This window comes from Mauremys reevesii, linkage group 23 (assembly GCF_016161935.1).
Source record: "Mauremys reevesii isolate NIE-2019 linkage group 23, ASM1616193v1, whole genome shotgun sequence".
NCBI classification, from domain to species: Eukaryota; Metazoa; Chordata; order Testudines; family Geoemydidae; genus Mauremys; species Mauremys reevesii.
In genome coordinates this window covers 2,328,997-2,399,514 of record NC_052645.1, presented here as the reverse complement: position 1 = coordinate 2,399,514, position 70,518 = coordinate 2,328,997, and the positions used below count along the sequence as shown (strand labels likewise).

General features: G+C 50.9%; 6 non-coding genes and 1 pseudogene across 6 annotated transcripts; 6 read left to right on the top strand and 1 right to left on the bottom strand.

Moving 5' to 3' along the window:
* Positions 1 to 5,131: 5,131 nt before the first annotated feature.
* TRNAF-GAA lies at positions 5,132 to 5,204 on the top strand. Its single transcript has one exon. It is a non-coding gene; the product is annotated as a tRNA-Phe (tRNA).
* Positions 5,205 to 21,285: 16,081 nt separating this feature from the next.
* On the bottom strand, positions 21,286 to 21,357 carry TRNAC-GCA. Its single transcript has one exon. It is a non-coding gene; the product is annotated as a tRNA-Cys (tRNA).
* Positions 21,358 to 44,404: 23,047 nt separating this feature from the next.
* LOC120389435 lies at positions 44,405 to 44,597 on the top strand (annotated as a pseudogene).
* An 8,244-nt stretch (positions 44,598 to 52,841) lies between these two features.
* On the top strand, positions 52,842 to 53,058 carry LOC120389521. Its single transcript, XR_005590993.1, has one exon. It is a non-coding gene; the product is annotated as a small nucleolar RNA U3 (small nucleolar RNA).
* Positions 53,059 to 55,621: 2,563 nt separating this feature from the next.
* Positions 55,622 to 55,694, top strand: TRNAN-GUU. Its single transcript has one exon. It is a non-coding gene; the product is annotated as a tRNA-Asn (tRNA).
* A 7,177-nt stretch (positions 55,695 to 62,871) lies between these two features.
* Positions 62,872 to 62,944, top strand: TRNAK-CUU. The gene has a single exon. It is a non-coding gene; the product is annotated as a tRNA-Lys (tRNA).
* A 3,987-nt stretch (positions 62,945 to 66,931) lies between these two features.
* LOC120389484 lies at positions 66,932 to 67,127 on the top strand. Its single transcript, XR_005590958.1, has one exon. It is a non-coding gene; the product is annotated as a U2 spliceosomal RNA (small nuclear RNA).
* The last annotated feature ends 3,391 nt before the right edge of the window (positions 67,128 to 70,518 follow it).

Here is a 70,518-nt window from a genome sequence, read left to right as displayed (position 1 = left end):
CCATAGAATCAAAGTCTCACATCTCACTGGGAACTTGACTTCTTGTGCCCAGACAGTCTCAGCCCCCCTCAGTAGATGACCTGAGAAACACAGTGTCCGGCTTCTCTAAAGAAGTATTTGGAGAAATTTTTCTTGTGTGACCACGTGGCTTAATGGATAAGGGGTCTGACTTTGGATCAGGTGATTGAGGGTTCGAGTCCCTTGGTGGTTGTGGTTATGCAGTTTTACCTTTGTGTTGAACGTCCTGCTCCCTTCAGGGCTGGAACCTCTTCTTGGCGGCTCAGGCCAATGCTCTGGCTTCAGCTAGAGCCCCGGGAAGGAGTTGGGGGGTGGGTGTCACAAAGGCTGGGGCATGAGCCCCAGGTGCTTCCAGTCTCACCTTTGCCCTTCCTGACTTGCCAAAGAAAATGGGCGGCTGCCTGGGCTAGTGTGTGGAGCAGTTTCCCTCTTCCAAGTGTGCACCTGTCCCTGTGCTGGAGGGTACTTGCTACATAGCCCCTTGGGAGCCTGGGTGTTTCTCTGCTTCTCGCCAGCTGGGGAAAAGCCTCTTGGGGTAAAATCTCCTGCCCCACTGCCAAAGTGAGCACCGTGAGTGGGAACGGTAAGAGGCCACACCAGGGGGGCTGGCCCTGCTTTCCTACTGTCTTTTGATGCTGGCCACAGAGTATCAGCAGCCGCCCCACATGCTGGGTGGCTGTTGGCCTTCACTGGGGATTCAGCATGCCAGGGAGCAGGCTAGCCCAGTGTCTTTCTGGCTGTCTGCTGGCCACGCATAGGCATGGTTCTCCCCTCCTCTTGCTCTGCAGCTTATAAGCCTTCCCTTGGAGCTGTCAGCACCAGCTGCTTCTGCTCTAAAGGTGCCCAGAGGAGGAGAGGTGCTGGGCTCCAGCCTGGGACTCTTCCTCCCTCCTAACTATGAAGCCTGGCCCTGGCACTGCTTTCTTCAAGTGCCAAGCAGGCAAGAGGAACAGCACAGTGGCAAGTGCCAAACTTGTGAGCATCAGGTGAAGCTGTGAGAATCCCAACCCTCAGGCATCAGTAGCCAGTTCTAGAGCCCTGATCCACTGCAGCCGTCCCACCCAGAACCTGGTTCTAGGAGGTGAAAGTCACCCAACAGGAGGGGAAAGACTGGTTCCTGCACAGCTGGAGACAGGGGAGTTGAGCACTGTGAACTCCAGGGCTTTACCACAAGCCAACACAAGGTCCCACTGAGATTTGAACTCAGACTGCAGGAGTCAGAGTCCTGAGTGCTGCCCGTTACACCATGGCACCTGCTTGTGCTGTTTTCTCTGCACATCGGTGACTCTCACGGGGCTGGCTTGTGTAAGGGGCTGTTGGCCCCTTACTAAAACTTAGTGGGGGGTTTGGTTGGCTAGTTCCCAGCACCAATAGAAGGGGGAAGGGCCAATGGGAAATCAGGACCCTGAGACTGACAGTCCCCAGGGGCAATGGGGAGAGGCCAAAGCTCCAAGTTAGCTGCACTGACAGGCCAGGCAGTGTAATGAGGGAGTCACCAGGCCAGGGGGTCCCATCCTCCGTGGGAGCTGGAACTGCCTGGGCCAGAGTGGGGCAGAGCTAAGGAGAGAGCAGGAGCCTGAGAAGAGCCAGGGAGCAGAGCTGGGCAGGTGTAGTGCCAGAATCTGCTCCCTGTAGGACTTTGCTACCTGCAGCAGTTACTGAGACCTGAGGTTGTTCTTATTTGCTGACTTGTCCTAATTGGCTAAAATTTGACAGTGGTGGGGGATGGAAGCATAAAGGCTTCGTCCTCCAAGCAACCCTGCCAGGTGTCCATCTGTATCTATTACCTCTTAACACCGGATTGTAAAAAATAGAGTGAGGTCATTTAAACATCATTTATTTTGCAGCTTCATTTACTGTGCTAACAATGTAGCATCCTGACACTGATACTTCTGCCCATGTGACCTGTGGGTTGGATTCATTTTAGTGGGATGTGGGACATGAGCAGGATAATTTAAACTCTTAATTTCCTTATGGTTTCCCTGCAATATACTTCTCTGCTGGTGCGATTTCTGACCATTGCACGTCTATTGTATTTATTACAATAGCACAAGTAAGTCACACAAGTGACATAGTCTAGGGCAGGAGTCGGCAACCTTTCAGAAGTGATGTGCTGAGTCTTCATTTATTCACTCTAATCTAAGGTTCCGCGTGCCAGTCATACATTTTAACATTTTTAGAAGGTCTCTTCCTATAAGTCTCTAATATAGAACTAAACTATTGTTGTATGTAAAGTAAATAAGGTTTTTAAAATGTTTAAGAAGCTTAATTTAAAATTAAAGTAAAATGCAGAGCCCCCCAGACTGGTGGCCAGGACCTGGGCAGTGTGAGTGCCACTGAAAATCCGGTCACATGCCACCTTCGGCACACGTGCCATAGATTGTCTACCCCGGTCTAGGGGCTTGGCTACATTGGAAGTTAGCGCTCAGTTAAGCAGCCCCGGGCGCCCTAACTCCTGAGGTGTCCACACTGGCAAGGCACATGGAGCACCTGGGCTCTGGAACTCTCCTGGTAATCCACCTCCATGAGAAGCATAAAGCTCGCTGAGCCTCAGCTGAAATGCCCGGGCGTCAGGGTGGATGACGTGTTGTGTTACTGCACTGTGATCGGCCTCAGGAAACGTCCCATAATCCCCTGAAGTCAAGTGCCCACTCTGGTCATTGTTTTGAAATCGGCTGCAGGCATGCGGATATCCCCTTTCAAAGCTCCGTTTCTGACAGCCGGCTGCTTATCTGCTCTGGGACAAAGCAACCATTAGTGTGGAATGCTGCTGCTGTTGTGAGTGTGTATGAGGGGAGGTGGGGGTCTGCTGCTGTCCAAACACACAAGACAGCATGCTGACACACTCTCAGCCCCCCTAACACACTGTCACTCCCCCCACGTACACACAACACACTCCCTGTCACACTCCACCCCCGTCCCCCATTTGAAAAGCACGTTGCAGCCACTTGCACACTGGGATAGCTAACACACTGCACTGCTCTCTGTGGCATTGCCAGAGCTGCTAATGTGGCCACTGCAGTGCGCTTGCAGCTGTCAGTGTGAACACACGGCAGCGGTTTCCCTGCTGTGGTTTAACTCCCAGTGCTCTACATCTGCAAGTGTAGCATAGCCCTAAATTTGCCAGACCAACCAAACTCAGTAACTGCCCTCCACCACCACATGCAGGGAGTAGGGGCACCGTGGAGCACACGCCACACTTGCTGGCTCAGCCTTGTGCATGCTGGGGTGGCCACCTCCCCATTGATGAGACCTGGTCCCACCATCTCCGCGGAGCTCCAGTCTGCCCTGCTGCCATCCCTGTCTGTGTTGTCTTCTCTAGCAGTTGACTGGAAGGTGAGCATTGGCTGCATGCCATGTAGCCGTGTTGTCTCGAAGGGTGAAAGCAGGAGGAATGGTGCCTTCATAGCCCACCTAATATTCCATAACATAGTTAAGGAAAATATTTCTCAATGAATTCTCAGTAAAAGATCAGTAGCAGCCAGTGTCCACATCAGTCTACGAGCATTGGTATTTTCTTGAAATTTGTCAGACCAACCTATCTAACACCTAACACACATTTGAAGTTCTTCTTTTCACACTGTTGCTCATTCTCAGGGTCTGCTTTGTCTCCAGACAGATCCATTCTCTTTCAGGACGGCCTTGTTCTTTCTGTCTGTTTCACTCACTGAGGTGTCGGAGTAAACACTCCCCTTCCTTCTATTCTCAGAGAAACACTAGTATTAAGTGTTTGCTACTGATGGGTCTAGAAAGGATTTGTCAAGTGGAAGATGCTGTTTCTGGGGGATTGCTCCCAAGATCCAGTACTTTGGGTTCAAATGTCTCCCAGCTTCCTTGGGGAACATAACACCAAGGCTTTGTTGCAATATACAAGAAGGAAGGAGTTTTTCCACCCCAGATGGGACTTAAACCCACAATCTCTGGCTTAGGAAGCCAATGCCTGATCCATTAGGCCACTGGGGCCCTGAAGAGCAGTAGAAAGAAGGATGGAAATTCCCTCTCAGGATTGCACATTCCTCACATTCACTCAGAAGCCAAATACCCATTTAATGGCCTTACAGAAACGTCTGCATCCCCTGGCAGCGAGGCACCTGGGCAGGTCCCTGACAGAGCTGAGCCACCTTTCTGCCAGCCATCTTTAGAGAAGAACCCCACCCTAGAGTCACCCCTCCCTCCGTCAGCACCTCCACGGCTGTTGCTCTGAGTGGCAGTAGGATGATTAGGGGGCGAATCCGGGGCTGGAAGGGGGGTAAGGTCGGCCTGTAAGGAGGAACCGGGTGGAGCAGACCCAGCAGGAGGCTGTGGGCTGCTGGTTGGTTGTTGGGATCTGAGCTCTAGATCAAAGCTGCACAGTGACCTGACCCCAGGGTTATAAGGCCGACACAGTGACCCCCTTACTGGCCTCGGTGACCCCCAAATCCTTGTTACTAAGAGCACTGAGGAGTCTCTGTCCCTTAATAACTTCTGGGAGCTCCCCAGCAGGCTGCGGGCGTCAGCCGCCTCCTGCCTCACAGGTCAGACTCTTGGTGCTGTGCCAGCCGCCCCCTCGCTTGCAGGCCCAGTGTGAGACGCAGGAGGCCTGGTGCTGGCAGAAGAGGGTTTTGATTAATCGACCTCTGTGTGATGGGCACAGGACGCTTCCACTCAGTAGCATAGCTGGGGGGGAGCAAGGGGAACAGCTAAGGGCGTCGGGTTCCTCCAGTGGGGGTGTGGAGCAGCCGTTCGTTTTCCTGTTCGCACTCCTCTACGGTGTGAAAATCGGGGAGGGGAGGCAGAAGCCCCACTTCCCTCCTGAAATGACGCCCAGTGGGGGAAGCCAGGACAACAGGGTGGGGCGGCAGGTGGTGGCCAGACTCTCTCCGCCAGGGTCTAGTCTAGCTCAGGGTCGAGGTCAACTTCCTCCCCGCACCACTGGCCCCCAGTCCCCTTCCACCACCAGGTCAACCCGGGCACTAGGGCAGGAACAGGGTCAGGCAGCAAGTCAAGCTGAGCAAGGCAGGCAAAAGCGAGTCTTGTCTTCATGGGCCACTCACAATGACGTCCTTTTTGTGTACAACTGCTGCAAAAACCTCCCGGGCAGAGAAGCAACAGGCCAAAATATTGCCACGCAGGTGCCAAAGTAGCTCAGTTGGGAGAGCGTTAGACTGAAGTTCTAAAGGTCCCTGGTTCAATCCCAGGCTTTGACAGGCCCTTGCATTTCTCTTTGCACACTGGTGACTTGTTTTCTGGTAGCACAGTGGTCCCTGCACCCAAGGTGAGTCCCTGAGCTTGGGCTCTGCAGTAGGAAAAGATATTGTGGGCTTCTGCCCCTAATTGGCTGGCCTGACATTTAACAATGAGGGACAGGAGCTGTCTCTCCTAAGTGAGTTATTGGTGGACCCAATATGGCAGGAAGAGAGTGCTAGAGGGGGTGCTGGGCAGTGACAGGCAGGTATAGAGGATGAAAACTCTTCTGTGCAGCTGAGGGAGGGCAGTGCCAGGGAAGGGGCATGTGTGAAAGTGGCCATGTGGAAGGGAGTTGGGGGCCCAGGAGGAGGCACTTGATGTTCAGTGTCTTGGAGCAGCTGGGCTTGGACATGGTGGGTGTTCAGGAAATGCACATTAACAACTCTAGGGTAGCTTGATGGGCAGAGGGTGATTGGAGGCAGGGCCCATCTCTCTGGTCCTCCAGGCCAGGGAAGAATGATGGGGTTGGAGTCTTGCTCTTCACATTCGCAGTGCGAGTACAGAAGGGGCTGGAGCTCCAACCAGGGAGGGTATTACTGGTGGGCTTTGTGCTCCATGGCACTGGTTACGGCTATATTAGTGTGTATGGTCCCCAGTTAAGGCATGAAAGGAAAGTTCTGTGAAGGAACTGGCTCCCTTCTTCTAGACTGCACGGTGTTTGGTGTCAGGGGAGATTTCAATTGTTGTACCGGCCTGAGGACTGCTGGTCCTGTTTTCCCAACCATCAGAGGAAACTCTTCTACGATGAGCACTACCTGGCGCAGGTCTGTAGTGAGGTTGGCTTAGAGGACGTGTTTCTCCACAGTGGAGAGAGAGAGAGCCCCCCGAGAGGAAGCTGATGGTGGGAAGCAATAAGTGCAGAGTGCAAACCAGCCAGGAGTCACAGGGGTCTAGAAAATGAAACAGCAGCAGGTCCCATGGTGTAATGGGCAGCACTCAGGACTCTGAATCCTGGAATCTGAGTTCAAATCTCAGTAGGACCTTGTGGTGGTATGTTGCTTTGCTACAAAGCACTGGAGCTCAATGTGTTTGGCTACCTTCTCTCAGGTAAAGAGTGAGTTTTTTTCCCTCCTGCTGGGTGACTGATGCCCACTGGAGACAGGTCTTTGGTCCAGCTGGTTCAATGGGCTGGCGGCTATAGGGTGGGGTCCTAGAATTTAACAGTCTGGCTAGAGATTCCTGCGGGTTGACCATATGGTTGTTTCTCGCTGCTTCATCTGATGTCCATAACTTTGGTCCCTGCAGCTGCCACACTCTTCCTCTTGGCCACATGGCATTTAAAGGAAGGAGGGCCAGGGCCAGGCTTCACAGTCAGGGCTAGGCAGGAGGGAGGCAGAGTCCCAGGCTGGAGCCCAACACACCTCTCCTCCTCTGGGCACCTGGGGTGTTGTTCCCCCCTGTTCAGGCACCCCTGGGGCCCTGCACGTCACACAGCTCTCCCTGGTTTCAGCTGTTAGTGAGGGAGCCTCACTGCTAGCGCAGACTGGGCAGTTTCTTGCATGAGAGACACTGTCCCAAAGCAGGACTAATGCTTAGAGCTGGTTATCAGTGATTTCAGCTCTGTTGGTCTGCAGGAAGACTCTCCATTGAGTCTTAACCAGCTCTGTTATTACCCAGGGAAGAACAAAAGGGTCAAATGGGGCCTGGAACTCTTAAGAAGAATCCACCCCACCAAGTACAACACTTGTCGCTACCTGCTCTCAGCCCCACTGAGAATGTTTTGGGGTCACTCCTCGCCTTTCTCAACCTAGGGGTCTCAGAGAAGCCTAATTAATAGGTGCTCCAGTGCCACAATTGGTTAGTGCACAGTACTTCTAAGGCAGTGCTGAGAGGAGCTATGCTGAGGTTGTGAGTTCAAACCTCACGTGGAGCACTGGTTTTCATTAACCAAGTGGTGTCACCCCCTCATTTGGCCTGCGGAATGTAAAATTCCAGCCCTGGGGACCCTACAATCCTTTCTCCCCCCCCCCCAGCCCTTGTGCCAGGATCCCTCAAGCAGAGCCTGGAGTCCTGCCCATGGCATCTGTACTATTGACAAAGACTAATTGACATGGACAAAACACTCAAATCCCGCCTGGTGCGGGGAGCCAGGTTTGCTCTTCTAATTCTGTGGTTAGTACATTTCCAGGTCTGGGAATGTCCCACAACAGCATTTAATGGGAAGCTGCCTGCAGAACAGTGACACTGCACAGAGCTCCTGTGGAGGAGGGGTGGGAATTAGTAACATTTCGAGGATCGTTTGGGAAATGAGCCTTTGCTGACAAGATTTGTCTCTGTTCATATTTCACCTTCAGGTGTTATGTTGAGGGATCTTTAGTATATTTTTGTGAGGCTAATAACTATCTCCTCAACTTTATTTACTCAACTTAAAAATTGGTCACTTGATTTTTGCATCTCCCTGTGAAAATACAACTGACACGTGTGGCTTTCCACAGGGGGTTATGATGTTAAAGTTAAGGAATTCAGTCTCTGTACTTCTGGGGGGAGTGTTGCTTTTTTACAGCTGCCTCAGGGCCAGGCACACTGGGCTGTTAGCTGCACCCACTGTCCTTGCCAGGGGCCCCTGCTGAACCCTGGGCGGCTGCACTGCAGTGCTGGGGTGACTGCAGGTAGAGAAGCTGCTGTGGAGCAATGTAGAGCAGGTGCAGGAAGGAGACGGGGTCACTATTCTCATTCTGAACTGCACAGCTTTCCAAATTTGGGACTAGATTCATAGATTCATAGACTTAAGGTCAGAAGGGACCATTATGATCATCTAGTCTGACCTCCTGCACAATGCAGGCCACAGAATCTCACTCACCCACTCCTGTAACAAACCCCTAACTTATGTCTGAGTTATTGAAGTCCTCAAATTGTGGCTTAAAGACCTCAAGGTGCAGGGAATCCTCCAGCAAGTGACCCGAGCCCCATGCCGCAGAGGAAGTCGAATGTCCGAGAACAATTCTAGGGGAAGGTGAACGCAGAGCAATGACACTGGAGATGCCCAGACCTCCAATAGGGGCAATGTGGAAATTAATAATGGGAAGATCATTTGTGAAATTAGATGTCACTGACAAGATTTGTCTCTGTTCCTATTTAACGCTATGGTGTTAGTTAGAGGAATCAGTACAGATTTTTACTATATTAATTAAACACTTATTTAATCAAGCCAAAAACTTAGTATCACTTATTTTTTCTCTGTCCTAGCAAGAATGAATTGAATTTTGTGACTTTCTGGAAAGTGCAGCGAGATTAAATGTGGGAAATTCAGTCTCTGTGTTTGTGAGCTGATGTTTTCCTCTCACAGGTCAGTGCCTGCATTGAAATACCAAGAGGGATCTAAGGGCTGGTGTACGCTGGGCACTGAACTGGCAAAGCGACGTCTCCCAGGGTGTGACCCCCCCCACAAACCCATATAGTTAAGGTGACCTAAGCCCGGGTTAGATAGTGCTAAAGAAAAGGAAGAATTGTTCTGTCCATGCAGCTATTACAGGGATGGGAAAATTCCTCCAGTCACTGTCTACTCCAGAGTGCTATAGCAGCTGCCACAGCAGCATTTTAAGTGTAGACAGAGTGAAACTAGATTTATCTCCAGTTCGCACTATGGATGCTCAGGCACTAAGACTACAATAGTAACAACAGCAGCTCAGTGCTTGCATAGTTGGCAGGATTCAAACCTGCGCAGGGAGACCCAAATGGATTTCTAGTCCATCGCCTTAACCACTTGGCCACAACTACTTGACCTGCATTCGTTTCACTGCATGATGATTTTGTTCTCACTGAATTGTCACTTCAAATTGTTTGCTCAGACCAGCTTCCCCAGCACACTCACGGCTGCGCATCAGTGTAAGTGTGTCCTTGGGTGAACAATGAGAATTCCTGCCCATTTCCCTTCCGTCTGGAGCAGGATGAGAGTGTGTTTGTGTGAACGACATTGCTGTAGATTGTTGTTCATTCCCCACTCTGACAATTCAGACAGTCCCTCTCCTAGTCAAATCTCCAGCACATCGTTCCAATAGCAGGGGGCAGGATTTCTCTGGGGCACTGAGGGCTGGTGCATGAATTCAGCCTTGCATTCCACCCTTGATGTTTCATGGACTAACAACAGCAGCAGAAAGAAAGAGCCGAGCCAATATCTCCCTGGCAGGGATGCAGGTGCCATGACCCCTCTGTCTGACCATCGCCACTGCAGGAGTGAAGGGTTCACTGGAATCGAATGCCCTGGCTCAGACCAGAGACACAGGAAGATTTTGCTGTTCATGGATCTGTGCAAAGGAAATTTTGTCTCTGTGTGAAATTGAGGCGGGAAATGAAACATCCACATGGTGGCCCAATGCTCTAGGGAATGTGGGTGAAGGACTCGGGCTGAGAAATGATTTAACAGGGGTTTGTATTTATTGCCCTGATTAAAATCTATGGCTAAAAGGCAGCCACTGTTGTTAGTACTTGTACCTGTGTAGGGACACCCCAGTGGGTGTCAAGTCCATTGCCTTCACCAGGGGCTGTCGATTATTTTATCAAGGTACAAATTTCTTGGTCAAGGCCTAGGCTCCAGAGAAAACAATACACTGCTGATAAGAAGAAGTACATCAAAAGATTTTGCAGCCACCATGGGCATAACTATGATGTGTCGTGTTTCACTCTTTATATCTGGCACCACCTCCACAAGGGGAGAAGGTTCTGTGTGACAGTGTGTGGGGGAGGGGGAGGGTGTGGGGGAGGGGGAGGGGGAGGGTGTGTTCCTTAGGATAGAAATGATGGAAAACACAGGGGTAGTGACAGTGAAGCCCCGTGTCTGAGTGTTATGACCCTGTGTGGTGCTGCTGTTCACCTTCCCCTCCTATGGGCTCAGCTTTCACTGAATCCAGCATTTTTTCACCTGTCCTCACCACAGAGGTGTCCCACATGCCTCAGCTACCGAGTGTCCCTCTTAGAGACGCCGAGGACTGGAACTGATTTCAGCTGCTGGACAGCTCTGCTAGGTCTTTATTCATTTGCACAGGAAAATGCTGAGTGTTTAAATTCATTTCAAGCCCCCTGCCCCCATTCAGCGAACTCCTGAACATACTGGAGATGGGTCTGGAAATTTATTTTCATTCAAAAAAGTTTTTAAGGGAATCACTTGGATTGGAACTAGGAATCTATTACCCTGCAGGGAAACATTCACCCACTGAGCTATACTCTCAACAAAGAGTGTCATGTATAGCTCAGAGCAGGACCGATTTTTAATGTGGGGGTTAGTACACTTTATCTCTGTACAAACACCACAGCTTACAAACTCCCCACCCCCACTCTGTGTCACCAGAGCACAACAACAACTCTCCTTGGAGCACACACAGCTCCCCAGCTCCCTGCCCGTCAGTCTCTCCAGCATTGCTCCAATCCCTTAAAGCAGGGTCTCAACCTCAATTTACCCTGGGGCCAGTGCCAGTCCTCCAGTCCTCCCAGTGGGCCAATAATGTCACTCATACTGCCCAGAACCTGCCCCCAAAACTCCACCCTCCACCTGCCTAAGGCTCTGGGAGGGAGTTTGGGTGGGGGGAGGAGGTTTAGGGTGCAGGCCCTGGGCTGGGGCGGTGGATTGGGGTTCAGGAGGGATGCAGGCTGTGGAGGGAGTTTGGGTGCAGAAGGGGTGAGAGGCTGGTGTCTGGGAGAGAGTTTGTGTGGGTGAGAGGTTCTGGAGTGCAGGCTCTGGGATGGAGTTTGGGTGCAGGGTGCAGGCTCTGGGCTGGGGCAGGGGGTAGCAGGAACAGGACGAGGGGTGGGGTTGGAGGCTCTGGGAGGGAGATTGGGGGCAGGCGGGAGGGGGTGTGTGGGAAGGGGGAGGAGGTGCTCAACTCCGCTGCACTGCCGAGGCCCCTGGGGGGGAGCGCCAGGTGGGGCCAAGGGAGTGACCTGGTCCCAAGACTGCTGGATCCCCACGGGTGAGACCTGGGGACCAGGACTGCCAGCCAGACAAACCCCTTTAAGAGGAGGCGTCCCTCTCCCTGTCAAAATCTGATCTTCCTCCTTCAGTTCAGTGACACACTGAATTGTTCCTTATCCCGGCAGAGCCAGAGGACTGAAAGCAGCAACATCAAACCCCTGTGTAGCTCGCAGGAATGGACATAAACACTCCCTGGTATCTGAGGAGATGTTCAGCTTTGCCCTTGCTCAACTACAAGGCTAAAGGGAAAGGAGGTGGTGCCAGATATAAAGAGTGAAACACGACACATCATAGTTATGCCCATGGTGGCTGCAAAATCTTTTTATGTACTTCTTCTTATCAGCAGTGTATTGTTTTCTCTGGAGCCTAGGCCTTGACTATACCTTGGCCAAGAAATTTGTACCCTGATAAAATAATTGACTGCCCCTGGTGAAGGCAATGGACTTGACACCCACTGGGGTGTCCCTACACAGGTACAAGTACTAACAACAATGGCTGCCATAGATTTTAATTGGGGCAATAAATTGAAACAAACCCCTGTTAAATCATTTCTCAGCCCGAGTCCTTCACCCACATTCCCTAGAGCATTGGGCCACCATGTGGACGTTTCATTTCCCTCCTCAGTTTCACACAGAGACAAAATTTCCTTTGCACAGATCCATGAACAGCAAAACCTCCCTGTGTCTCTGGTCTGAGCCAGGGCATTCGATTCCAGTGAATCCTTCTCTCCTGCAATGGCGACGGTCAGACAAAGGGGACGTGGCACCTGCATCCCTGCCAGGGAGATATTGGCTCGGCTCTTTCTTTCTGCTGCTGTTGTTAGTCCATGAAACACCAAGGGTGGAATGCAAGGCTGAGTTCACGCAGCAGCCCTCAGTGCCCCAGAGAAATCCTGCCCCCTGCTATTGGAACGATGTGCTGGAGATTTGACTAGGAAAGGGACTGTCTGAATTGTCAGAGTGGGGAATGAACAACAATCTACAGCAATGTCGTTCACACAAACACACTCTAATCATGCTCCAGCCGGAAGGGAAATGGGCAGGAATTCTCGCTGTTCAGCCAGGGACACACTTACACTAATGCAGCCATGAGTGTGCTGGGGAAGCTGGTCTGAGCAAACAATTTGAAGTGACAATTCAGTGAGAACAGAATCATCATGCAGTAAAATGGGTTTATATGTCAAGTGGTCGTGGGCGAGTGGTTAAGGCGCTGGACTAGAAATCCATTGGGGTCTCCTTGTGCAGGTTCAAATCTTGCCCACTGCACTGTTGTTGTTGCTATTATAGTCTTAGTGTCTGAGCATCCACAGTGCAAACTGGAGCCAGATCTACTTTCACTCTGTCTACACTTAAAATGCTGCTGTGGCACTGCTATAGCACTTTGGAGTAAACAATGACTGGAGGTGTTTTCCCATCCCTGTAATAGCTACATGGACAGAACACTTCTTCCTTTCCTTTAGCACTATCTAACCAGGGCTTAGGTCACCTGAACTCTATGGGTTTGGGGAGGGGTCACACCCTGAGAGATGTTGCTCTGCCAGTGAAGTGCCCAGCATGGCCAGGGAGGTTGAAGTGTTCTCCTACAGGTTTTTGTATATTGCCATTCCTAATATCTGATTTGTGTCCATTTATCCTTTTCCGTAGAGACTGTCCAAAGGATAAGGATAAATGGACACATATCAGATATTCAACCTCCCTGGCCACACAATAGCAGATCTTAAGGTGGCCGTCCTGCAGCAAACAAACTTCAGGACCAGACTTCAAAGAGAAACTGCTGAGCTTCAGTTCATCTGCAAATTTGACACCATCAGCTCAGGATTAAACAAAGACTGTGAATGGCTTGCCAACTACAGAACCAGTTTCTCCTCCCTTGGTTTTCACACCTCTACTGCTAGTACAGGGCATCATCCTCCCTGACTGAACTAACCTCATTATCTCTAGCTTGCTTCTTGCTTGCTTATATATACCTGCCCCTGGAAATTTCCACTACTTGCATCCGAAGAAGTGGGTATTCAGCCACGAAAGCTCATGCTGCAAATCGTCCGTTAGTCTATAAGGTGCCACAGGATTCTTTGCTGCTTTTATAGTTCCCACAGTCTCCCCCCCCCCATTGGAATTCTGGGTTGAGATCCCAATGCTGATGGGGCTAAAACAGTGTTGTGGGTGATTCTGGGTAAATGTCATCACTCAATCCTCCCTCCGTGAAAGCAACGGCAGACAATCATTTCGCGCCCTTTTCCCTGGATTGCCCGGGCAGACGCCATAGCACGGCAACCATGGAGCCCATTCAACCTTTTTACACCATCACTGTATGTCTACTGGATGGTGCTGACAGATGCGGTACTGCAGCGCTACACAGCAACATTCCCTTCCCTTCTGCAAGTTAGTAAAGATGGTTACCAGCCATATTCTACTGTCTGCTGCTTTGCAAGTTGACAGTGACAGTTACACTGTACCATCTACTGCTGTCATGGGTGCTCCTGGCTGGCCTTGGTGAAGTCGGCCGGGGGCACATGGACAAAAATGGAAATGACTCCCTAGGTTATTCCCTTCTTTAAGTTTTGTCTAAAAGGAGAGTCAGTCCTGTCTGGACTATCGGGCAAGCCTACTAAAGAACCAGAGAGGCAAACGGCCGCTCCGGGTCAGAGCCCCAGACATCCCACAGAAATGATGAGCTGCATGCTATTCTAGTGGGTGCCCCTGCAACAACCCCACCCGTTGCTTCCCTCCTCCCCCACCCCTCCTGGGCTACCATGGCCGTTATCCTCCCATTTGTGTGATGAAGTAATAAAGAATGCAGGAATTTGAAACAACACTGACTTTATTGCCTCTGCAAGTAGAGCTTAAAGTGGGGAGAGGAGGGCAGCCTCCAGCGGCTATGATATTCCAGGCAGGACTGAATCTCCATTAGACAAAGCTTAAAGAAGAGAATGACCTGGGAGTAATTCCCATTTTTGCCCAGGCGCCCCAGGGCAACCTCACCAAGGCCAGCCAGGAGCACTCATGGGACAACGATGACGGATATCAGTCCTACTGTACCGTCTGCCATCCGCAAGGGAAGGGAAGGGGATGCTGCTGTGTAGCACTTCAGCACCACGAATGCCAGCAGCATCCAGTAGACATACTGTGACATTGAAAAAAGGTGAGAAACAATTTTTTTCCATTTGCTTTCATGGGGGGCGGGGCGGGGGGACGACATATACCCTGAACCACCCGCGACAATGTTTGTGACCCTTCAGGCTTTGGGAACTCAGCCAAGAATTCAAATGGTTTTCGGAGAGTGCAGGAACTGTGGGATAGCTACAGTGGTCAGTTGCCCCTCCCCCCGCGAGGGTCCATTTCATTCTTTGGCTTTCTGGTACGCTTGTCTCAGCTCCTTAAGTTTCACGCAGCACTGTGTTGAGTCCCCGTTGTGGCCTCTGTCTATCATGGCCTTGGAGATTTTTGCAAATGTTTTGACATTTTGTCTTTTGGAACGGAGTTCTGATAGAAATGATTCATCTGCCCACGGAGAGATCAGCTTCAGTATCTCCCGTATGGTCCATGCTGGAGCTCTTTTTGGATTCTGGGACTGCATGGTCACCCGTGCTGATCGGCGCTCCATGCTGGGAAAACAGGAAATGAAATTCAAAAGTTTGCAGGGCTTTTCCTGTCAACCTGGCCAGTGCATCCGAGTTCAGATTGCTGTCCAGAGCAGTCACAATGGTGCACTGTGGCATAGTGCCCGGAGGCCAATACCATCGAATTGCAACCACACTAACCCTAATCTGAAATAGCAATACCGATTTCAGCGCTACTCCCCTCGTCGGGGAGGAGTACAGATATCGGTATTAAGAGCCCTTTATATCGCTATAAAGGGCTTCATTGTGTGGATGGGTGCAGGGTGGAGACAGGAGATTTCTCCTCCTGTCTCTTTCTCTGCATTTCTGCTACAGAGGCTGGCTTCCTTCTGTTTCATAGCTCCAGAAATTTCTGACTGTGGAGCTGTTATCTACACCAGGGTTAGGTTGATAGAACTGCATTGCCAGCCTAAGTAATGTAATTACACCAAACTAATTTTGTAGTGTAGACCTGACCAAAGAATCACACACACACCTTGGGAGCAAAACTTCATCTGCTCCTCTGCTTTACAGAAGCCAAACACAAGCAACACTTGCCAGGGCCCAGTGGTGATTGGCAGAGAGTCAGGTGTGGACAAACACAGCATTTTAAACAATAGTAGGTACCACAGCTTAGCTGATTAAAGCCCTTGTTTTGTATACAGGAGATCCTGGGTTCAACTCCCAGTGGTGCTAAGGGGAGTGGCTTTTGGGGCACCTGGTATTGGCTACTGTCAGAAGAAAAGATTCAGAGCTAGATAGACCTATGGTTTAAATTACACTCGCAGGCACTGATAAGAGAGTTACTGAAAGTTTGGGTGTTAAGAGCTGATAGGTCAGTGGTCCACTCCCCTCAATGCAGTTTTACCATTTCCACTTGCTAAACTCCCTCCCAACCTCTATAAAATTACAGTGCAGACATATGGGCTTGAGCCCAACCTCTGAGGCCCCACGAGGGGTGAGGGTTTCTGAACCCAGGCTTCAGTGTGAACACAAATATCTGCACCACAGTTTTTAGCCCCTCAGCTTTAGCTCCAGGAGCCCAAGTCATATGACCCAGGCCAGCCCTGCTGCCATCTTTATCCCAGGAGAGATGGACTCTAAGGGTACATCTCCATTGCAGTGTAAGCCCAGGTGTGGCACGCTGTGCTCAAAGCAGCACCTGGAAGCCCCATATTCACCACTCTCATATAATGATGACATGGTTTGTACGAAGTCTGCCTGGTGAGGTATCATTTCAAAAGTCTTGATCTGTTGAACATCAATATTGTGTTGGATTGTGTGTGCTCGCATTGGTTGGGAAGTTATGAAGTTTTGCTCTGTGTGTGTTACTGAGATATGTTATGAGGTTGGGAAATGCCCCCCACCAGCCTTTCAGGTGTGACAAGGGAGGAGCCAGACTCGCTGATGGCCCATTGAAGGGATCCACACTCCCAAGGACTATCCCAGGAACCGTGTACAATGCAGACTTCTCCGAGATAGCACAGCGACAATGGACACTGCTTGACTCACATGGTAGCAAAGGAGCTTCCTAGCAAGTTGGAAGAAACTATGAAAGAGGGGAAGAGACATCATGACCTGGCCTCTCTCCCCCACAACTCAGCAGCTGGAAACACACCTGGAGGACAAAGACTGAACTGAACTGACTCAGAAATCAGAAGAGAATAATAACAATAATACTTGCAAACCAAAGTCCCCAAACAGACTAGTACTGGTTTTTCAGCAGAAAATTTTCAGTTTGGGGAATTTTGTTTTCTCAGTCAGACCTTGCCAAGGGAAGCAGGGAGAAAATGTTGGAGTTGCCTCCTTCAGAACAGCTTGGCCTAGACACTAGCTCTGGTTCACTGCTCTGGCCTTGCTCGGGTTGAGGGTATTTTAATAATTTGGGCAGGTCCCAGGGTGTTTGGGGGAGATGATGAGGATGTTCCCTTTTGAGATAAAAACTAAGAAATACAGCACTAGAGAATTTCTTTTTTTAAGAAATATGGGATTTAGACATTTTATTTAAAGCAAGGGAGTTGTGAGTTTCTGAGAAGGTATTTGTTTGCAAGAAGCAACATTGTTTGATCTGTCATTGTACCAAAGGGGGAGATGGGTGTCTACAAAGGAGATGTGAAGTCTGAATGCATCTAACGAGGACAGGATTCAAATCCATGCGTGCAGAGAACAATGGATTAACAGTCCATCACCTTAACCACTCTGCCACCTCATCACAGCTGTTAAAAAAAAGACAGGAGGAGAAATCTAAGGCCAGCAGAGATAGGGACAATAAGGAGTTTTTAAATACTAAGTGGAAGCAGGGGCTGAATGAGCTCCCCCCTCACATCTAGTGAGGAGATGGGGGAAAGACTTCAGGAACAGACCGTGTTTGCACAGACACACCTACTCTGCCTAGGTATGCAGCATGATGGGGCCGCTTTCCCAAAATGACCAGTTTTGGCTGGTGGTGGGTTACAAATCACTTTAGGAGTGAATAGAATGAAATGTTATTATCCTTCCTCCATGCGTGAAGGGCAGCAGAACAGACCTAGACTGTCCTGATGGAGGGCTGGGTGGGTGAGGAATAGCTTTTATTGGACTTTGTAGAAGTGATTGAGGACATCACCCTAAACCAGGGGTCCCCAAACATTTCACACTGTGCCCTCTTAGCCATGGCTGTGGCCCCTCGGAAGCTGCGGTCAAGAACCGAGGCTCGGAGTGGGGCTGTTGCTTGCTGGGGAGAGGGGTGCAGACAGGGGTAAGGGGGTCGAGGCCGAGCTGGGAGCCAGAGGCCCAGGCTGAGGGTGGGGTTGGGGAAGAGCTGGGGCAGAGTGGGGCTGAGTGCTGCTCCCTCCATGGGGGCTGGCTCAGGCCCTGAGGTGCCCCCATGAATGTTCCTCTGTGTCCCCCTAGGAGTCATGCCCCACATTTTGGGAACCACTGAACTCTACTCGCTAATCAGGGGCTAGTGATGCCAAAGCCCAGGGAAAGGGAGAACAAGTGCGGGGCCCCCAGCACTGGAGCCATGTGAAGGGGCTGCAGAAGAGGGGCAATGGCTGGTGGCACAGGGAGTTAAGGGCAAAGGGGTCACAGGAAGGGCAGGAGTTAGGGTTGAAGGAGGTGCAAGGGTTGGGAGTGCAGGAGCTAGCGGTAAAGCGGGAGGGGGATCATCCAGGGGCAATGGGGAAGTGCCAAAGTACAAGCTTTGCCCAGGGCACCATTTTCCCTAATGCTGGTCTGAGCAAACAACTGGAAATGACCCTTCAGTGAGACCAGAACCATAGTGTAGAAAAGCCCCTTTGTTAAGTGGTGGTGGCTGAGGGCTTAGGGAGATGGGTTAGAAAGCAACGGGCGTCTTTCTGTGGAGGTTTGATTCTTGCCTGCTAGGCAAGGCTGGTGTGTGGTGTCTCCATGGCTGCACTTTCAGTGTCTGATCACCCACAGGGTGCCAAGTCTAGACATATTCGGAGGCTCTATGCCAGGGTTTCTCAAACTTCCTTTCACTACAACCCCCTTCTGCCAAAAAAAAACCTTACTACATGGCCCTGGAAAGAGGGACCAAGCCCCTCCACACTGAGCAGAGGCAGGGGAGACAAAGCCTGAGCCCTGCCCCAGTTAGGGGAGGGCAAAACCAGAGCTTGAGGGATTCAGCCCTGGGTGGTGGGGTTCAGATGTTTGGCTTCAGCCCCAGGCACCAAGAAGTCTAATGCCAGCCCTGGCAATCCCATTAAAACAGGGTCACATCCCACTTTGGGGTCCTGACCCACAGTTTGAGAACCACTGCTCTGTGCTGAGGGGAGAGAGTTTTCCTGTGGCTGCAGTTATGCCACTTTGGAAGTGGTGGCAGCTATGTCAGTTGGAGAAGCTATATCGGTGGGTGTGCAAGCTGTGGTGTTTGCCACATTTAAGAAGTTTAATCAAACCCCATTTTTTAAAACCACCTGTGGTCTGGGAATGGCAAAGGAGCTCGATGAAGCAGGGTCTGTCCTTCAAAGTCCTGGAGATCACGATTCCCTACTCAGGTCATTGTGGGGGTATAGCTCAGTGGTAGGTTGCTTGACTGCAGCTCAAGTGATCCTCAAGTGGTCAGATTAGGTGCTCTAATCGTCTCTTCTGGCCATAAAGTTGACTAATTTCTGAAAAACTGAGTGTAGCATTGGGAGCAGCGTCTGATGTTTTCCTGTCTAGCCGGCTTGCTTCCTAGAACGAACGCTCCTTGAGTGGGGTGATCCACAGGGAGTAGCTCAAACCTCCAAAGTGCCTGGCCAGGGGCAGGACATTGGCCCAGCAAGGGAGGGGTGTGGCAGTGACATCACAAAGGCTTTTGCAGGGGCTCAGACTATTGGTCAAAGGTGGTGGGGAGGTGGTGACCTCACAGAGAGATGCTGACATCAGCCAGGCAGGACAGGGGCGAGGGGCCAGGGAAACCTCAGAGACCCCTGTGGCTTTGCTTCAGCAAGTCTCCTTCTCCAGGTCTCTCTTTGAGGACTGAGAGAGTATTCGGGTTCACGGATGCGAGCAGCAGGAGGAACCTCTTTTGAGTTTTCTCCTTCCCTTTTAGTGATTTTACTAGAAAACAGCCGTCCCTGTTTAGAAGGTAAGAGCCTCCTCGAGGTTTGAAACCTGTTCAGTCTGATCCATCAGGTGACAGTTGAATTCTAGGCATGGAAAACACGAGCTTAAGGAGGCAGAATTTTATTTCACACTTGGGATTTTGTCCCATAGAATCAGTGGGGACATTAGGGTTTGTCCTTTTTGTTTCACCTTTTCCTCCATCCATCCCTCCCTCCTTTCTCTTCATCTCTTGCTTCTTTTGTCCTTTCTCCTGTTCCCCTCCCAACACCAGGAGCGGGGTGTGTGTGTGTGTGTGTGTGTGTTGCGGGGAGTGCTCTGCAGCTCCCACTCTGGGAGGTCCACCCAAAAATATGGGGCTGAAATAGTGCTCGGGCAGTGATCCCCACCGGTGACCTGGGCCATCCTTTGGGCTTTCTGGTGAGAACCCTCAGCCTCCCATCCTCAGTCTCTACCCTGATTGGCTGAGCAGGGGGTTATTGACAGGGAGGAGACTCAGGTCCTTTTTGTTCTCTTTTAAGACCAAGGAAATAAGTCATAACCAGTTCTATGTTTGATGAATTTTGCTGCTTCACTGCATTAATGGTCTCTGAGCAGTTCATGATTCTCTCTAACATTGCAGTTCTCCTCAAATACTTGCTGAATAATTACTGTGCACTGTTGTTGGTCTGGAGCTCATCTGAGAGCACTTTATTCAGGTCATTCAGTGTCTGAAATTCAAGATCTGATTGTTAGTTTGAAAATCAGGGCTCTTGTGTCCTACTCCCAACTCTGCCATGGGCTGGCTGTGTGACCTAAGACAAGTCAATTCTCCTTTCTCAGCCTTAGCTTCTCCCTCTTTCAAGTAGGGATACTAATGAGCCGCTCCTACCAGGGCCGGCTCCAGGACCCAACACGCCAAGCACATGCTTGGGGCGGCATGCCGCAGGGGGCGCTCCACTGGTTGGTGAGAGGGCGGCAGGCGGCTCCGGTGGACCTCCCACAGGCGTGCCTGCGGATGCTCCACCGGAGCCACGGGACCAGCAGACCCGCCGCAGGCACGTCTGCGGGAGATCCACCAGAGCCGTGGGACTGGCGACCGCCAGAGCGCCCCCCGCGGAGTGCTGCCATTCTTGGGGCGGCGAAATTCCTAGAGCCACCCCTGGCTCCTACATACCTCATGGTAGGTGGAGGCAGGGCTGGCTCTAGGTTTTTTGCCTCCCCAAGCAAAAAAAATTTTGTCTGCCCCCCCATCCCCTTGCTGCCTGAGCCCTGGGCTCTCCCCTCCCCACACCTGCACCCCCTGCCTCCCCAGCTCTGGGCCTCCCACCACTCGCACCCCACTGCTGCCCCAGCCCTGGGCTCTCCCCCCTGACCCTCACCTCCCTGCCAAGCCAGCCCTGGGCTCTCCCCCACACACCCTGTGCTGCCCCAGCTCTTGACTCTCCGCTTCCCCCCTACCAGGGCTCCCCCACCCACACACCCCCTGCTGCCCCAGCCCTGGGCTCCTCCCCGCACTTGCACCTTCTTCCGCCCCAGCCCTGGGTCACTGGTAACTTGCTCCCAGTTTAATAGAATAGAAAAAAGAGAGGATTGAATGTGTAACAGGGAGTTTGGTAAATCTTGGTTATTTTAGTTTTGCAACAGGCTCCTGTCCACCTCCAGTAGAGTTTTCAGTCCCAATGGCAACTTACTTACCAAATGTAACACAGACTAGTCCATGCCTCCCAAGTGGATGTGGTTCTTGTTCTTCTGCACATTGTAGCCCATGGAGGCCAAGGACCTGCAAATGTGTCTTCATGGGCCTTTGTTTCATTGATGAAAACAAACCTAGACACTTAGAGGATTGGAACTGATTTCATCGGAGGGACATGTTTGCTAGGTTTTTATGCATTTGCACAGGAAAATGTTGAGTGTTTCCATTCACTTCAGGCATCCCTAGTCAGTGGAGCTTGTGAACATAATTGAAATGGATTTGCAATATTTTTGATGAAGGACCAGGCTTTTAAGGGGGCACTTGGATTTGAACCAAGGACCACTTGAACTGCAGTCAAACACTCTACCACTGAGCTATCCCCCCACTCCCTCTTTATGTTGGCAAGTCAGTGATCTTAAGGATCTTGAAACCTGAGCATGGAGTTCATTTCTTCCACACCAGTATTGCTGTCTGTGCATCCCGGAGCTATGGGGTGAGTGGGTAGGGCCCACCACTAGCTTGTCAGTATCAACAAAGGAGCAGCCGACATCAGGACCAACGAGACGTGCTGGTGGCCCATCAGGAAGAATCCACTCTCCCAGAGACTTCTCGGTGAGGGCACGGTACACAATGGGGGCTACCTACCCCCCAAGTCCCAGCAAGGGTCTTTCTAGTCCCACTTTAGCATTACCCAATTTCTAATCAGTCTTTGGCCCAGATTCCCTCCCTGAGCGGCACCAGCACATGCCTGGGCCCCTGCTAGTGTTAAATCTGCCTTGAGCTGGGACCCAGCTTGGCAAAGAGCCTGCAGCCCCCTCTGTGCTGGAGAGTGAGAGCAACCTGGCACTGGGCAGGGCAGCCCTGAGGGAATGAACCCAATGTGCCCGTGAGGCCCTGATCCAGAACCTCTGCCAGGCAGCTTGTGCTGCTCGGGCGTCTCTAGTCTCCAGCGAGGATTCAAAGCTTCTCTGCTCCAGGGGAACCCCTGGGGGAGGGAGGCAGGGCTCCTGCAGGATAAATCTTCCTGCCGGCAGAGCTCCGGTCCCCTCCTCCTGTGCACAGGGCGTTGCACACGGCACCCACCACATGCACACACCCCTTTGTGGGGAGAATCAGCTCTGGGATATTGGGGTCAACCCCCCCCACCTCCTCCCTGCAAACCTTCTCCTGGCTTCAGTGAGGGAATGGGGGCGTGAGGGGCTAGTGCGGTAACAGCAGCAGCGTGGCCGTGGGGCTCGGCCGGTGGCTGGGGCCAGTCGCCTGAGCATGAACCCAGCTGACCCCAGGAGATGGACCCGGGTCACCAGCCCAACCCACCACGTGGCTGCTGCCGCTGCCCCGTTAGTGCGCGAGCTCCCACAGACCACGCTGGGGAGAGCCCCCAGCTGCAGGGGAGATGCCCCTGAGTGCCTGGCAGGGCCCAGCTCCTGGCTGACCTGCACTGCTGGGGGTCAGGGGGCTGGGTGACAGGGGGGCGTTGGCTCTGGGGTGGGACTGTCACTTCCCCCCCTGCCAAGCCAACAGGATCACAGCAAACAAAACCAGCTCGGCCGGCAGGGGAAGAGTTCAGTCCAGGGCCTGGTGCATTCTGGGAGCAGGGGCGGTGCAGAGAAAGGGCAGATACGGGGCAGCTCTGAACACTCCGCGCAGAACTGCCTGTCCTGTCCCGCAGCCCCTGCTACAGGGGACTTTTAGCCATAGTTTTAATCAGGCCAATACATTGAAAAAAAACCCTGTTAAATCATTGCTCAGCCCGAGTCCTTCACCCACATTCCTTAGGGCATTGGGTGTTTCATTTTCTGCCTCAATTTCACACAGAGACACAATTTCCTTTGCACAGATCCATGAACAGCAAAACCTCCCTGTGTCTCTGGTCTGAGCCAGGGCATTCGATTCCAGTGAACCCTTCTCTCCTGCAATGTGATGGTCAGACAGAGGGGACGTGGCACCTGCATCCCTTCCAGGGAGATATTGGCTCGGCTCTTTCTTTCTGCTGCTGTTGTTAGTCCATGAAACATCAAGGATGGAATGCAAGGCTGAGTTCATGCACCAGCCCCCTGAAAAAATTTCAGTGCCCCAGAGAAATCCTGCCCCCTGCTATTGGAATGATGTGCTGGAGATTTGACTAGGAAAGGGACTGTCTGAATTGCCAGAGTGGGGAATGAACAACAATCTACAGCAATGTCATTAACACAAACAGACTCTCATCCTGCTCCAGCGGGAAGGGGAATGGGCAGGAATTCTCACTGTTCACCCAAGGACACACTTACACTGATGCGCAGCCGTGAGTGTGCTGGGGGAGCTGGTCTGGGCAAACAATTTGAAGTGACAATTCAGTGAGAACAGAATCATCATGTAATGACATAAGTGTACATCAAGTAGTTGTGGCCAAGTGGTTAAGGTCATAGACTAGAAATCCTTTGGGGTCACCCCGCGCAGGTTCAAATCCTGCCAACTACACAAGCACTGCTTTGTTGTTATGATTACTGTAGTCCAGAGTGCAAACTGGAGCCAGCTCTACTTTCACTCTGTCAACACTTAAAATGCTGCTGTGGCACTGCTATAGCACTTTGGAGTAGACAGTGACTGGAGGGATCTTCCCATCCCTGTAATAGCTGCATTGACAGAACAATTCTTCCTTTTCTTTAGCACTATCTAACCCGGGCTTAGGTCACCTTAACTATATGGGTTTGGGGGGTGTCACACCCTGGGAGACATCGCTCTGCCAGTTCAGTGCCCAGCGTACACCAGCCCTTAGATCCCTCTGGGTATTTCAATGCAGGCACTGACCTGTGAGAGGAAAACATCAGCTCACAAACACAGGGACTGAATTCCCCACATTTAATCTCGCTGCACTTTCCAGAAAGTCATGAAATTCAATTCATTCTTGCTAGGACAGAGAAAATATAAGTGACACTAAGTTTTTGGCTTGGGTAAATAAAATTAAGTGTTTAATTAATATAGTAAAAATCTGTACTGATTCCTCTAAATAACACCATAGCGTGAAATAAATCTTGTCAGTGACGACTAAGTTCGCAACTGATCTACCCATTGTTAATTTCCACGCTGCCCCCATTGGAGGTCTGGGCATCTCCAGTGTCATTGCTCTGCAGTGGACGGGTGAGATTCTGTGGCCTGCATTTTGCAGGAGGTCAGACTAGATGATCATAATGGTCCCTTCTGACCTTAAGTCTATGAATCTATTAATCTATTCCCAAATTTGGAAAACTGTGCAGTTCAGAATGTGAATAGTGACCTCGTCTCCTTCCTGCACCTGCTCTACATTGCTCCACAGCAGCTTCACCACCTGCAGAGTCACCCCAGCACTGCAGTGCAGCCACTCAGGGTTCAGCACGGGCCCCTGGCAAGGACAGTGGGTGCAGCTAACAGCCCAGTGTGCCTGGCCGTGAGGCAGCTGTAAAAAAGCAACATTCCCCACAGAAGTACAGAGACTGAATTCCCCAACTTTAACATCATGGCCCCCTGTAGAAAGCCGCACATGTCAGTTGTTTTTTCACAGGGAGATGCAAAAATCAAGTGACATCAATTTTTAAGTTGAGTAAATAAAGTTGAGGAGATAGTTATTAACCTCCCAAAAATATACTAAAGATCCCTCAACATAACACCTGAAGGTGAAATATGAACAGAGACAAACCTTGTCAGCAAAGGCTCATTTCCCAAACGATCCTCAAAATGTTACTAATTCCCACCCCTCCTCCACAGGAGCTCTGTGCAGTGTCACTGTTCTGCAGGCAGCTTCCCATTTAATGCTGTTGTGGGACATTCCCAGGCCTGGAAATGTACCAACGACAGAATTTGAAGAGCAAACCTGGCTCCCCGCACCAGGCGGGATTTGAGTGTTTTGTCCCTGTCAGTCTTTGTCAATAGTACAGACGCCCTGGGCAGGACTCCAGGCTCTGCTTGAGGGACCCTGGCACAGGGGCTGGTGGGGGAGAGAGTATTGTAGATTCTCACCTGGAGAGGAGGTAATAAGTGAATGGGGCATTTTTTACTCCTCCTCAGTGTCCTAGGGCTGGAATTCTACATGACCAAATGAGGGGGTGACACCACTTGGTTAATGAAAACCAGCGCTCCAGGTGAGGCTTGAACTTACAACCTCAGCAAAGCTCCTCTCAGCACTGCCCTATAAGTACTGTGTGCAAACCAATTGCACCACTGGAGCACCCGTTAACTGTAATTCTGTGAGACCCCTAGGTTGATACAGGCAAGGCGTGACCCCCAAAACATTCTCAGTGGGGCTGGGAGCAGGTAGCGACAAGTGTTGTACTCGGTGGGGTGGATTCTTCTTAAGGGTTCCAGGCCCCATTTGACCCTTTTGTTCTTCCCTGTGTAATAACAGAGCTGGTTAAGACTCAATGGAGAGTCTTGCTGCAGACCAACAGAGCTGAAATCACTGATAACCAGCTCTAAGCATTAGTCCTGCTTTGGGACAGTGTCTCTCATGCAAGAAACTGCCCAGTCTGCGCTAGCAGTGAGGCTCCCTCACTAACAGCTGAAATCAGGGAGAGCTGTGTGAAGTGCAGGGCCCCAGGGGTGCCTGAACAGGGGGGAACAACACCCCAGGGCTTTTACAAATGGGAGGGCTCTGCCTTGCCACTTTGCAATGACCATAAGGGCGAGTGAGGGGGGGAGGGGGCGGAGAGCAGTGAGCAAGAAGTGGGGTGGTCTGGGGGGGAAGAGGCAGCGTAGGAGCGGGGCCTTGGGGAGAAGGGGGGGCAGGGGTGTGACCTTGAGTGGCAGGGATGGGGCTACAGTTCGGGGTCTGGTGGCCGCTACTTTTAGGGAGCCTGTTCCGCTCCTGGTGGGACCACAAGACGTCCCAGAGCAGAGAGGGTGGCCAGCAGAGCGGTGACAGTGGGGAACGGCAAGTGGCCGGCAATGTGGCCAGCCAGCGGAGGGAGAAAGGGGCTTTCCCCCCGGGAGGTGAGAGATGAACTCTGGGTTTTCACTGACCCAGGGCAGCAGCTGTGGGTGAGGTGCAGTGAAGGGAGGGGCACATCCACAGAGCTTCTGGTGTCTGGATTTAAGAGCCCGAGGCAAAAGGCCACTGCCCAGCGTGCTGTGGGGCAGGTGTTTTGCTCATAGTGTTGTTTTATGAATCCTCATTGTGGTGTTTTCCCAAGTTAATACAAGGTGGTTTTCCTCCTTTAGTTTCTTTTCTACACTCAGTGCGTGTGAGTGGGGAAAGTATCGCCTCTTAGAGGCACCCAGTGGCCAGGGTTAGTTTCCCCAGGTTACTGGGTGGGGGCTTAGCCACATTGTGTGTTGTATTGTTGAAGAGGAGCCCCAAGCACCCAGACAGGGAATTGTAACTTCAGCCTTCAGAGTAAGAGCCAGAGGTGCTGCCAGCTGAGCTAGCCAGGCCACCTAAACGTATTAACCCCTTTCACCGCAAGAGCAAACACCGGGTACTTCTGTGCTTCTCAGCAGCTGGGAAAAAGCCTCTTGGTGGAAATATCTCCTGCCCCAGAGCCAAAAGGAGCCCCCTGAGTGGGAACAGTCAGAGGCTCCACTCGGGGGCTGGTCCTGCTTTCCTACTGCCTTGTGATGCTGGCCGCAGAACGAATGCTGGTCTGTGAGTGGCCTTCAGTGGGGGTTCGGCATGGCAGGGAGCAGGCTGGCCACTCATAGGCATGGTCCTGCCCTCCTCTGGCTCTGCCCTTGGTTGCTCTGTAGCTTTTAAGCCTTCCCTTGGAGCTGTCAGCACCAGCCGCCTCTGCTCTAGGTGCCCAGAGGAGGAGAGGTGCTGGGCTCCAGCCTGGGACTCTGCCTCCCTCCTGCCTAGCCCTGACTATGAAGCCTGGCCCTGGCCCTCCTTCCTTCAAGTGCCATGTGGACAAGAGGTAATACGTGGCTGCAAGCAAAATGGCCAAACTTGTGGGCCTCATGTGATGCAGCAAGAATCCCAACCACCTCGTCAAACCCCAGGCATCAGGGTCACAAGTTCTAGAACCCCAACCAATTTTGGCCATCACGACCCAAGACCTGGCTCCAGTGGGCAAGTCACCCAGCACGAGGGGAAAGATTTGCTTTTGCACAGCTGGAGACAGGGAAGTTGAGCACTGTGAGCTCCAGGGCTTTACCACAAGCCAACACAGAACAGGCCGTGCAGGGGGAGGAGTGGCACTATATGTTAAAGAAAGTGTAGATTCAAATGAAGTAAAAATCTTAAGTGAATCCACAGGTTCCATAGAGTCTCTATGGATAGAAATTTCATGCTCTAGTAAAAATATAACAGTAGGGATCTATTATCGACCACCTGACCAGGACAGTAATAGTGATGATGAAATGCTAAGGGAAATTAGAGAGGCTATCAAAATTAAGAACCCAATAATAGTGGGGGATTTCAATTATCCCCATATTGACTGGGAACATTTCACTTCAGGACGAAATGCAGAGATAAAATTTCTCGATACTTTAAATGACTGCTTCATGGAGCAGCTGGTACGGAAACCCACAAGGGGAGAGGCGACTCTAGATTTAATCTTGAGTGGAGCGCAGGAGCTGGTCCAAGAGGTAACTATAGCAGGACCGCTTGGAAATAGTGACCATAATACAATAGCATTCAACATCCCTGTGGTGGGAAGAACATCTCAACTGCCCAACACTGTGGCCTTTAATTTCAAAAGGGGAACTATACAAAAATGAGGGGTTAGTTAGACAAAAGTTACAAGGTACAGTGACTAAAGTGAAATCCCTGCAAGTTGCGTGGGCCCTTTTAAAGACACCATAATAGAGGCCCAACTTCAATGTATACCCCAAATTAAGAAAAACAGTAAAAGAACTAAAAAAGAGCCACCGTGGCTTAACAACCATGTAAAAGAAGCAGTGAGAGATAAAAAGACTTCCCTTAAAAAGTGGAAGTCAAATCCTAGTGAGGCAAATAGAAAGGAGCACAAACACTGCCAACTTAAGTGCAAGAGTGCAATAAGAAAAGCCAAAGAGTAGTTTGAAGAACGGCTAGCCAAAACTCCAAAGGTAATAACAAAATGTTTTTTAAGTACATCAGAAGCAGGAAGCCTGCTAAACAACCAGTGGGGCCCCTTGACGATGAAAATACAAAAGGAGCGCTTAAAGATGATAAAGTCATTGCGGAGAAACTAAATGGATTCTTTACTTCAGTCTTCACGGCTGAGGATGTTAGGGAGATTCCCAAACCTGAGCTGGCTTTTGTAGGTGACAAATCTGAGGAACTGTCACAGATTGAAGTGTCACTAGAGGAGGTTTTGGAATTAATTGATAAACTCAACATTAACAAGTCACCAGGACCAGATGGCATTCACCCAAGAGTTCTGAAAGAACTCAAATGTGAAGTTATGGAACTATTAACCAAGGTTTGTAACCTGTCCTTTAAATTGGCTTCACCCAATTACTGGAAGTTAGCTAATGTAACGCCAATATTTAAAAAGGGCTCTAGGGGTGATCCTGGCAATTACAGACCGGTAAGTCTAACGTCGGTACCGGGCAAATTAGTTGAAACAATAGTAAAGAATAAAATTGTCAGACTCATAGAAAAACATAAACTCTTGAGCAATAGTCAACATGGTTTCTGTAAAGGGAAATCGTGTCTTACTAATCTATTAGAGTTCTTTGAAGGGGTCAACAAACATGTGGACAAGGGGGATCTGGTGGACATAGTGTACTTAGATTTCCAGAAAGCCTTTGACAAGGTCCCTCACCAAAGGCTCTTACGTAAATTAAGCTGTCATGGGATAAAAGGAAAGGTCCTTTCATGGATTGAGAACTGGTTAAAGGACAGGGAACAAAGGGTAGGAATTAATGGTAAATTCTCAGAATGGAAAGGGGTAACTAGTGGTGTTCCCCAGGGGCCGGCCTAGGACCAATCCTATTCAATTTATTCATAAATGATCTGGAGAAAGGGGTAAACAGTGAGGTGGCAAAGTTTGCAGCTGACACTAAACTACTCAAGATAGTTAAGACCAAAGCAGATTGTGAAGAACTTCAAAAAGATCTCACAAAACTAAGTGATTGGGCAACAAAATGGCAAATGAAATTTAATGTGGATAAATGTAAAGTAATGCACATTGGAAAAAATAACCCCAACTATACATACAACATGATGGGGGCTAATTTAGCTACAACGAGTCAGGAAAAAGATCTTGGAGTTATCGTGGATAGTTCTCTGAAGATGTCCACGCAGTGTGCAGAGGCGGTCAAAAAAGCAAACAGGATGTTAGGAATCATTAAAAAGGGGATAGAGAATAAGACTGAGAATATATTATTGCCCTTATATAAATCCATGGTATGCCCACATCTCGAATATTGTGTACAGATGTGGTCTCCTCACCTCAAAAAAGATATTCTAGCACTAGAAAAGGTTCAGAAAAGAGCAACTAAAATGATTAGGGGTTTAGAGAGGGTCCCATATGAGGAAAGATTAAAGAGGCTAGGACTCTTCAGTTTGGAAAAGAGGAGACTAAGGGGGGACATGATAGAGGTATATAAAATCATGAGTGATGTTGAGAAAGTGGATAAGGAAAAGTTTTTTACTTATTCCCATAATACAAGAACTAGGGGTCACCAAATGAAATTAATAGGCAGCAGGTTTAAACAAATAAAAGGAAGTTCTTCTTCACGCAGCGCAAGTCAACTTGTGGAACTCCTTACCTGAGGAGGTTGTGAAGGCTAGGACTATAACAATGTTTAAAAGGGGACTGGATAAATTCATGGTGGCTAAGTCCATAAATGGCTATTAGCCAGGATGGGTAAGAATGGTGTCCCTTGCCTCTATTTGTCAGAGGATGGAGATGGATGGCAGGAGAGAGATCACTTGATCATTGCCTGTTAGGTTCACTCCCTCAGGGGCACCTGGCATTGGCCACTGTCGGTAGACAGATACTGGACTAGATGGACCTTTGGTCTGACCCGGTACGGCCTTTCTTATGTTCACACAAGGTCCCACTGAGATTTGAACTCAAATTGCAGGATTTAGAGTCCTGAGTGCTGCTCATTACACCATGGGACCTGCTTGTGCTGCTTTCTCTGCACATCAGTGATCCTCACAGGGCTGGCTCATGTAAGGGACTGTTGGCCCCTTACTAAAACTTAGTAGGGGTTTTGGATGGCTAGTTCCCAGTCCCAATAGAAAGGGGAAGGGCCAATGGGAAATCAGGCCCCTTAGACTGACAGTCCCCAGGGGCAATGGGGAGAGGCCAAAGCTCCAAGTTAGCCGCACTGACAGGCCAGGCAGTGTAATGAGGGAGTCACCAGGCCAGGGGGTCCCATCCTCCGTGGGAGCTGGAACTGCCTGGGCCAGAGTGGGGCAGAGCTAAGGAGAGAGCAGGAGCCCGAGAAGAGCCGGGGAGCAGAGCTGCACCAGCCGGGGAGAACCAGAGCAGATCCGTGCTGGGAGCCGAGCCGCAGCAGCACAAGCCGTAGAAGCTGCCCAGGGAGCAGATCTGTGCTGGGAGAAGAGCTGCAGCAAGCGGAGCCAGAGGAGCAGCCCAGGGAGCTGAAGGCAGAGCCGCAGCAGCACTGGGGCTGGAGGTGGGTGCAGGGAGCAGCGTGGGAGAGCGAGGGGGACCCTGGACAGAAGGCCAAGTGCAAGGAGATGCCACCCGTCAAGAGACCTTGCAGGCCAGACTTTTGGGGGTGGGGGGATCATATCCCCTACATGGGGGCTGACACTGGGAACAAGGGGCCTGTGACCTAGAGCATGTGGCCACTGCCAGAGCAAATGTCCAGCCCGTGGTGTCCCTGCAGCACAGCCAGGGCCTGGGGAGGAGGCCTGGGACATGTGAGGGAGAGACTGTGACCTGCCCTGACCCTCCAGAGACGCTGGTTGTGATCTCCCTGCGCCACAGAACAGGGTGACGTGTTTTCCTTTCCCATCTTTCCTTGTGTTTTACACTGATTGCTGGGTAGTAAATGGTGTTTGCTTGAAGCACATGCAATGAGGAGTGGGTCAGGGAAGTGCCCAGAGTGGAGACACTGTAGCCCTGTTCAAGTGATCATGACAAGATTGGGAGTCATCAAACCCCCCAGGATTCCTGGGCCCAGCCCTGTCGGGGTTACGAGGTCTCTGCCACACACCAGAGTAGAAAGAGCCTCCTTGGGGTCAGGCAGCCTCTGGGTAAGGGGGTGGGGACTCAGATCCTTTCTCCAGCCAATTGCACCAGGGTCGTGTATAAACCATGGAAGTTCCCCACAATAGCCGAACCTGAACCCCCTGTACACTTGTGCTCTGTCCTCATTGCTTCTCTGTCTCCCTTCCCCCCATCTCTGCTGCTCCCCCTCTGGGCTTTCTCAGCACCTGGCCCCACAGCGCTTCCTGCCAGCCAGAGACACTGTGTTCTAGGCCTGCTCCTGTGGATGTGGCCTCTCTCCTGATTCCTGAGGGAAGGAACCTTTCCAGGAAATGGCCACAGCTTCTGGGAATCAAACATGTGGCTGGTGGACAGCACCAGGAATCATTTGGCTCCTGGCACACAAGGTAACTTAAAAGCTGAGCACCCACACAGGGGCTTGAACCTTGGACCCTTAGAGTAAGAACCTGATGCTTTACCAACTGAGCTACCTGGGCTTGTTGAGACCAGCTTCACCGCTCACCACAAGAGCGAGCAGGCAGGCAAAAGAGAGGCAAAAAAAGTCCCAGGAACCCCTCCTCTTTCTGCACAGCCACTGCCTGTCAGCAGGATTCCTCCTCCTCCTCCCTCCTGTGCCTCAGTGTGACTAAATCTCCACACATAGACAGCCGGTCCATCCGCTGCACCCCAATCCCCCATGCCTGAGCCTCCCTGTCAAAACCCTGCACCTAGACCCATAGAATTAAGTCTCACATCTCACTGGGAACTCGACTTCTTGTGCCCAGAGAGTCTCGGCCCCCCTCAGTAGATGACCTGAGAAACACAGTGTCCATCTTCTCTAAAGAAGTACTTGGAGAGGTTTTTCTAGTGTCACCATGTGGCCTAATGGATAAGGCATCTGAGTGTGGATTAGAAGATTGAGGGTTTAAATCCTTTGGTGGTTGTGTTTCTGCAGTTTTACCGTTGTGCTGAACGTCCTGCTCCCTTCAGGGCTGGAACCTCTTCTTGGCCGCTCAGGCCAATGCTCCGGCTTCAGCTAGAGCCCCAGGAAGGAGTTGGGGGTTGGGTGTCACAAAGGCTGGGGCATGAGCCCCAGGTGCTTCCAGTCTCGCCTTTGCCCTTCCTGACTTGCCAAAGAAAGTGGGCGTTTGGCATGGCAGGGAGCAGCCTGGCTGGGAGTTTTTGTGCCTGTCTGAAGGCCACACATAGGCATGGTCCTGCCCTCCTCTAGCCGTGACCTCAGTTGCTCTGTGGCTTTTAAGCCTTCCCTTCCCAGACGCCTCTGCTCCAGGTGCCCAGAGGAGGAGAGGTGTTGCTGGGTCACTTTTACAGATGCCCCTTCCCTGGTACTGCCCTTGCTCAGCTGCGCAGAGGAGCTTCCATCCCCAATCCCTGCCTGTCACTGCCCAGCAGCCCTCTGGCACCATTCCTGAGGGTCAACCTGCCTCGCTCTCTTCCTGCTATGTTGGGAAAGACAGCTCCCATCTCTTCTTGTTAAAGGTCAGGTGGGCCAACTAGGGGCAGAAGCCCATTCTATGTTTTCCTACTGCAGAGCCCAAGCTCAGGGACTCACCTTGGGTGCAGGCACTGCTGTGCTCCCAGGAAACAAGCCACCCCTGCACAAAGAGGGATGAAAGGGCCTGTAAAAGCCTGGGATTGAGCCAAGGACTTCTAGATCTTCAGTCTAACGCTCGCCCAACTGAAATACTTTGGCAGATACATGGTAATATTTTGGCCTGTTGCTTCTCTGTCTGGGATGTTTTTGTCAGCAGTTGCACAGGAAAAGGACAGGAAAACGAACGGCTGCTCCACACCCCACCGGAGGAACCGACGCCCTTAGCTGTGGGAGTAAGAAGTGGCTGTTGGCTGACAGGGCCTGTCCCCCAGGAGCTGGAACAGCAGCTGCCGCCTCCCCCTCGGCTCCAGGCTGTGGGAAATGCTCATTGCCTGGCTGCATGGGCGGCTGCTGCTCCGTGCTCTGGAGAGCGTCTGTATTGCTCTGCCAACCCCCCGTCTTCACTGCGCCAGTCTGGTAAGGTCCCAAGTGCCCCCTCCGGCCTGGCAGCTGAGAGTCTGTGCAGACATCAGCCCCCCTGCCAGCCCCACAGGCAGCAGCAGCGCCAGCCCCCCCAGCACCACATGGGCACTCAATGCACTTCCTGTGGGGAAATGGCTCCTTGGCGTCCAGCTGCTAGAGTGAGAGCCAGGGGAGAGCAGTGTCTGGCTCACCGTGGGGGAGAGAAGAGACCTGGTGAGTGCGGATCTCCCTCAGCCTCCCCTGCAAGGCTGGTCAGTTGTATTGTCACTGTGATAGTTAGTGCTTCCCTTCAGGGCCACCCGCAACAACTCCTCCCATTCCTTCCAAGGCCCTGCCCCCACTCCACCCCTTCCCCCAAACCCCCACCCCTGTCCCCTCTGCCCCATTCCTCTCCCTCTCCCACCTCTTCCTGTCTCTTGCTCCTCCCTCTCCCCGCCCAGCACCTCCTGCACCCCACTGAACAGCTGATCACTGGCAGGTGGGAGGTGCTGAAGGGGAAGAGGAGGAGCTTGTCAGCAAGGCCTGTAGTGTGTGTGGGGGGGCAGCTGGCTGCCAGTGGGCGCTGAGCACCTATTTTTTCTCTGTTGGTTCTGCAGCCCCGTAGCTCCCATGGAGTCGCTGACTCAGCTCCTTTCACACCCTAGAGAGAGGAGCAGAACCAGGGCTATGGCTGATCTATGGGGCACCAGGTGAGTGGCAGAGGCTTCAGGGGCTGAGAGTTTGCCTGACACCTCAGGGACACAGTGTGAGGTGGTGTCCCAGGGATCTATGAAAAGAGCAGAACAGGATTTACTTGGGGAGAGAATTGAGAGCGTCTCAGGGGGTTGTACAGACGTGTTGCTCAGGTTAGAGACTGGCTAAAAACCAGACATTGCTGTGAGCAGGATTCAAACCTGCACAGAGGAACCTGATTGGATTTTAATCCCAACATCTTAACCACTCGGCCATCACAGCTAAGAACACAAAACTCCCCCAATGCCAGCGAAACTGGTAAAGAATCCCAATGCCCAGGCTTGAAGTCATCTGAACTACAGAATTCCCACCACAAACCTGGCTCCCAAAGCACAGGGGGGATTTGGGGTTTGTTCTGTTTGCTTAGCCAGGTGCCACAGGAGTCTTTGCTGCTTTTACAAATCCAGACTAACACGGCCCCTCTGATACTCTTAGTGACACTCTCCGATGGATCCCCATCCTCCACTCACCATGAGGTAGGTAGGAGCGGATCATTATTATTCCTACTTGAAAGAGGGAGAAGTTAAGGCTGAGAAAGGAGAATTGACTTGTCTTAGGTCACACAGCCAGCCAGTGGCAGAGTTGGGAATAGGACCTAAGAGCCCTGATTTTCAAACTAACCATCAGAACTTGAATTTCACACATTGAATGACCTGAATAAAAGTGCTCTCAGATGAGCTCCAGACCAACAACAGTGCGCAGTAATTATTCAGCAAGTATTTGAGGAGAACTGCAATGTTAGAGAGAATCATGAACTGCTCAGAGACCATTAATGCAGCGAAGCAGCAAAATTTGTCAAACATATAACAGGTTATGACTTATTTCCTTGGGCTTAAAAGAGAACAGCAAGGACCTGAGTCTCCTCCCTGTCAATAACCCCCTGCTCAGCCAATCAGGGTAGAGACTGAGGACGGGAGGCTGAGGGTTCTCACGAGAGAGCCCAAAGGATGGCCCAGGTCACTGATGGGGATCACTGCTCGAGCACTATTTCAGCCCCACATTTTGGGTGGACCTCCCACAGTGGGAGCTGCAGAGCACTCCCCCACAACACACACACACACACACGCACACACACACAGCTCCTGGTGTTGGGAGGAGAACAGGTGAAAGGACAAAAGAAGCAAGAGACGAAGAGAAAGGAGGGAGGGATGGATGGAGGAAAAGGTGAAACAAAAAGGACAAACCCTAATGACCCCAGTGGTTCTAAGGGACAAAATCCCAGGTGCGGAATAAAATTCTGCCTCTTAAGCTAGTGTTTTCCGTGCCTAAAATTCAACTGTCACCAGATGGACCAGACTGAACAGGTTTCAAACCTTGAGGAGGCTCTTACCTTCTAAACAGGGATGGCTGTTTTCTAGTAAAATCACTAAAAGGAAGGAGAAAACTCAAAAGAGGTTCCTCCTGGCGCTCACGTCCGTGAACCCGAATACTCTCTCAGTCCTCAGAGAGAGACCTGGAGAAGGAGACTTGCTGAAGCAAAGCCACAGGGTCTCTGAAGTTTCCCTGGCCCCTCGCCCCTGTCCTGCCTGGCTGATGTCAGCATCTCTCTGTGAGGTCACCACCTCCCCACCACCTTTGACCAATAGTCTGAGGTCCTGCAAAAGGCCTTTGTGATGTCACTGCCACACCCCTCCCTTGCTGTGCTAATGTCCTGCTGCTGGCCAGGCACTTTGGATGTTTGAGCTACTCCCTGTGGATCACCCCATTCAAGGAGCGTTCGTTCTAGGCAGCAAGCCGGCTAGACAGGAAAACATCAGACGCTGCTCCCAATGCTACACTCAGTTTTTCAGAAATTAGTTGACTTTATGGCTAGAAGAGACCATTAGAGCATCTAATCTGACCCCCTGCATATCACAGGCCTCCTGTATGACACAATAGCTATTTTTGGGGCAAACACATTCCAGAAAGGCATCTAGTCTTCATTAAATGACATCAGGAGATGATGAATCCACCACTTTCCTTGGTAGCTTCTTCCTGTGGTGAATCATCCTCGCTGTTGAATATTTGCGTCTTATTTGTAATATGAATTTGTCTTTTTTCACCTTCCAGCCACTGGGTCTTGTTATGCCTTTCTCTACTAGATTCAAGAGCCCTTTCATACCCAATCTTTTCTCTCCATTAAGGCCCTTCAACACTTCAATGAAATCACCTTTCAATCTTCTTTTGATAAGCTAAACAGGTTGAGCTCGTTCAATAGCTCACTAGAAGGCATTTTTCTCCAGCCCTCAGAACATTTATTGGCTCTTTGGTTATCAGACTCCTGAACTGCAGCTGGATGTGGTTCTTGTTCTTCTGCGCAGCACAGCTCCTGGAGAAGAGGGATCTGCAAATATACATTCATATGATACCTTTGTTTAAATGATGAAAACATAAATTGACACTTAGGGTATGTCTACACTACAAGACTATTTCAAATCAACTTAATTCGAATTTGTGGAATTGACCTTATGAAGTCGAAGTTGTGTATCCACACTAAATACACTAGTTCGACTGTGTGAGTCCACAGTAACGGGGCCAGTGTCGACTTTGGAAGCGGTGCACTGTGGGAAGCTATCCCACAGTTCCCGCACTCCCCGCTGCCCATTTGAATTCTGGGATTTCCCCCCAATGCATGCTGGGGGGAAAAATGTGTCGAGGGTGGTTTTGGGTAACTGTCATCATTGAACTGTCAATCACGCCCTCCCCCCCCCCTTGAAAGCGCCTGCGGGCAATCTGTTCGTGCACTTTTCTGCTCAGTGACAGCGTGGGCGCCACAGCACTTTGAGCACGGATCCCACTGCAGTTATGGCTGTTGTCAACTCCTCGCACCTTATCATCCACCTCTTCCACAGTCAGCTGCTGAGAAATCGGGCTACTTTTCAATGGTGCTGCGAGCACTGGTGGACCATGGGGGACGTTTTACCAACATCAACGTCGGGTGGCCAGGCAAAGTTCATGACGTGCTTGTTTTCAGGAACTCTGGTCTGTTTAGACGCCTGCAGGAAGGTAGTTTCTTCCCGGACCACAAAATAAGTCTTGGGGATGTGCAGATGCCTATAGTGATCGTCGGGGACCCAGCCTACCCGCTAATGCCCTGGCTCGTGAAGCTCTGTGCAGGCGCCTTGCACAGCGACAAGGAACTTTTCAAGTACCAGCAAGCAGTGAGCAGTGTGACCTGTGACTGTTCAGTTTCTTTACAGAGAAGCTGAACCTGCCCCTGTTTCTTTACCAAGTGACTGTTGACTAGCATCTGCAGTTACATACCCCGCCCACCCCGCTTCCCCCACTTCCAACACACGTTTAAAAATAAAATACATGTTCCACTGTAACTTTACAAAGGTTTCTTTATTGATGACTTTGCATTACAGGGTTGAAACTGGGACACGGACTGTGCTGGGTAGGGTGTGAAGTGATGTAAAGACCGCCTGTAAACTCGAGGAATGACAGGCTCCTGCTCCCAGAGCGGTCTGCAGTGCCGGACTGGATGTTTCAACGGAGCCTGCCATCCCTCCTTTTTGGGACTCTGTGTGCGGGGGCTATGTGGCCTTTTGGCGGGGGAGGACGGATACAGATTCCTCTGCTGCGTGGCTCTGTGGTCCAGGACAGGGACCGTTGCATGAGATCTGTAACCCACCTCCCCCGCTACAAAGTCACGTACCCCCCCACCCACACAGAACCTGCAAACCACCTCCCATACCGACCAGGGTGCATACTGACTGCAGTGTGTGTGTGACCTGCTGCTGATCCTGCCCCCATGTCTGTACCCTGGTAAAGGTGATTGTCCTGTCAAATTACCAACCCCCTTCCCCCCCTTCAAACACAGTCTCCTCTAAAAGAACATGACGGAAACAGTAATTAACAGAAAAGTATTTTTTATTATCAACTAGACAGTTAGGGGATGAAACTGGGATGGGGGCTTGGGTGAGGCGGGAAGGAAAGGACTTCTCAAAATTTAGGCTATGAGAGCTTTTCGGTACTTGAGCACTCTGCTGGGGTGCAGTGACAGTTTACATGGCCTCTGGCGCCCCTCCTTCTGGTTATTTTGGGTGAGGGGGGTATGGGACTTTGTGGCGGGGGAGGGCGGTTGCAGATACACTGCAGGGGGGCTCTGTCCTCCTGCCTGAGGTCCTGCAGAACATGCACAAGGTGCAGGAGCACGTCCATTTGCTCCCTCATTAGTCCAAGCAGCGTTTGAGTCGACTGCTTGTCTTCCTCACGCCACCTCTCCTCCCGTTCGCTGTGTGAGCGCTGGTACAGAGAGAGGGTCTCCCTCCACTGGCTCTGCTGGTCTGCCTCGTCTCGGGAGCACCCCATAAGTTCAGCGAACATCTCGTCCCCTGTCTTTTTCTTTCGCCGCCTAATCTTTGCCAGCCTCTGCGAGGGGGATGCTGTGGCAGGTCTGGAGACAGTCGAAGCTGTGTGATGGGAAAAAGGGAGTGAATTCCTTGCAAAGATAAATGTTTGCGAACAATGAACACAGTCTAGTCTGTCTCTGTGAATTCTGGGTTGAGATCCCAGTGCCTGATGGGGCAAAAACCATTTTCACGGGTGGTTCTGGGTAAATGTCGTCAGTCATCCCTTCCTCCGGGAAAGCTACAGCAGACAATCATTTCAAGCCCGTTTTCCCTGGATTGCCCTGGCAGTCGCCACAGCGTGGAAACCATGGAGCCTGTTTTGCCTTTTGTGCCTGTCACCGTATGTGTACTAGATGCCGCTGACAGAGGCGGTCCAGCAGCGCTACACAGCAGCATGCTTTTACTTTTGCATGACAGCAGAGATGGTTACCAGCCATATTGTACCATCTACCACACCATAAATTGGTAATAAGATGGGCATGGTTAGCAGTCCTTTTGCACTGCACCATTTGCTGCTGTCATAAGTGCCCCTGGCTGCTCTTAGCCAGGGGCACAAAAGCCAAAATTGGGAATGATTCCCTGAGTCAATTTCTCCTTTTTGGTATGTAAAAATAGAATCAGGCCTGCCTAGAATATGGGCAAGTGTACTAGAGAACCACTGTATCATAGAACCAGAGAGCACAGCTGCTCTGTGTCAGATCCTGCATAGATTATGAGCTGAATGCTATTCACAGGGGGTGCTCCTGCAACAACCCCACCTGTTCATTTCATTCTTCCCCCAGCCTTCCTGGGCTACCATAGCATTGTCCCCCCACTTGTGTGATGAAGTACTAAAGAATGCAGGAATAAGACACAGTGCCTTGTTAGTGAGAAATGAGTGGAAGGCAGCCTCCAGTTGCTATGATAGTCCAGATAGGACATTAAGGGGTGTGGAGGAGAGGAGCCCAGCATCCTGCTACTAGTCCAGGGGCAATTGAATCTTTTCTTTACACATGAAGGGTGGGGGCTGATGAAGCTCAGCCCCCTGTTGCTATGATGAGGACGGTTACCAGCCATACTGCACCATCTACCAGGAAAAATTAGGGCCAGGCGCCCTTGATTGACCTCACTGATGCTAGTACGCATGGTTACCAATCCTTTTGCACTGCCCCATGTGCCAATAGGCTGATGATGATGGATATCAGTCATATTGTACCATCAGCCACCCATGGCGAGGGGGGGGGGAGTGAGGATGTCAGTGTTTAGTGCTGCAGCATCCCGTCTATCTTCAGCATTCAGTAAAGATACGGTGACATGTAAAAGCATCAACAGAGGATTGTTTTCCCTTTCACTTCTGGGGGGGGGTGCGTAAATTGCCGAGCTATGCCCTGACCCACCGCGGACACTGTGTTTGACCCTAGAAGCATTTGGATCTCAGCCAAGAATGCAAATGGTTTTCGGAGACAGCAGGAACTGTGGGATACCTTGCGTCCTCAGTCCCCCCTCCCTCCATGAGCATCCATTTGATTCTTTGGCTTTCCGTTACGCTCGTCACGCAGCAGCGTGCTGAGTCTGTGCTATGCCGTCTGTCCGGAGTTTTTTGAAAAATACTTTGGACCAGGCGTAACATTACAGTAATTCCCCTAATTAGATGCAGGACTCTCGAGAGATCACCCTGAGGACGGTCACTGAAGGAGATAGAGCGCATGCTGCGTGAAAGCCAGCACAAACCAGGGCCCTATGCAGCCGTGCTCGGGAGGCAATGCTCCTGAGTACCTCATGAAAGCCTCACGGAAAAGTGTGCTGCCACAGAGCACCCAATAAGGCAGCTCTCCCCAGGAACCTCCTGCGGAGGCTTTTCGATTACCTCCAGGAGAGCTTCGTGGAGATCTCCCAGGAGGATTTCTGTTCTATCCCCATATATAGAGAGACCTCCTTTTCACATACTTCAGATTCCTGTTATATTAAGAATAAAAGTTTACATGGTTAAAGCACTTACCGAGTGATCCTTCCCCTGATTCAGGATCCGGGTTAATGGCCAGGGAGGGTTGGTAGGGGATCTCCGTGACAGTGATGAAGAGATCCTGGCTGTCGGGGAAACCAGCGTTGTAAGCGCTGTCGCCTGCCTCGTCCTCCACAAACCCTTCCTCATCTTCCCCATCCGCAAACATTGTCAAGGAACTGGCCGTCGACAGTGTCCCATCGTCAGAGTCCATGGTCACTGGTGGGGCAGTGGTGGCAGGCTCCATAGCGTCCGTTTGCCGCTTTGATTTTTTGGTAGCCTTGTCTGTGGTCATTGATTTTCACGCAGCGCTGTGTTGCATCCCGGCTGTATCCTCTGTCTGTATCATGGCTTTGGAGACCTTCTCGTAGGTCTTTGCATTCCGTTTGTTGGAGCGCAGCTCCGAAAGCACAGACTCCTCGCCCCACACACCGATCAGATCCAAGAGTTCCCGGTCAGTCTATGCTGGGTCCCTCTTTCTATTCAGAGATTACATGAACTCCTCTGCTGGAGAGCTCTGCATTGCTGCCGGTGCTGCTGAGCTCGCCCCGATGTCCAATCACAAAATGAGATTCTAACTGTCCAGACAGGAAAAGGAATTCAAATTTTCCTGGGACTTTTCCTGTGTGGCTGGTCAGAGCATCCAAGCTCGGACTGCTGTCCAGAGCGTCAACAGAGTGGTGCAGTGTGGGATAGCTCCCGGAGCTACTAAATTCGATTTGCAGCCACACCTAGCCTAATCCGAGCTAGCCATGTCGAATTTAGCACTACTCCCCTCGTCGGGGTGGAGTACCGAATTCAAACTAAAGAGCCCTCTAGGTCAAATTAAATGGCTTCCTGGTGTGAACGGGTGCACAGTTAATTCAAATTAACACTGCTAAATTCAATTTAAAGTCCTAGTGTAGACCAGGCCTTAGTCATCATCATCTTCTAGGTGCTTGGTAGAAGATGAGAATGACCTGGCTGAGTCACTCCTTTGTCTGCCCAGGCACCCCAACTGATTTCACTGAGATTGGCTAAAAGAGCACCTAGAAAGAGAAGAAGAAGGAATGATGATGGCTACTAATCATAACACACATCTGCTGCTAAAAGGCAACAAGTTGTTGCTGTGTAGCAATGCAGTCCCATGTCTGCCAGAATCCAGGAGACTGACGGTGATGGTGAGCTGAGCGGGCTCCATGCTTGCCGTGGTATGGCGCCTGCTCAGGTAACCCAGGAAAAAAGGTGTGAAATGATTGTCTGCTGTTGCTTTCAGGGAGGGAGGGAGGGAGGGAGAGAGAGGGGGATCTGATGACATGTACCCAGAATCACCCACAACACTGTTTTTGCCTTATCAGGCATTGGGATATCAACCCAGAATCCCAATGGACGGCGGAGACTGCAGGAACTGTGGGGTAGCTACCCACAGCTACCCAATTTGCAATGCTCCGGAAGTCAATGCTCGCCTCGGTACTGTGGATGCAGTCCACTGACTTAATGCACTTAGAGCACTTTGTGTTGGGACACACACAATCAACTGTATAAAAACAATTTCTAAAAAACTAACTTCTATAAATGTGACCTAATTTCATAGTGTAGATAGACCCCAAGACACTTGATCACAGCCTTGGATAGATTAAGAGACTACTTACACTTTGGACTGGTCTACACTGGGGCAAGGGGGTGTCAATGTAAGATACACAACTTCAGCTACAGGAATAGTGTAGCTGAAGTTGATATATCTTATTTTGGATTATCTCCTGTTCTCACAGCACAGGATTGACAGCTGTGGCTCCCTCATCCACTCCATTTCCACCTCTTACCCTAGTAAAGTTTCAGAGTCAACAAAAGCACATTTGGGGATTGATTTATTACATCCAGACAAAACACAACAAACCAAAGCCCAAGCAATCAATTGTCACCCGCCAACCCAGTGGAGTGTGAATATACCCTTTGATCAAGGGTCAACTGAAATATATTCAGGTACTGATTTATTACATCTAAACAAGACACAATAAATCAAAGCCCAATAGACCAATTATTATCACCCCCCAAGTCAGTGGGAATATACCCTTTGATCTAAGCTCTAAAGAGCCAAGCATCACTGCTGACACCTTTGGATGTTACACAGCCCCTCTGCCCCCACCGCTTTTACCTCGCCATGACGAGCTCCCAGACACGCACCAAACACCATTCACATGACTTTGAGAACTAGGTAACTCTAAGTGAGGATCACTTCACAGAAATGACGCCAATGGAGAACTTCAAAGCAAGAACTATTAAGGCACAATTCTGTTCAAAGCCAGAGAAGTCTTTTAGCCTCCTTCCTCTTGCTGGTTTCTCTCCTTCCTTCAGTTCAAAGACAGTTCCCTGTACACTCCTAGTTTGCACAAACCCACCCACTGACCTGTGACTAACAATCTCTCACTGCTAACTCTTATAGGAAAACAGGCCAAAGAAGGTGTATGCAAGCGCTATTCCGCAGCCCCAATGCTCTTTTCGGTTCCTTCCCACAGAACTTTCACTCCATACCAGTCCAGTTCCTTGCTGTTGCTTGTCTAACCACTGCCTGCGTGTGCTATACCGTACCCTGAGCTGATTCCTGGCTTTTGTGCTCAATACAGCCTTACCTGTCTGTGTCTCTGTGGCGCAATGGGTCAGTGTGTTTGGCTGTTAATTAAAAGGCTGGTGGTTTGAGCCCACCCAGGGACTGTGATAAGCCCATCCTGTTTCCTTGCTTCCCTGAGGCTTATGGGTAGCCTCAAAGGTCCTGTTTTGCTGCCTCTTGGCCTCAGTGCTTTCAGCTGGTGGCCCGAAGAGCGGGCTGGATGCTATTCAGAAACCCATCTCCCAGCAGCCGTGCCGGAGGCTCAGGCTTAATCCTCAAGGCCGAGCACAAAAACTTTCAGCCGGGAACATTTCGCTCCCTTCCCGCCTCCGCCCAAGCGGCAAGGGAGAAGCGGAGGAGACAGGCCGGCTCAAAGACGCCTCCCTCCCACTTCCCAAGGAAAGCTCTTGGCCTGCCTCATGCCTCATCAGGAAAGCGCGGCCATGCAGCCCAAGCCTGAGTCACGTCCGCGGCCTGGCCCGCCCCGCCCCGGCTGACGGCCACGCAGAGCCACGCGAGTCAATGGCAGGTCGAGTCGGGAGCCTCGGCTCTTTCCCCTGACAGCCACACACACAGCGCTGCCTAGCGCCCCCAGAGCCTCCCTCGTGTTCTCCCGCAGCAGCCGCCTGCCGGTGTGGGTGGGAAAAGGGGACCAGGAAGCACTGCAGCCTCATTCCGGGACAGGAGGCCCTTGCCACGCCCAGGCCTGCCTCTTGCCTTCAGCCCAGGCAGCCAGAGGTGCCGGGGAGCTCCCTGGCAGGCCGCTTCGCCTCAGCCACCTCTTGCCTCATGGCCTAGGCTCTTGGGGCTCTGCTGGTCACCGGCTCGCTGGAAGGCCCAGAGGGAAAAGAAACAAGCGCACGCCTAGCAGAGGATGGTTCCGATCCATCGACCTCTGGGTTAGGGGCCCAGCACACACCCACTGTACCACTCTGCTGGCTTTTAACTTGCTTGCCACCCAGCCGCCACTATCCAGATTAGTGCCTTACGCGCTCTCGCACTGGCAGGCAGCTGTGCAGGCTGCTAGGCAGCTGCCCTGTAACAGGAGTTTACAGCTTATACAGGGTAAAAGGGATCTATTTGGGGTTTGGACCCCATTGGGAGCTGGGCAGCCGGTTTAAGATCGGGTGGCGTAAGGAATACACAATCTGCAATAGCCCCGACTGGGGGTAAAGGGCTTCGGTGTGTGGAAGGGTGCAGGGTTAATTTGGTTTAACGCTGCTAAATTTGGTATAAACGCGTAGTGTAGAGCAGGCCTAAGGGGGATCTCTGGGGAACAGACGTCATTGCTTTAAGAGCGGATTGCTTACTGCGTACTTCTCTTCTGAAGCACGTCAGCACCTTCAGCTCTTGCAATGCTGCTGCTTGTACGTAACTGTTCTGATGCGTCATTCCTACGTAGCCAGTTCCAGTTTGTTAGTCCCGCCTCTATGAGTACCAGCTATGGAAGAAATATCTGATTGGCTGAAGGGGTGTTCCTCTGGTAGTTAGAAGAAGTGATTGGTGAAATTCAGGAAGACGTTTGTAACAGAAGCTAAAGAGGCATTTAAAAAAGTTTCTTCATATGTTAGGTGCCACAATGAGACATGCATACAGTGTGCTGTTTGTCAGTCTGGCTGTCTCTGTGATCATAGGGAGATTTGATTAATTAAATTACACACTGTAACCACTAAATATAGGCACTTTAGACGTTAGACTATAGCCGTGGAGGGTTGTTTTAACACAAAGTGATTGGTCTCCCAAAGTAGGAGGATGAGTTAAAGTGCTTTTTCTTGAGTTTAAAGCGAGTAAGCAGTATTGCTTTGATGCAGTTGTTGTCTGTTATTGATGATTTTTCTTTCTTCCCTCTGGGGAAGTAGAAGGGAAAGAACACAGACTGAGTGATTAGTCTGTATAAACTACATTAAAACACATTTTTTTGAAGTTGGTGTTTAATTTTTGTTTCTGATGTGTATATATAGAGAAGGGATGTAGTGATTGTAACTAATATTATTACTTCTGTATTGTGAGAGGATGTGGGTGTTTTTCAGCGAGTTTTCCAATAGCATGAAGAAGAAAATGCAGTGTAAAATACAACAGTTTTTATTTAAACAGTTGCTTAATTGAACTTCTAATTGCTTGAACTTCTAAGTCCACCTTTTTATGCAGTGTCCCTCTCTTTTGTCCTCCCTCGTTCTAGTTTAAAGTTATAGGCTCATGGATATTAATTCTGCAAGTTCTCTCCACTTTCCACTTTTTCTTTTCTCCACCCTCTCCCCCATTTCGAGTAGCCCCTATTTCTACCCCTAATGCTCTGCCAGTTCGTTGGTATGCAACTTTCTGGGAGCCTCTCTGAGCCCTTAGTACAGGCTGTAGGGTGGAAGTGGGGGAGGAGAAAATGGGACCCACAGAACCCCTGGCAGGTAAGGGGACTGGGAGAGCTTGACTTGGGAAGGAGGGAGGAATGGGGGAGAAGAGGCAAATAGGGGTGCACACAATCCCTACATGGGGAGTACACAAAGACCCCAGCATGGGGGAATAGAGGGAACACAGAGTCCCTGCCATGGGGAAGTGGGAATGGGGGTGTGAACTGAGCCTTTGGTGTGGGAAGAAGTGTGGGGAACTTGGTATGGGGAGAATAAGGGTGCAGAGATTCTCTGGTAAGGGAAGAGATTGGGGGAATTTCAGGGAGTCCCTAAAAAGAGTGGGATGGGAGAGGGCACATAGGGAGCTTGTAGGAGTGAATTGAGGGGTGCTAGGAGCCTCTGGGGCGGGCAATAAACTCGACCTGTACAAACTACAAAGTGTGCTCCCCCCACTGCTGTGAAGAACGTGGCCATCTGCTGACAAAAAAAGCTGTTTGCAAAAGGTCCGATCCATTTTCTTTCGTGACCACTTGTTTTAAAAAACGAGTCATTACGACGTTAATCAGGGTAGCCGGGGATTGGCAGCAGGGAGGGTGTCTTTGCAGGAGAAATGGCTGGCGCTTAGCTAGAGACGTGCTTCCGAAAGGGATTGTTGGAGGATGATTTTTACCATGTTTTCTTCCAATCAGGCACCGAATAGGCGGGATTGCTAGAATGCAGCTGCTGTCTGGCGCTGATGCCCGCTGCTTCTTCCCGCTAGAGAAGCAGGCGGGAGACAGCATAGACTTGGGGGTGGGGGGGTTGTATTAAACCAATGAATGCAAAAGCTTTAAAATATGACTTTTTAAATTATGCTTTGGGAAGTTTATAATAGCTGGTTTTGTTTCTAAATCTATAGAATACTTAGTTTTTCTATGTGTTGTGAGGGGTTTGCTCACTCAGCCTTTCTTTTTATTTGTTTGTGGTGAGGGATTTTGAAAACCAGTTTAGAAATCAGTGGGAATTGAATGCCCAGATCACTTGTATGGCTTTGAAAATTCTCCTACAGGCAGTTTTAAGCCTTTGCCTTTTCCCACTTTTCAGGAGAAAGAGACTGTAGTTAAATACCTGTTACACCTCTACAGATGGTTACCGAACACTCTCCAGGAAGGCGAACGTGTCCAGCACCTGACTCCGATGCCAGCTCTCTCTAACTTTCATTCAGGACTATTTGGCTGGGCTCACTGACAGTTATTGATATTTAGATCGCTATGAATTCTGGGTGCTGCTGTTTCAAGGGGGGAAATCGTGGCGATATACTTGCAGAACTAGAGACTTGCTGTCTCCTGAATACACCGTGCCCGGCGTTGAGGACTTGTGCTGAGAGCAGCAATTGAACCAAATCCCGCTGCTCGGCCTCCGCTTTGCAGCATGTAAATGGTTGCGGTTGCACTAGTACGATGTAGGGGCACCAGGGGCGGCTCTATAAATTAGGCCGCCCCAAGCAGCGCGGTGCGCTGCGCCGCCCTTCCCCGGTCCCGCGGCGGGTGCCGTGGTCCCGCGGCTCCAGTTGAGCTGCCGCAGGCATGCCTACGGGAGCTCAACCGGAGCCGCGGGAAGAGGGGACCCGCCGCAGGCATGCCTACGGGAGCTCAACCGGAGCCGCGGGAAGAGGGGACCCGCCGCGGGCATGCCTACGGGAGCTCAACCGGAGCCGCGGGAAGAGGGGACCCGCCGCGGGCATGCCTGCGGGAGCTCAACCGGAGCCGCGGGAAGAGGGGACCCGCCGCGGGCATGCCTACGGGAGCTCAACCGGAGCCGCGGGAAGAGGGGACCCGCCGCGGGCATGCCTGCGGGAGCTCAACCGGAGCCGCGGGAAGAGGGGACCCGCCACGGGCATGCCTACGGGAGCTCAACCGGAGCCGCGGGAAGAGGGGACCCGCCGCGGGCATGCCTACGGAAGCTCAACCGGAGCCGCGGGAAGAGGGGACCCGCCGCGGGCATGCCTACGGGAGCTCAACCGGAGCCGCGGGAAGAGGGGACCCGCCGCGGGCATGCCTACGGGAGCTCAACCGGAGCCGCGGGAAGAGGGGACCCGCCGCAGTCATGCCTACGGGAGCTCAACCGGAGCCGCGGGAAGAGGGGACCCGCCGCCGGCATGCCTACGGGAGCTCAACCGGAGCCGCGGGAAGAGGGGACCCGCGCGGGCATGCCTAGGGAGCTCAACCGAGCCGCGGGAAGAGGGGACCCGCGCGGGCATGCCTAGGGAGCTCAACCGGGCCGCGGGAAGAGGGGACCCGCGCGGGCATGCCTACGGAAGCTCAACCGGGCCGCGGGAAGAGGGGACCCGCGCGGGCATGCCTACGGAAGCTCAACCGGAGCCGCGGGAAGAGGGGACCCGCCCGGGCATGCCTACGGAGCTCAACCGGAGCCGCGGGAAGAGGGGACCCGCCGCGGGCATGCCTACGGAAGCTCAACCGGAGCCGCGGGAAGAGGGGACCCGCCGCGGGCATGCCTATGGGAGCTCAACCGGAGCCGCGGGAAGGGGGGACCCGCCGCGGGCATGCCTACGGGAGCTCAACCGGGCCGCGGGAAGAGGGGACCCGCGCGGGCATGCCTAGGGAGCTCAACCGGAGCCGCGGGAAGAGGGGACCCGCCGCGGGCCTGCCTAGGGGAGCTCAACCGGAGCCGCGGGAAGAGGGGACCCGCCGCGGGCATGCCTCGGGAGCTCAACCGGAGCCCCGGGAAGAGGGGACCCGCGCGGGCATGCCTAGGGAGCTCAACCGGGCCGCGGGAAGAGGGGACCCGCCGCGGGCATGCCTGCGGGAGCTCAACCGGAGCCGCGGGACGAGGGGACCCGCCGCGGGCATGCCTAGGGGAGCTCAACCGGAGCCGCGGGAAGAGGGGACCCGCCGCGGGCATGCCTACGGGAGCTCAACCGGAGCCGCGGGAAGAGGGGACCCGCCGCGGGCATGCCTAGGGGAGCTCAACCGGAGCCGCAGGAAGAGGGGACCCGCCGCGGGCATGCCTGCGGGAGCTCAACCGGAGCCGCGGGAAGAGGGGACCCGCCGCGGGCATGCCTACGGGAGCTCAACCGGAGCCGCGGGAAGAGGGGACCCGCCACGGGCATGCCTACGGAAGGTCCGCCGGAGCCAAATGCCGCCCCCCCGGGAAAGGGCCGCCCCACGCGCCTGCTTGGCGCGCTGGGGTCTGGAGCCGGCCCTGAGGGGCACCGAGTTTCCACTATGCTGGGGGGCTGCCCCCCTCCCCCGGCTCCTCCCAGGCCCCGCCCCCCCGGTACCCAACGCCCCACTCCCACATTCAGCTCCTCTCCCTCCCTGTCAGCGGGCAGGAGGCGCTGGGGGAGCGCCAGGAGTGAAGGGGGCGGGGCTGCTGCTGGGCACTAATGACCCATCTGGTTCCCCCCCCCGGGATGCTCCAGTCTCGGAGCAGCCAGAGACGGCGCCTGCCCCCGGTCACGTGACACGCGGAGTCTCTAGTGCCGGGAACCGGAGCGAACCAGCTGCAGCCCCGGACGGGCAGAGCTGCGCCGGGCCGGGCTCCGCCTGCGGGGACACGGGCGCGGCACCGGCACGTGGCAGAGCAGAGCCTGTGAGAGGCGGGGCCGGTTCGGGCAGTAACAGCAAGAGGGTTTGATTGGTGGGTAGGAGCTCCGCATGCTAATGAGGAGGCGTGTTTCTGTAAATAGCGACATAAACCTCTTCTAATGGCCAGTGGGCTAAAGCTGCCTCGAGTGTGCTTCATGGCATGGGGACCTGGCTTTAGATTTGTGTCCTTTAGTTCCCAGGGGGTGAAACCCGCTGTATGAAAACACTCACCGCGGAGATTAAACGTCTGCGCATTAGCCCTGGGTGTGTAGCCCGGTGGTTGTTAGCACTGTATTTTTCAGTGATCAGATCATTACTATAGTTTCTGACTGTAGAAATATGTTTGAAAGTTTCTGATTTTGATGAACACCAGAAGAACTTACGGTGTCTTTTTTAAGTGTGAAGTTCGTGGGCCATGTTGTTTTTATGCACTTGCTGTCTTTTGCTGATGACTGTTCTTGTTTCCATTTTTGGGAAGTTAAAAAGAAGAAAACATTGAGCGAGTGGTTAGACCCTGTGAAGCTAATTTAAAAACATGTTTTGGGATTTTTCTGTTATTAATTTAGTTTTTGCTGATTGTCTGATTAATGGCAAATCTTAATTTGTTTTGATAGAATTTGGAAAAGAAGCAAGTCTTAAAAATGGGTGTTTTAAAGGTTTCTAATTCACTTCTTACCGAAATTTTTTACAATTCCTTTATGCTGCTGTATCTTTTTCTCTTGTAATCTATGTCAGAATTTAGGTAGGGTCCTGTGTCTGCACGTGCTCTTCCTTTCCCACTTTCTTCTCTGCTTTTCTTTTCTTCCCTTCCCATTTTTCTGGAAGCCCCTATTTTTACTCCTACTGCTCTGGCAGGGGGTATGCAGTTTTCTCTTGGCCCCAAGCACATCAGATGATCCACACAGGATCTGAGAGTTGCTGTCTCCTGGCCGTATAGTGGGTAGAGGGTGGAATGGGGAGAAAAGCGGCTCACACAGAGCCCCTGCCATTGGGGAGAATGGAGGACCTTGCTATGGGTGGAATCAAACACACAGAACCCCTGCCATGGAGAAAGACTGGGGAACCCTGGAATGGGTGGAGGAGACAATGAAGGGCATGGGGGGGAGGGGTTTACATGAGGGATTTGCATATGTCAACATCTCCCATGCCCCACTGGGTGTTTTTCTTCCCATCTTATTTCTTCTCTTTTCTGTTACTTTTTTTTTCTGTCTGAGGTAAATGAAAAATCCACACCCTGAGAGACGTAGCTGAGCTGACCTAAACCCTCCTACAGTAACTCCTCACTTAAAGTCGTCCTCGTTAACGTTTCGTTATGTTGCTGATCAGTTAGGGAAAATGCTTATTTAAAGTTGTGTAATACTCCCTTCTAATGTTGTTTGGCAGCTGCCTGCTTTGTCTCCTGCTTGCAGGAAGAGCAGCCCGTTGCAGCTAGCTGGTGGGGGCTTGGAACCAGGGTGGACCGGCAGCCCCCTATCAGCTCCCCACTCCCCTGTGCAGCAGCTGCCTGCAGTTCAGCTGTGTCCCTCCCCCCACTGCCATGTGCTGCTCCTGCCCTCTGCCTTGGAGTTGCTCCCTGAGACTCCTGCTTGCTGTGCCAGGGGGAGGGAAGGAAGAGGGGGGGCTAATAGGGTGTCCTCCTGCACCCTGCTTACCCCCAGGGGTGGCTCTACCTTTTTGGCCGCCCCAAGCAGTCATGCGCGGGAGGCGCCCCGGAGCCGCGGGAGCAGCGGACCTCCCGCGGGCATGACTGCGGAGGGTCCGCTGGTCGCGTGGCTCGGCTGGACCTCCCGCAGCTGCGGACGGTTCGCAGGTCCGGCGGCTCAGATTGAGCGGCCGCTGTCAGTACGGCGGGAGGTCCAGCCGAGCCGCGGGACCAGCGAACCGTCCGCAGTCATGCCTGCGGGAGGTCTACTGCAGCCGCGGGACGAGCGCCCCCTCCGCAGTCATGCCTGCGGCAGGTCCGGTCGTCCCGGGGCTCTGGTGGACCTCCCGCAGGCATGACTGCGGCAGGTCCGCCGGCCCAGCCTGCCGCCCCCCTGGGAAAGGGCCGCCCCACGCGTGTGCTTGCCGCGCTGGGGTCTGGAGCCGGCCCTGCTTACCCCATCTTCCATAGAGCAGGGCTCAGGAGGGAGAGAGCTTGCAGCAGCTGGGGTCTCAGCAAGCTGATCTAATTAACAAGGCAGTGTACTTAAGGGAAATGTGCATATCTCCCTCCATTCCTGCTGCCTTGCAGAGTGAGAGAGTTAACCCTTGAGGGCTCAGCCAATTGCTAGTTCATCATTTAGCAGTAAGGGAAATATCCCACCCTCTGACTCCTCTACCTCAACCAAGCTTCACAATCATCATCACTGTGTATCAGTATTAAATTGTTTGTTTAAACCTTATACTCTTTTGTCTGGTGAAATTTTTTTCCCCTGGAACCTAACCCCCTCATTTACATTAATTCTTATGGGGAAATTGGATTCACTTAACATTGTTTCACTTAAAGTCGCATTTTTCAGGAACATAACTACAAGGTTAAGTGAGGAGTTACTGTATAGACTGCTAGTTGGAAAAGGGAGAGGGGAGAGCACAGACTGAGTGGTTAGGCTTTGTATACTGAATAAAAGAAGGAGTTTTTTAGTGTACCAGAAATCTAGTTATGAGGAAGGTTAGATATAATAGCTTTATTTAGAAACTTGCATAACGCTTAGGTGCAGATAGTCTGGTTTTCTTTTTGCTGGGGTGGGTTTTGAGTAAATCATTAGTCTGCTTGGTTTCTTTCATAATCTGAAGTGGATTGAGCATCTAAATCCTTCTACTCCTCTCCCCTCCCCCTCAAATGTGAAGGGGAACAACCTCAACCTTTTGTCTTATTCTGCTTTGTAGGAGAAAGATGCTCTATGTAAATAGTCATGATCCATTTAGGTTAATTCTTATGCTGAATGGCGGGTAGGAGAGGGTATAAATCATTGGAGACTCTTGCCCCACTCCCTGTGTGGCCTGTGTTTTTCTTTGTTTTAAAATGAGACTGTCTAGTTTTTATGTAAATATATTTGGGTGGTTTCACTCATATTTATATTGCTATGAATTTCATGGGCTCTTGTCTCACAGCAGACAAGGGGGAAAAGCCTGTGGCAATGGACTTTGCAAAATTATAGACTAGTGATTCTCAACCTGTGGTTCAGTCAACAGCTGTGGCCGATGTGGCATCCTCAGGGCCATACAGGTAGTATATAGTGTGTGGATTCTGCTCACGTAACACAGAGAAAGTTGCCTATGCAGCTCACAATAGTAAATAGGGTCAGATCAGAAGATATCTTCTTTCCAAGTAGGAATTATGCAGAGACGAACAACAGACCTAGTGCAGCTGTGTTGCCACTGTCTACTAGCCCTGAAATGGTTCAGAATGCCTTGGGTCAAGTGGCACCAGTTCTAAAAGTAAGGGTGATTTAGTGCTGTGGTTCTCAAACAGGGGTATCCAATGGTCTTCCAGGGGGTACAGCAACTCATCTAGATATTTGCCTAGTTTTACAACAAGCTACATAGAAAGCACTAGCAAATTCATAACAAATTAAAATTCATACATTGGTTTGTTTATACTGTTCTCTATACTATACACTGAAATGTAAGTACAATACTTATATTCAAGTGATTTATTTTTATAAATATTGCATCTGATTATGTAAGGCAGTAGTTTTTAAGTGAGGTAAAACTTGGGGGAATGCAAGAGAAATCAGACTCCTGAAAGGGGTACAGGTGTCTCTAAAGGTTGAGAGCCACTGATTTAGTGCAGGTACCACCGGTAACATAGAACCCTGCAAAAACTTCTAGTGCAGATGAATTTGAGAGCAAACCAGAGAGAAACAGCTGCGGAGCGTGCTAGAAAGGGCTGACCTGTCCGCATTGTCTGTGCCTGACAGGCTGTCATGTGGTACGGAGGAGCCTGTGAGAGGTATCCCAAAGCAAGAGGGTTTGATTAGTTGCTAGGAGCTCCACATGCTAATCAGGAGGTGTGTGTCTGTAAATAGCGACATAAACATCTTCTAATGGCCAGTGTGCTAAAGCTGTCTCAATTGTGCTTAATGAAATGGGAACCTGGTTTTAGATTTTTGGTCTTTAATTCTCTGGGGGTGAAACCTGTTGTATGAAAACATTCACCGTGGGAAGAAAGCTTGCGCACATTAGCCTGGGTGTGTAGCCGAGCACAGCTTTGTTAAGACTATACTTTCAGGGATCATTTCTATAGTTTGTAACTAGAGAAGTGTGGTTGAAAGTGTCTGACCTTGCTAACCACGATGAAGAGTTAAAGTGGTCTCTTCTGAGCATGAAGTGAGTGGATAGTGGTGCTTTAATACATTTGCTATCTCCTATTGATGAGTGGTCTTGCTTTCCTTTTGGGAAATTGAGAGGAAAAGAACACAGACTGAGTGGCTAGTCCTTATAAAACAAGTTTAAAAATAAATGTTTGGGGTTTTTTTTGTTATCTGAATTTATTTAAAGTTTTTGTGCAGTTCTGTTTAGTGGCAAGTCTTAATTTGATTTGATAGGATTTGGAAGAAAAGTCAAGGTAGTGTGAAAATGGTATTTTAAAGGTTTTTAATTCAGTACTTACTGAAAGTTTTTTTAAAATTTCTTTATGCTGCTCTCTCTTTTTTTCTTGTAACCTATTTAAGGATTTAGGTAGGGTCCTGTGTCTGCATGTTCTCTTCCTTTTCCACTTGCTTCTCCGCTTCTCTCTTCTTCCATTCCATTTTTCAGGAAGCCCCTATGTTTTACTTCTCCTGCTCTGGCAGGGGGTATGCAGTTTGCTCTTGGCCCCAAGCCCATCAGACAATCCACACAGGATCTGAAAGTAGCTGTCTCTTGGCCGTATAGTGGGTAGAGGGTTCTAAAGCTGTCTCAGGGTATGTCTACACTATGGGATTATTCCGATTTTACAGAAACCAGTTTTTGGAAACAGATTATATAAAGTCAAGTGAACGTGGCCACACTAAACACATTAATTTGACAGTGTGCGTCCATGTACTGAGGCTAGTATCAATTTCCGGAGCATTGCACTGTGGGTAGCTATCCCATAATTCCTGCAGTCTCACCCGCCCTTTCTGGAATTCTGGGTTGAGATACCAGTGCATGACGGGGCAAAAACAGTGTCATGGGTGATTCTGAGTAAATGTCGTCAGTCAATCCTCCCTCCGTGAAATCAACGGCAGACAATCATTTTGCGCCCTTTTCCCTGGATTGCCCGGGCAGACGCCATAGCATGGCAACCATGGAGCCCATTCAACCTTTTTTCACCGTCACTGTATGTCTACTGGATGGTGCTGACAGACATGGTACTGCAGTGCTACACAGTAGCATCCCCTTGCCTTTTGCAAATTAGCAAAGATAGTTGCCAGCCACACTGTACTGTCTGCTGCTTTGCAAATTGACAATGACAGTTACAAGTTATACTGTACTATCAGCTGCTGTCATGGGTGCTCTTGGCCAGCCTCAGTAAGATCAGCTGGGGGTGCATGGACAAAAATGGGAATGACTCCCCAGGTCATTCCCTTCTTTAAGTTTTGTCTAATGGAAAGTCAGTCCTGTCTAGACTATCAGGTAAGCCAATTAAAGACCCAGACAGGCAAATGGTGGCTCCAGGTCAGAGCCCCAGACATCCAGCAGAAATGATGAGCTGCATGCCATTCTAGGGGGTGACCCTGCAACAACCCCACCTATTGCTTCCCTTCTCTCCCACCTCTCCTGGTCTACCGTTATCCCCCATTTGTGTGATGAAGTAATAAAGAATGCATGAATTTGAAACAACACTGACTTTATTGCCTCTGCAAGTAGAGCTCAAAGGGGGGAAGGGAGAGAAGCCTCCAGCTGCTATGATATTCCAGGCAGGACTGAATCTCCAGGAGACAAAGCTTAAAGAAGAGAATGACCTGGGAGTCATTCCCGTTTTTGCCCTGGCATCCCTGTCCGACCTCACTGAGGCCAGCCAGGAGCACTCGCGGGACGACAATGACAGATACCAGTCCTACTGTACCGTCTGCCGTCCGGAAGGGAAGGGAATGCTGCTGCACCGCGTCTGCCAGCAGAATCCAGTAGACATACGTTGACATTGAAAAAAGGCGAGCAATGATTTTTTTCCCTTTGCTTTCACGGGGGAGGGGGGCAACGACATATACCCTGAACCACCCGTGACAATGTTTTTTACCCTTCAGGCTTTGGGAACTCAGCCAAGAATTCAAATGGTTTTTGGAGCGTGCGGGAACTGTGGGATAGCTACAGACCTCAGTTGCCCCTCCCTCCATGAGCATCCATTTCATTCTTTGGCCTTCTGGTACGCTTGTCTCAGCTCCTTAAGTTTCAGCACTGTGTTGAGTCCCTGCTGTGGCTTCTGTCTATCATGGCCTTGGAAATTTTTTCAAATGCTTTGGCATTTTGTCTTTTGGAACGGAGTTCTGATAGAACAGATTCATCTCCCCATACAGAGATCAGCTTCAGTATCTCCCGTACAGTCCCTGCTGGAGCTCTTTTTTGATTCTGGGACTGCATGGTCACCTGTGCTGATCCAGCGCTCCATGCTGGGCAAACAGGAAATTAAATTCAAGCGTTCGCGGGGCTTTTCCAGTAAACCTGGCCAATGCATCTGAGTTCAGATTGCTGTCCAGAGCGGTCACAATGGTGCACTGTGGGATGGCGCCTGGAGGCCAATACCATTGAATTGTGGCCACACTAACCCTAATCCGACATGGCAATACCGATTTCAGCGCTACTCCCCTCGTCGGGGAGGAGTACAGATACCGGTATTAAGAGCCCTTTATATCGATTAAAGGGCTTCGTTGTGTGGATTGGTGCAGGGTTAATGTGATTTAACGCTGCTAAATTCGATATAAACTCGTAGTGTTGACCAGGCCAGAGAGAGCAGCAGGTTTCCCCTATTGTTTCCTGCTCTTGTTTTCTTGACTAGTTTCTCCTCTGCACCAAATTGCTCTTTTGTATTGTGAGCCTGGCTAGCTCAGTTGGCAAAGCATCAGACTGTTAATCTGAGTGTCCAAGGTTCAAGTCCCTGGTCAGGTGATAAACTGCTCACCAAGATCTTACACTGTCTTGCTGGAGTCCTCTTTGATGTTACTTTTTCTCTGCAGGATTTTCCCTTTCCTCAGAAGGGCCTTTTTGTGTGTGGGTTTGAAGGGGCAACTTCCTGACAGCCCCTCTGTCCTTGCAGCCTGGAGGAATAAAGGCCTCTGGGCATAGAGCATGTTCCTCCCCTGCACACACACACACACACACACACACACACGAACACACAGAATATCCCTAAGGAATTAGAATCACCTGCTGCCTTCCCCTGTCCTGCTGGATCCCCAAATGAAGATGCTCTTCAGCCTAAACCCATGTCCCCGCTTTTCCCAGTGCCCCTCAGACCCAACCCACAGTCCCTCCTGTGCTCACTGCTCCTCACTCCCAACCAGAGCCTGCTCCTCTTCACCCTTCTCCTCAATCCCAATTTAAACAGCCACACTGGGCTGGACCAAAGGCCCACCTAGCTCTGTGTTTTGTCCTCTGTCAGTAGCCAATACCAGGTGCCCTAAAAGTTAAGCAACAAGGCACCACTGGGAGTTGAATCCAGGATCTTCTGTTTACAAGACAGGTGCTTTAGCCAGCTAAGCCATGGTGCCTGCCTGTAGGTAAAACACAGTGTCTGCCCACACCTGACTCCCTGCCATCCCCACCGGGGCCTGACAAGCTTTGCTCGTGTTTGGATTCTGCAAAGCAGAGGAGCAGATGAGGTTTTCCTTGCAAGCTGTGTGTGAGTGAATCTTTGGCCAGGTCTGCACTGCAAAGTTATTTCAGCATCATTATATTGCTCAGGTGTGTGAAAAACACACAACGCTCCCTCGGTCAGCAGCTTGTGGCTGGTGCACACACTGCAATGCCACGTCTGGCGACAAAACTGCCCTGTTTTGGTGACAAAATAAAACCACCTCGACGAGAGGCCTAGAGTTTTGTGCAGCAAACTTAAAGTGACAAATTTTCAGTGTAAATGCTGCTGGTCATTATATCACTATAACTGGCTTCTACCAGTATCCCATAATGCCTGCTGTGAACTTGCCTGCCCTGCAGTCCTGCTACAGAGGCTGGGCCCCTCCCCTTTCAGAGCCTTCCCATTTTTAAAAGCCCTGGGGTGTTGTTCCCCCCTGGTCAGGCACCCCTGGGGCCCTGCACGTCACACAGCTCTCCCTGATTTCAGTTGTTAGTGAGGGAGCCTCACTGCTAGCGCAGACTGGGCAGTTTCTTGCATGAGAGACACTGTCCCAAAGCAGGACTAAAGTTTGGGAATGGATTCATAGACTTAAGGTTAGAAGAGACCATTATGATCATCTAGTCTGACCTCCTGCACAATGCAGGCCACAGAATCTCACTCACCCACTCCTGTAACAAACCCCTAACCTATGTCTGAGTTATTGAAGGCCTCAAATCGCGGCTTAAAGACCTCAAGGTGCAGGGAATCCTCCAGCAAGTGACCCCGTGCCCCACGCTGCAGAGGAAGGCAAATGTCCGAGAACAATTCTAAGGGGAAGGTGAACGCAGAGCAATGACACTGGCGATGCCCAGATGTCCAGTTGGGGCAGCATGGAAATTAATAATGGGAAGATCATTTGCGAAATTAGTCGTCACTGACAAGATTTGTCTCTGTTCCTATTTCATGCTGTGGTGTTAGTTAGAGGAATCAGTACAGATTTTTACTATATTAATTAAACACTTAATTTTATTTACCCAAGTCAAAAACTTAGTGTCACTTATTTTTTCTCTGTCCTAGCAAGAATGAATTGAATTTTGTGACTTTCTGGAAAGTGCAGCGAGATTAAATGTGGGGAATTCAGTCTGTGTATTTGTGAGCTGATGTTTTCCTCTCACAGGTCAGTGCCTGCATTGAAATACCAAGAGGGATCTAAGGGCTGGTGTACGCTGGGCACTGAGCTGGCAGAGCGACGTCTCTCAGGGTGTGACTCACCCCCAAACCCATAGAGTTAAGGTGACCTAAGCCCGGGTTAGATAGTGCTAAAGAAAAGGAAGAATTGTTCTATCCCTGCAGCTATTACAGGGATGGGAAACTCCTCCAGTCACTGTCTACTCCAAAGTGCTATAGCAGTGCCACAGCAGCATTTTAAGTGTTGACAGAGTGAAAGTAGATCTGGCTCCAGTTTGCACTGTGGATGCTCAGGCACTAAGAGTAGAATAATAATAACAACAGTGCAGTGCTTGCGTAATTGGCAGGATTTGAATCTGCGCGGGGTGACCCCAATGGATTTCTAGTCCATCAACTTAACCACTCAGCCATAACTACTTGATGTATATGTATGTCATTACATGATGATTATGTTCTCACTGAATTGCCACTTCAAATTGCTCAGACCAGCTTCCCCAGCACACTCATGACTGCGCATCAGTGTAAGTGTGTCCTGGGCTGAACAGCGAGAATTCCTGCCCATTTCCCTTCCAGCTGCAGCAGGATGAGAGTGTGTTTGTGTGAATGACATTGCTGTAGATTGTTGTTCATTCCCCACTCTGACAATTCAGACAGTCCCTTTCCTAGTCAAATCTCCAGCACATCGTTCCAATAGCTGGGGGCAGGATTTCTCTGTGGCACTGAAATTTTTTCAGGGGGCTGGTGCGTGAACTCAGCCTTGCATTCCACCCTTGATGTTTCATGGACTAACAACAGCAGCAGAAAGAAAGAGCCGAGCCAATATCTCCCTGGCAGGGATGCAGGTGCCAAGTCCCCTCTGTCTGACCATTGCCACTGCAGGAGAGAAGGGTTCACTGGAATCGAATGTCCTGGCTCAGACCAGAGACACAGGGAGGTTTCACTGTTCAAGGATCAGTGCAAAGGAAATTTTGTCTCTGTGTGAAACTGAGGTCAGAAATGAAACGTCCACATGGTGGCCCAATGCTCTAGGGAATGTGGGTGAAGGACTCGGGCTGAGAAATGATTTAACAGGGCTTTGTATCAATTTATTGCCCTGATTAAAATCTATGGCTAAAAGGCAGCCACTGTTGTTAGTACTTGTACCTGTGTAGGGACACCCCAGTGGGTGCAAGTCCATTGTCTTCACCGGGGCAGTTGATTATTTTATCAAGGTACAAATTTCTTGGTCAAGGCCTAGGCTCCAGAGAAAACAATACACTGCTGATAAGAAGAAGTACATCAAAAGATTTTGCAGCCACCATGGGCATAACTATGATGTGTCGTGTTTCACTGTTTATACCTGGTGCCACCTCCTTTCCCTTTAGCCTTGTAGTTGACCAAGAGCAAAGCTGAACATCTCCTCAGATACCAGGGAGTGTTTATGTCCATTCCTGCGAGCTCCACAGGGGTTTGATGTTGCTGCTTTCAGTCCTCCGGCTCTGCCGGGATAAGGAACAATTCAGGCTGTCACTGAACTGAAGGAGGAAGATCAGATTTTGACAGGCAGAGGGACGCCTCCTCTTAAAGGGGTTTGTCTGGCTGGCAGTCCTGGTTCCCAGGTCTCGCCATGGGGCTCCAGCAGTTTTGGGACCAGGTCACTCCCTTGGCCCCACCTGCTGCCCCCAGGCGCTCCCCCCCCCCAGGGGCCCCGTCAGTGCAGCGGAGCTGAGCAGCATCTGCCTGCTCGCTCCAGTGGCTGCCGGCCCCTCCCCATGGCAGGGCAGGGTGGGTCTGTGCCTCCACGTGCTGCCCCCGCCCCGAGCCCCTGCAGCCAATGAGATGATGCAGGGGCAGTGTCTGGGGGCAGCAGCACACGGAGGCCCCCAGCCCACCCCGCCTTGGACCCCCAGGTAAGCGCCACACTCCTGACTCCCTCCCAGAGCCTGCACCCTCCCCCCCTCCCCACATACCCCTTCCCACTCCCAAACTCCTTTCCAGAGCCTGATCCCCCCTACACACACCCCTGCCCCCAACTCTCTCCCACAGCCTGCACCCTCTCCCTCCATACCCCCAGCCCCCAAACTCACTCCCAGAGCCTGCACCCCCTCCCCCTTCCCACATGCCCCGTCCTGCCTGCCCCAGTCTCCCACCCAGAGCCTGCACCCCCACCCCACTTCCTGTTCGCTACCCCTGCCCCAGCCCAGAGCCTGCACCCAGCACCCAAACTCCATCCCAGAGCCTGCACCCCAGAACCCCTCCCCCACTGAAACTCCCTCCCAGAGCCCAACCTCTCACCCCTTCTGCATCCAAACTCCCCCCAGAGCCTGCACCCCAATCCCCAGCCCAGGGCCTGCACCCTAGACCTCCTCCCCCCTCCCAAACTCCCTCCCAGAGCCTTAGGCAGCTGAGTGGCAGCGTTTTGGGGGGGCGGGTTCTGGGTGGTATGAGTGATATTATTGGCCCACTGGGAGGACTGGAGGACTGGCCCTGGCCCTAAGGTAAATTGAGGTTGAGACCCTGCTTTAAGGGATTGGAGCAATGCTGGAGAGACTGACGGGCAGGGAGCTGGGGAGCTGTGTGTGCTCCAAGGAGAGTTGTTGTTGTGCTCTGGTGACACAGAGCGGGGGTGGGGAGTTTCTAAGCTGTGGTGTTTGTATAGAGATAAAGTTTACTAACCCCCAGGTTAAAAACTGTTCCTGCTCTGGGCTATACATGACACTCCTTGTTGAGAGTATAGATCAGCGGTTGAATGTTTCCCTGCAGGGTAATGGGTTCCTAATGCCCTCCCTGGTCAGAGCTCCAGCACCTTCTGTACTCGCACCATGAATGTGAAGAACTGAAGTCTTCTTCAACTAATGCAGATCTTATTAGTTTACTGTGATCCTTGCCTTTGCTTTTCCTTGTTGAGTTTTCCAATGTCTGGTGGCACCTATTTACATACTTTAAGTTGCTCAGCCTGCACCACATGCCATGAAAAATCAGCTTACGGCCAACCCCTGTTCTAGAGCTTCCCAGCGTCCTCTTCTACACCATGCGCTTCCCGAAACTCTGCACAGGGCACTGACTCTCCCTCCTCTCTGGCCTTTGTCTCTTTTCCAGGCATTAGGAGGCCACCTGATCTCTTTGTTCTCCAACACCTTCAGTTGGCACCTTGCAGGAGAGTGGCCCAGGCCATCAGTTGCCTGGAGGCAGGGTGTCAGCCATTCTCTGTGCAGACGGCATCACACTGGCCCTCTAGGGCTCTACAACAATCACACCCCTTTATCCCACCATCTAGAGCCTTAAGAAATGCATTGGGGAAACTGAGGCACACAGACAGTATTCAGAAAAAACACCTGTATACGACCAGTTACATACTTTGAAGGGTGTAAAATAATCAAATATTGTGCTAAATACAATGATACTCCAAACTGACCATCAAATTTAAGTTGCATGTTTTTCCCCTCAGGTGAGGGTTCTGGGGTGGGGCTGGGGATGAGAGGTTCACAGTGCAGGAGTGTGCTCGGTGCTGGGAGTGCAGGCTTTGGGGTGGGGCAGGGCTGAGGATGAGGAACTTGGGGTGCAGACAGGCTGCCCCAGGGCTAGGGCCAGAGAGGACTCCCCATCACCACCACTGGCAGCAGCAAGCTCCAGGGGAGGGACCCCTCCTCTGCCCCTCTGCCCCCACAGCACACTCACTCTGCACCACAGTCACTGCACATGCTCGTAGGGCCCCTCTCAGGTCCAGAAAGCTCACTCACCTCCTCTATGATGGGTACTGGATGGGGGGGTTGCCATCACAGGTGGCCTTCCATGGGGGATGGGGCTGCCCCTTCCCCAGCATGGGGCAGGGGCAGGGGCAGGGGCGGAATCATAGGGTCAAACACTCACAGAAGCCCCAGCAGCTGCTAAGGTGAGTGAAGTCCGTCTCCTGGCCGGAAGTCCACTTCGTGTCTCCTCCAGGTAGCGGAGAGGAGGGCTGCCAAAATGGCAGGGTCCCCTCCTCCTGAGGTGCTACAGCAGCTAGCACTGCTCTTATGCTGTAGCCCTTAGGCGGCGGCAGCAGCAGCAGCAAGGGAGAGAGACGCGCGCTGCGCACTCTTTACGTTCAGGCAGGGAAGCTCCGGGGTGGAGGGGGGGAAGATGCCATTTCTGGGGGATTGTTCCCAAGCTGCAATACTTTGTGTTCAAACATCTACCAGCTTCCTTGGTGAAAAATAACACCAGGTTTCTTTGCAATATACAAGAAAGAAGGAGTTCTTCTTCGAGTGATTGCTCATATGCATTCCAGTTAGGTGTGCGCACGCCGTGTGCACGTTCGTCGGAAGATTTTTACCCAAGCAACACTCGGTGGGTCGGATGGGTGCCCCCTGGAGTGGCACCGCTATAGCGCCAGATATATACCACTGCTGACCCACCCGCCCCTCAGTTCCTTCTTACTGCCCGTGTCGGTCGTTGGAACAGTGGAGCGCGGCTTAGCTGACCTCCACTTCCCTAGCTACTCGTAGTTTCTCTTGTTAATTCTTGTATATAGTTCAGATTTATATAGTTGTAGTTAACTTTATTCGTTTGTAGTATAGTTAGTGTATATAGTTCATACTATATATATGAATGGGTCACAACCTTAGCCCAACCGAAGGCACTGAAACAAACTCAAATGATGCTTCAGCTTCCTCCCTCAGCATCACAAGACCAACACAAAGAAAAGTCCCGAGGAACGGGGCTCTGAGCATTGCCAGGTTGTGAGTTCCGTGCCCTCAGGAAGCAGCCAAAATGCTCGAACCCCCACCCGCTTCTCTTGGACCGCTGGCAACATGGTGTTTGCATAGGAGCCGCAAGCCCATCTTTCCTGTCTTTGTCTATCCCGGCCCCTTCCCCCCAAATGCTTTCATCGGACGCTGGAGGGACCTAAGGACCTGCAGGTTCCCGCACCCACCTCCTAAAGCAAACAGTCCTTCCCTTCTCTGACATTCCTGGAGCCGCACATCCTTGGAAGAGTTTTACCCCGGGGGGTTCTGATTCCCTGCGAAAAGATGTGTCTGGCGGCCGGCGGCGAACTGTCTTCTCTGCCCCCTCTTTGGGCGCTGAGAAGCTTTTTCTGAGAAACAGCACCTCCTCCTGCTGGGAGAATCCTAAATTCCACCCTCCCACCCAGGTTTCTCTGAGCAGCTGCTAGATGATTTTCCCACTTCTCTGGTCTAGACACCAGCATCTAACTAGCCTTGGAACGGGCCCTGTTTGCTAGCTGGAGAGCGAAGGAACCAGGAAAGAAGGCAAATGTCAGGAAACGAATCTCAGCACGCAAAGAAACTTCCTTCGCTCTTCTTTTGCACTGTCTGTGCCTTTGCTACACCTTGAGACCTAGCCCGACTAGCTCAGTCGGTAGAGCATGAGACTCTTAATCTCAGGGTCGTGGGTTCAAGCCCCACGTTGGGCGTTTCATCTTGCACTCTTCGACATCACTCTCTCCCTTAGAGTCTCAGAGCATAACGGAATCCACTCTTTGTCCTCTCAACCAGTTGAGGCGGTCTCGGACCTTTAGTACATCATGAAGACAAGACACATTGACAATTCCATGGTCCTAAGAGAGTTGAGTCTCTTCTAGCCCAGGCAAGAGAGGGAAAAATAACCTTTCAGAAGCTGATTGCCCCCCTCCCCCTGAGCAGCCATCTAGAGCTTCTCTACTTATTTCTATATCTTCGCCAGCGCTCAGTAGTTGAGATAACTGCTTCTTTCTCAAATCCTCCACCAGCCCTCTTCATTGGGATGGAGATTGCTTAAGGCTGACGATTCCACCACATCTTATTCATCCCTCATACATTTCTGTAAGCCCATGGAGAGTAAAACAAGATAGCAACAAAACTGTTTTTTTTTTTAAAAAAAGACATGGCCTCAATGTATAACAATACTGGAAATTGTCTTAATATGTTTTCTGTTTCTTTTTCATATCAGTGCTAAAAATAGGAAGGGAACCGTAAGGAAACGAAGAGCTCAGAGCTTGTGTTAACCTCCTTTGAAGACGAACGAATGGCCTCAGTTGGACAGAAAGTAGGCCTAGAAAGTTATGCCCAACCCCCCCCAACTGTCATCTCCCTGGTGGTCTAGTGGTTAGGATTTGGCGCTTTCCCCACCACGGCCTGGATTCGATTCCCGGTTAGGGAATTATCCTCTTCAACTAAAATCTACCTTGCCTTCCTCGCTTGGAGTTGAACCAGAAGAAGGCAACTTCCTGGCCTCCTTCAGAATGCTCGGAAACTCTTTAGAGGCCATGGGGAAAGCAAAGCTTCCAACTACTACAATATGGCTATCTGCCCCTTAAAGCCCAGCCTCTGCACCCTTTTACACAAATACACTTACTTGTGCAAACAATTTAGTTTTTCCTTCTTACCGAGCCTAACCTAAATTAGAACAACATTGCACTTTGACCCAAGATCTTTTTCTTTTCTTTTCACTTTTCTTGGTGAAACCAAACCAAACCAAACAATCATTTTGGGTCCACCAAAATATTTCACTAAATATAATATTCATCCAAAAACCTTTCACCCAGCGCTATCTACAAGTCTTTGGAAGTAACACCCCGGAGAAAGATCATTAAGCTTTTCCATTCCTAAGATCTAGCCGCTGAAGGCTTCTGAGCATGGGCTATGGGCCTTTCACCTCTAGGCCAGTGGTTACCCTCTTGCTCAGGTGGCTACTGATGAAAGGCAACGTGGTTTAGTGGCAGATCCATTTCAGCCTCCCCTTCCAATGTCTACAGGAGGGTGTTTGTTTCAGTGCATCTAAGAATCAAATCAATTCTCTTGAAACCTCAACCTTGAATCAAGGTGATTGTAGGTCAAGGAAGGAAGGTTTTGTTCATCCTGTTCTAGTAAATGCTCAAAGTTGCGATGCTTCTTGGAGCTTCCAGACACATTGGCCAGAATTTTCAGAAGGTCTCACACCCACCGCTAGGGCCAGATTTGCAGAAGAACTAGGCTCCCAGTTAGGCACTAAAAGCTTTAGCCAGATTGTCAAAAAGGCTCAACCTATTTTTCCAAAAGATGAGTTATTTTGGAAAAAAGCTTGTAAAGATTGTGGGTGCTGGTTACTTGTCTATGTGGCCCACACTGCTGGAGTTGGAGGTTCACCATTGTTTTCTCAGAATGCGGTGTCCGTAGTCTGCCTCAGTTCTGGTGTCCATCTTTTATTCTCCTAATAAATCAGCAGGGAGACTAAAACAACATCGGACTCACAGGGCTCCCGGAAACCTGCCAATTTGGCTCACGGTGAAGGTGTATACAAATCATCTGTGCTGTAGAAGGGCTCTGGGAGTTGAAAGAGTTGTGAATTTAACCCGCTAGCGAGATGGCCCTCTTCTGCTTCCCAAAGGCTTTGGCTGCAGTAACAGCCCTGGGAAAAGCCCTGGCCCTCCTCACCTGCCCTTGACCAGCACAAAGCCTTTTCGGGCCTACACAGCTCCTCACACAACACCCGCCTGGGACCTTACCATCACCTACCAGCTCAGCAGCACCTTTTTTCCTCTCAAAACCTCCTCTTGCCACCCTCCCCCTTCCACACTTCACACTCACCTCATCGCAAACTCACCCATGGCCCCTTTGGCTTCTCAAGCGCCTCTGGAGGGACGCAGCTTCCCAGGCACGCAGATCCTTCCCTTCAACGCACACTGGATGGACATTCGAAACACAGCCCTTTCCAGTAGGTAATGTGTTGCTTTTGGACCCTGACGCCCAGCAAGAAGTCCTGGTACTCTTTTTCTGACCAATGGACCCCACTGACTTGCCTTTACCAAGCAGAAACTAAGGACCGGGTGATGGCTCTCTTTGTAAACGGACACCATCAGACTGAGCCACGAGGCGTGCTGCAGGTTAGCCCCTCCCCACCAAAAAGCAATGCCGTGACCCGGATTCGAACCTAGGCTGCTGCGGCCAGAGCGCAGAACACTAACCACTATACGATCATAGCCAGGGTCCGAGAGCACAGGCAGCAACCCAGTGGAAAATGCTCAGCTCTGTGCTCTCGGGGCAGCCACCTACCTCACCAGCATCACAGGTATTTCTCAAGTCTCCCCATTACAGTCACAGGTACAATGCTAAGCAAAGGAAAAAAGACAGGAAGCCAATCCCATGCCTGTCCCTTTTTCTGTCTTCCTCCACCCCTGGACCAAGTCCCTCCCCCTTTGTCTGGGCCATTGTCCTCATGCCCCTGGCCAGCCTATTTCCCTTTGCATTTTTCCGTGGAGAGGAATGTTTATGAGTTTGTACCCAATTTTTTAAGGCTTTGCTTTGGCAAGGCTGTTGCCTGCTGTGAGAAAAACAGAAGGGGGCTACCTGAACTGGTGTCACTGGCTGAAGCTTATCTATAGTATATGAAAAAAGCTCAGAGCTCTGAAAATGGTTTATTTACTTTAAGATTCTCATGTTAGTGAGATTGTTTCCTAGCTAGCAGGGGACTGTTTTGTGATGTGCATTCTACTGGCTCTTTGGTTTTGTATGTTTTTGGGAGGAACGGTGGAGGAGAGTATCACGGTTGAAGAGCAGCAAAGAAATGCGTTGTTGTTTGTGTTAATGTTTGGTTTTTCCTAAAAGTGTCTGGTTTGGAGTCATTTGTAACTCTTCGGTTAGTTATTGGTAACGGCTTCTTATTGGGCCCCTGAGTTGAAAAGCTGCTCTTGCAGATTTTAGTTTGTCATTGTTGGAAGGTCAGTTCAAGAGCTGCTTTCTTAGTCTAGTCCGTGAGGGCTCTTCCGCTGCCCTCCTTAATATACCTTCCAGAAGGTGATTGCATGGTTTCCCTCGTCTTCCCACAGAAGAGAAATTGTCCATCCCTTTCCTGTGGGGAAAACACCAGTGTTTTAACTTAGGAAATGGTCAACGTTTTGCCCAGATGAGTGCTAGTTCATAGGCGCAGAAGAAGAGGAAGGCTGTGGCCCTTTGAGTCAGATTCCTAGCGTTTCAGGCCAGAAGGAACCAGCTGATCACCTCAGAGGGACTAAGGGGCACCAATGCCCCAAATGGCAAGGAATTGCTTTGATGCAATTGACTGTCTGTTTGAGCTAGTTCTGTGGGAAGGAGCAGAAAAGAGCCTCGGGGCTGTGGAATAGCGCCTGCATAGGCTTTCTTTACCCTGTTTTGCTGTAAGAGTTAACAGTGAGAGATTGGCAGTCCAGGTCAGTGGGTGGCTTTATGGAAATTAGGAGTATAGAGGGGAAACCAGGGAGAGGAAGGCATCTGCAAGACTTGTCTGTCTTTGAACAGAATTGTGTGTTAAGGGTTCTTGCTTCGAAGTCTTCCACTGGAGTCATTTTGGGGAAGTGATTCTCAGGTAGAGTTCCCGAGTTGTGGTGGTTGTTGCGGTTCTGGGAGCTCGTCCTGGTGAGGTCGAAATGGGTGGGCGCAGGGGTGTGCGTGCATAGCAGAATGTGAGTATTGTTTTTGGGCTCCTTGGAGCTCAGATCAAAGTGTTGTGTCTGTTCTTATCAGTTTAATCTCTGATACATCCTTGATGCGAGGATTGTATATTAACTTGATTTTTGAAGCAGGGGGGGTTAGAACAGAAGCTTGCTTTGTCTGCCCTATGCATTGATCTGGTATTGCAGTGCTTCCAGGATCGGTGTATCTCCTTTAGAGGAGAACCTTCTGGTTAGAAAAGCAGAAAAGAGTTGAACTGTGATACTTTCTTTAAAGCAAATGTTTTTTGAAGTAGCAGAAAAATCTGGGTGTTTTTCTTTCTTTACAGTTTCTTGGAAGTGTTTTGTGAGTCTATAGATGTGAGAGGTTCTTCTTTGTCTTGCTAGAGAGTTATTTAAGAAGCTGGACTCCTTCTTTCTGCTGTGAGTCTTTTCAACAGTATGAGGGACAAATGCTTTCCAGATTCTGGGTCTGTTGGGGAGATGGGATTTTTTTGTTTGTTTTTTTTGTATTTTTGGGGGGTGGGGTGGGGCGGTTGGTAATATTTGAGGTCATGTGTATATCCACAACTGCATGAGTTACACAGACTTCTCCCCACCCGGCCTACGTTCTATGTATCTTGGTTCGTAAGATCAAGACAAGGCACTAGGTGTCGTGCTGCACCCAGCACACAGGGGCCCCAATCCTGATTCCCCCCCCCCCAAGCCTACTGTAATCTAAATGCTACATAATAACCCTCAGCTTCTCATTGTTGCCATCCTCGCTATTGGAAAATCCCCCAAATCATGACAGTGGCTTACAAATCAGGAGGATTCTTTTTTAAAAAAATGTAATGTGGGTTCTCTTTCTTTCCCTTCTGGTTTTCTGAACCAGGCAAGCTAGAAACTTACCTTTCTAGTGTGGCCAGAGCCCCAGAGAGCAGCAGCCCCCGGTGCCTGGGGCTGGCAGGCAGCGGGGCTCCTCACTTTAATTTCACCCACCAAGTATCAAGTGTGAACTCCTCAGGCACTAGAACAGCCTTAACATGGAGTCACAGACAGACCCCTTGGGCACCCTGACTCTATCTTGCTACCCAGGGGTAGTAGAAGCTGCTGTAACACGCAAGCTCTGTATGTCCTTTAGGGCTAACCCTAGCCAAACAGCCAGGATCCCTTGCTGCTGCTTAGAAGGTGTGCCGTCTCCCTGAAGTCCAAGCAGCATCGTGGGGAGGGGGGAACAACAGTTTCTTCCTGACAGGGATTTTTATTCCATTCCCCCAGAGCTCAAGCTGATGGGGGCAAGTGTTTGTGCAGGGCTCTGCCTCCTCGGAGGTGTGTGAGGAGGAGCAATCAACCAAGTCTTTTGTCCACGGATGATCCACAGTGGCTTGCCTGATGTCTCAGTCAGGGCCTTCTCTTGTTGGAAAGGAGATGACGCCTCTTCTGGTAAACTGGCATTTCACACTTGGTAATGCTTCTCTCCTGACGGGTGGCGTGGCGGCGGCAAGGGGTTTTTTACAGCTTTAGTGCCAACGCTTATATATCACCTTACAACATGGGCTACGGCTATTATAGGTGAGAATAATGCATGCAGCAACTCACGAGCTTGTCATAAACTCTAAACACGTTTTTATAAAGCTAATGCCTGTTTTAACAACACTAACAAACAGGTGAGCAAGACTAGTTTCCAGCCATGCGTTTGTCACTTTTCAGTAAGGCCTAGGGGCCTTGGCATGAGCTGGCACCTGGTCTGCCAGTGTCAGAAGAGGATCTTCCCTCTCTTATCCCGGGTGTCTGTACTGGGAGCAGTACTGTTCAACTTATTCATAAATGATCTGGGGAAAGGGCTAATCAGTGAGGTGGCAAAATTTGCAGATGATACAAAATTGCTCAAGAGAGTTAAGTCCCAGGCAGACTACCAAGAGCCACAAAGAGATCTCACAAAACTGGCTGACGGGACAACCGAATGGCAGATGAACGTCGGTGCTCATAAGTGCAAAGTAATGCACATTGGCAAACATAATCCCAACTATCCCTATAAAACGATGGGGTCTAAATTAGCTGTTACCACGCGAGAAAGAGATCTGGGAGTCGTTGTGAATAGTTCTCTGAAAACATCCACTCAATGTGCAGCGGAGCATTGGGAATCATTAAGAAAGGGACAGGTAATAAGACAGAAACTATCATATTGCCTCAATATCAATCCATGGTATGCCCACATCTTGAATACTGCATGCTGATGCGGTCGCCCCAATCTCAAAAAAGATATATGGGAATGGGAAAGATTCAGAAACGGACAACAAAGATGATGAGGGGATATGGACCAGCTTCCATCTAAGAAGAGATTCATAAGATTGGGACTTTTCATCTTGGAAAAGAGATGACTAAAGGGGGATACGAGGGAGGTCTGTAAATCTATGACTGGCGTAGACCAAGTAAATAAGGAAGAGTTATATACTCCTTCTCATAACACACGAACCAGGGGTCACCAAACCAAATTAATAGGCAGCAGCTTTAAAACAAACAAAAGGAAGTCTTTCTTCACGCACCACACAGCCAACCTGTGGAACTCTTTGCCAGAGGATGTCGTGAAGGCCAAGACTATAACAGGGTTCAAAAAAGCACTAGATAAATTAATGGAGGATAGGTCCATCTATGGCGCTTTGCCAGCGGTATCCCTAGCTAGGTATCCCTGTTTGCCAGAAGCGGGGCATGGGCGACAGGGGATGGAGCACTTGATGATTCCCTGTTCTGTTCATTCCCTCTGGGGCACCTGGCATTGGCTGCTGTCAGCAGACAGGATACTGGGCTAGGTCTTTAACTTTGATGGGTAGCTGGGAAGACAGTCAATCAGACAGAACCCGTTCGACAAACCTCTTCATTTCCTTGTTATTGCCTGACTCCTTTAATTCATTTCCTTTTCCTTATTTCCCAGCAGACCGACGAGCCACCAGATTTGGGTGCTAGCAGAGGGACCTGACGAGCTCCTTCTTTTCAGCAGCGTTGAACTTGCCAGGGCACAGTCAGATTCTGGATGCTCATCTGAATGTAACGCCTAGCGCTCACCTTTATTTCTGTTTCTTAGCTCTTTTGGGCCATCGATCTTTGGTCTGACCCGTAGGATCCCTGCATTAGGAGAGATGGCTAATTAATGAGCCCATAAACCTTGGAAATCAAATGAAACCTGAAGTCCGTAGAAGACCTCGAAAGGCCCTTGGGGGGTGGAGTGCGAGCTGAGGAAAAGTTCCCTGCACAGCTTACCTCTCCATTCTCGTTTTCCTGTCCTGAGCGCAAAAGCCAGGAAGCAGCTCCGGGTAGGGAGGGGATACCATATGTGTGCAGTGGTTAGACAGGAAACAGCAAGGAACTGGACTCGTATGGAGTGAAACTGTAAGCATCTTCTGTATGCCTGATGGCTGCAGGTTTGAGAGAGTTATGTGGGAAGTGGAGGCTTTCGGTGGCTTTCAGAGGAAATGTAATGGAAAGGCAGCCGAAAGTGGAATCCCAGGTTTTTAAACAATCCTCCACTAACACACGAAACAGCTCAGGTCTAGTTACTCATTGAAAATTAGAATAAAGTTACAGCAAGATTTCATCATAAATGAAGTCAAACCCTAAAGATTTCA